Genomic DNA, 60,948 nt, shown 5'->3' on the forward strand with positions numbered 1-60,948 from the left:
GATTTCAACTTCCCAGGAAACAACTTCAACCGGGAGTTGAACAATAAGACCAATTGTCCGGGCACGAATTCTTTGGTTCGGATCTTCTTGTCATGATACTTCTTGGCTTTTTCCTTGTACAACCAACTTGAGTGGTATGCGGCATTGCGCATCTCCTCCAACTCAAGTAGTTGTACTTTCCTTTTTTCACCGGCCAACTCATGTTCAAAATTTAGAAATTTTAGGGCCCACAAGGCCTTGTGCTCCAATTCAACCGGCAAATGGCAAGTTTTACCAAATACCAATTGAAACGGAGTTAGGCCAATTGGAGCTTTAAAGGCCGTACGGTAGGCCCATAATGCTTCGTCCAATTTTTGGGACCACTCTTTTTTAGAATTCGACACGGTTTTTTCTAGGATTCTCTTAATCTCTCGATTAGAGACCTCCGCTTGCCCGTTAGCCTGAGGGTGGTACGGAGTTGTCACCCTATGCGACACACCATAATGTTTTAGAATTGTTTCCAAAGGTGCATTGCAAAAGTGTGACCCTCCGTCACTTATCAACACTCGGGGTGTTCCAAAACGGGAAAAGATGTTTTTCTTTAAAAAATTTATCACCGTTTTGGCATCCGCCCGAGGTGAGGCAATCGCCTCAACCCACTTAGAGACATAATCAACAGCAACAAGCATGTACTCATTCCCGTAAGAGGGTGGGAAAGGTCCAACAAAATCTATGCCCCAACAATCGAACACTTCCACTTCTTGGATATTTTGGAGAGGCATCTCATCTCTCTTTCCTATCCCACCACTTCTTTGGCAACTGTCACAACTTTGCGCATGGGTATGCGCGTCTTTAAAAATAGTTGGCCAATAAAATCCCGATTGAAGAATTTTAGTGGCCGTTCTAACCCCATTATAATGACCGCCATAAGGCGAGTTGTGACAATGCCAAAGGATGCTCTGGGCTTCATCACCAGTTACGCATCTCCTTAACAGGTTATCGCTACCCAACTTAAACAAGTATGGGTCATCCCAAACATAATACTTCGCATCCGAAAGGAACTTCCTCTTTTGGTTCGAAGTTAGATCGGCCGGCACACAACCACTAGCCTTGTGGTTTGCAAAGTCTGCAAACCACGGCCTAACTTGAACCTTAAACAATTTTTCATCAGGAAATTCTTCCCGGATTTCCTTTTCAGATGCGGTAACCTCGACATTCACCAAGCGGGATAAATGATCCGCTACCAAGTTTTCCGACCCCTTCTTGTCTTTAATTTCGACATCGAATTCTTGTAACAAGAGGATCCAACGGATGAGCCTTTGCTTCGAATCCGGCTTGGTCAGCAGATATTTAATCGCCGCGTGGTCGGTGTACACCACGACTTTAGACCCTATAAGATAGGACCTAAACTTTTCTAGCGCATACACTATTGCGAGTAGTTCTTTTTCCGTTGTGGCATAATTTATTTGAGCCTCGTTAAGAACCTTACTCGCATAATGTATAGCATGAAAAGTTTTGTCCTTTCTTTGGCCAAGTACCGCTCCAACGGCATAGTCACTCGCGTCACACATTAATTCAAAATTTTCATTCCAATCGGGAGCGACTATTATTGGAGCGGTAACCAATTTTTCTTTTAAAACCTCGAAAGCTTGCAAACAATCGTCGGTGAAGAGAAATACCTGATCTTTGGCGAGTAAATTGCTCAAAGGTTTAGCCACCTTTGAGAAGTCCTTGATGAAGCGCCGGTAGAACCCCGCGTGCCCCAAAAAACTACGGATGCCCTTCACATTGACCGGAGGGGGTAATTTTTCAATTACATCAACTTTAGCTCTATCCACTTCAAGCCCCCTTTTAGAGACTTTGTGGCCTAGCACAATCCCCTCGGTCACCATAAAGTGACACTTTTCCCAATTTAGCACCAAATTAGTCTTCACACACCTTTCCAACACCGTCTTCAAATTTGCCAAGCATAGACTAAACGTCCCACCAAACACCGAGAAGTCATCCATGAAGACTTCCATTGTTTTCTCTATTAGATCGGCAAAAATAGCTTGGACACATCGTTGGAATGTCGCCGGCGCATTGCAAAGCCCAAAAGGCATTTTTCTGTATGCGAACACTCCAAACGGACACGTGAAAGCCGTCTTCTCATGATCAACCGGGTCAACCGCAATTTGGTTGTACCCGGAGTAGCCGTCTAAAAAACAGTAGTATTGTTGGCCCGATAGTCTTTCAAGCATTTGATCCATAAATGGGAGTGGAAAATGGTCCTTACGAGTCGCGGTATTCAACCGTCTATAATCTATACACATTCTCCATCCCGTGGCAACTTTAGTCGGGATCAATTCGTCTTTGTCATTACGGATTACGGTCATTCCACCCTTCTTCGGAACCACGTGCACGGGACTAACCCACGGACTATCCGAGATCGGGTAAATCATTCCCGCATCCAAAAGCTTCACCACTTCCTTTCTTACAACCTCTTTCATCGTAGGATTTAAGCGGCGTTGTGGTTGAGCCACCGGCTTGAAATCCTCCTCCATCAAAATCTTGTGCATACAATAGGATGGACTAATTCCTTTAAGATCGGAAAGAGTCCAACCCATAGCTTCTTGATTTGTCTTTAGCACAAATATGAGACGGGCTTCTTCTTCAATTGTCAAAAGGTTGCTTATGATAACCGGCTTGTCCTCGGTATCATCAAGGAATACATATTTCAACGTCGAAGGTAACTCTTTTAATTCAATTGACGCTTTCTCGTCAATTACCTCCTTCTTCAAATTTTCTTCCTCTACTTCCCACGGTTGTAGGTCTTCCAAGATATCAAGTTCCTTCAAGCATTCCTCAAGAGCTAGCTCCTCTTCAACAGTGAAAACCTCCAATGAGTCGTCGAGAGCTAACTCCATAGGAGATATCTCGTGAATATGCTTTGAAACTTCCATAATAGCGTCTTCGATCACATCGATTCGAAAGCTATCATGTCTATCCTTGGAATGCTTCATCGCCTCGAATAGATCAAAGGTGACCTCCTCATTTTGAACACGCACCTTCATTAAACCGTCATCAGCATCAATCATCATTCTTGCGGTCTTCATGAATGGTCGGCCCAATATGAGCGGAGCATCATCATCTTCCTCCATATCAATTACAATGAAATCCACCGGGAAGAAGAATTTGTCGACCTTCACCAACACATCTTGGGCTACGCCATGAGGATGGGTCGTCGACTTATCCGCCAATTGTAATGTCATTCGGATGGACTTAATCTCGATGTTGCCAAGCCTCTTGATAATTGACAAAGGTATAAGATTTATGCTCGACCCCAAGTCAATAAGTCCCTTTCCGACATACACATCACCAATTTTAACCGGCAATGTAACTCTTCCCGGATCAACCTCTTTCTTAGGAAGCGTCCTTTGAATGATGGCACTACAGCTCGCATCAAGGACGATGGTCTCCGGTTCCGTATACCTCCGCTTTTTGGTTAGTATGTCCTTCATGAACTTGGCATACTTTGGCATTTGTTCCAAAGCTTCAGCAAACGGAATGTTTATTTGTAATTGCTTAAAAATATCCATGAACCGGGCGTAATGCCGTTCATTCTCCCTTTTTGACGGGGCATGAGGGTAAGGAAGGTTTTGGACAGGAGTAGCGCTCACTACCTCCTTCCCTTTCGCTATTCTAGCGCTTTTCCATCTCGGCTTCTTCACTACCTCCCTTATTACCTCATCATTTTTATTCTCCTCAATCTCCACATTTTTTTCATTTTCAACTTCACCATTATTTTTATTCTTTTCAACTACTTCCTCATCACTCCACACTCCTACTTCACCATCAACATTTTCTTCCACTATCTCCTCCTCAATCTCCTTCTCTTTCTCTCTTTTTTCACTCGCCATTCTTTTTTCGTTTTCACTACCCAACTCCCTTCCACTTCTCGTCACAATCGCCTTACAATGCTCCTTAGGATTTGTTTGCGTATTGGCCGAGAAAGAAGGACCGGTTTGTTGTTCAGCTAGTTGCTTGGCAAGTTGCCCCACTTGAGTTTCAAGATTTTTTATGGCCGCGTCATTACTCTTTTGATTGGCCATTGACATTTGCATGAATTGCGTCAATGTCTCTTCCAATTTAGAATTGACTACCGGCGGTTGTTGAGATTGATACGGATTTTGGGGAGGATTTTGACGGCTAGAAGAACCACCTCCATAACCTTGGTTATGATAATAGTTGCTTCTAGGTTGGAACCCTTGGTTCCCTTGGAATTGTTGTTGTTGTTGTTGTTGTTGAGGGTGCGGTTGATAAGGTTGTTGTTGTCTTGGTTGATAGTCCCGTTGATTGGCCATATAGTTCACTTCGTCAAAGCCGGGAGGTGGACAAAATCCGGTGTCATGTTCACCTTTACAAAGTTCACAACAAGCTATTTGTTTAACTTTTGACGGTTCTCTTAACTCTTTGATTTGTTGCGTTAAAAGTTCCACTTGTTGTGAGATGAGCTTGTTTTGGGCAAGTATGGCATCATTCGTCCCTAACTCAAGCACTCCCGCCTTCTTCAAAGAATTTCCACGACTTTGACTTTGAAGATCATTCAAAGCCATACGGTTGATAATGTTGGTGGCTTCTTCGGCACTCTTTGACATCAACGAGCCACCCGAGGTGGCATCCAACAACGTCTTACAGTTTGGTTGAAGTCCATTTCGGAAGATATGGATTTGAGTTAATTCATCAAATCCATGCCCTTTGCATTTCCTAAGCATGGACTTGAATCTCTCCCACGCTTCATTCAACGATTCACTGGTTCCTTGAGAAAACACCGAGATGGCCGTCTTTGATTCCATGAATCGGTTATGGGAGAAAAATCTTTCAATGAATTTCTCCTCTAACACATTCCAATCTGTCATTACGGCAGGTGTTTGATCGAGATACCAATCCTTTGCTTTACCGAGCAAAGCGTGAGGAAATAAACGTCTGAACAACGGAAGCTCCTGAGCCTGATCCACTCCGGCAGCCAATGCTATCTCATAGAATTTTGTGAGAAAAGCAAATGGGTCTTCATGGTCCATTCCGGTGAATGGACTCCCATACAATAAATTCAGAGTTCCCGTCTTCATCTCAGCTTGCCTTCCAGTTTGGTTAGCAAACTGAGCGGTGTTCCTTGGACTGTTAATACATGGAGTAGAAATCGGTGGTGGTGGTTGTGGCTCCATGTTTGGTACGAATGGGTGTGGATTTGTGGTTGAAGAACTTTCTCCTTGCTCTTGGCGCTGCCTAGCCTGTTGCCTCCTACGTCTTGTTTTGCTATTGAGCCTCCTTGCGGTTCTCTCGATCTCAGGATCAAAAAGAAGTTCGTCCACAGGGATTTTCCCTCGCATAAAACGTAAGCTGCACACTAAACCAAACGAATTACAAGCACAAGTCAAAAATTCACAAGCTAAAACTTAAACAACCAATGCGATGCTCGCAATATCAATTTACAATCCCCGGCAACGGCGCCATTTTGTTGAAAGACAGTTTTTAAGTGTCGGGTTTTGTTATCGTATCCACAGAGATTGTAAGATATCACTGCCGTTCAATGGTTGAATTAATCTTAACTTAAAGTAACACTAGGGTTTTGGGTTTTAATCAAGTTATCTTGCATACAAAGTAATTAATTGCGGTAAAAGTTACGTTTTGATTAATATGAGAAATATTGTCAGAGTTAGGTTTCAATGATTACACTTGCTTTGCATGTTTTTGCACGGTCAACAATATTATAAACCCCTTTAGATGATAAATAATTTCACAAAGTCCTCTCAATGCGTTTCTCTCGAACACCCATTGTGAGTTTTGTCATTTTGATCCATTGTTTCTCTCGAACACAATCTATCAAAAAGACAACGTTTTGGTTCAACCTTAAGGTGAACAAAATCATTCGTTACTATCTCTAGCTAACAAACAAGTTTGGATGAAAACCTAGGTTAAGAATCGGTAAACATCTCTCGATCAAATACCAACACAAAGAGTTTTAAATAGAAACAAAGTTTTCATCATATATTTACCGTTAAAGAGTTTACATATGAGGATCCTTACATTTACACACAAAGCTTGGAAATCACCTACATCTAACCTTGACAAATGGAGACTTAGCTACTCATTTTCATGGTAGCTTGGTCGGCAAGTAAGAAAAGAGGGTTGATCAACATCCAAGTCGAATGATCGAAGTGGGATGGGAATCCACCTTCTTTTTGTGGAAGATGGTTGCTAGATGAAGAGAAATGAAATTAGGGCATAAAAAAATCCCTCCAAACAATGCTGTAAAATATCTAAGAGAAAGTACAAAAAATGGAAAAGTTGGTAAAAAGTGGTCTAAAAGTGGTATGGGCACAAAAGGTGGCACCTGCTACTTATAGACAAGTGCAGAACTGTCACGTTCGCTAGGCGAGCAGAATGGCTCGCCTAGCGAAGGCCAAAAATGGGCACAAAATGCCCCTGCGCCCAGAGAAAACTGGGCCTGTGGAACTGTCATGTTCGCCTAGCGAACAGACCTTCGCCTAGCGAAGAACTCGCTTCAACCTTCGCCCCAGCGAGGTTGAGAGGTTTTGCTACTGGAATGCTCGCTGGGGACTCGCTAGAGCCTCGCCTAGCGAGCTAGTGCTGGCTGCTCATTTCACCAAAACAGACTGAATTCGCTGCCACTTCGCCTTCAGTTCGCCTAGCGAATTAATTAACCATTTTACTGGAGCCTTTCGCCAGGAGCTCGCCTAGCGAAGGTTTTGCTTCGCCACATCCTCGCCTAGCGAGCTGGCAGATAGAATGCTTGTTTGCTTTGGTTCCTTTGCCAATTTTGTTGTGTCTTCCTTATCAATTAATTCATGCCTTTCCTGCACAATAACACACACATCAAAGGCACCAAGCTTGTTTATCAATGTAATGCATTCCATGTAAAATAAATGTGATTTTGGCAATTTTAGCAAGAAAAAAGAGTGAAAGATGCCCACATATGATAGCTCAAATAAGCACTTTTGGGCATCTAACAGTAATCCTGAAACCATATTTTTTCTCTTCAAATATCTTATGTCTTTGAAATTGAGATGACCAAGTCTATAATTCCACATCCATTCATCTTTGCTGGTTGTTATTGCAAGGCACTTGTGCTCCACCACATTAAGCTCAATCTTGAAGGTTCTATTATGAGACATTGGAGCCTTTAAGATCAACCTTTTATTTGAGTTGATAACTCTCATCATCTTGTCTTCGATCGACACCTTGTAGTTCTTTTTGACTAATTGCCCTATGCTGAGCAGATTACTCTTCATGCCTGGTATGTACAACATATTTGAAATTACTGACCTCTTGCCATCTTTCCTCATAATCAGAACATCACCAACACCTTCAGCTGCTAGAGTGTTGTCATTTGCAAATTTTACCATGTTCTTCATTGAGGGCTTTATGTTGACAAATCAATCTTTTCTTCCAGACATGTGTGATGAGCATCCTGAGTCCAAGTACCATTGGTCCTTGAATCTCTCTTTTTCTCTTGTTGTAACCATCAACAACGTCTCTTCTTCTTCGTGTTTCTCCAACTTTGCATAAGTTTCTTGATTCTTCTGCATTTCTGGATAATCACTAGAATAGTGACCATACCTTTGACAATTGTAACACTGAATGTGACTCTTGTCTGGATTTTGACCACCACCTCTTCCTCTACCTACATCACCACCTCCTTGGTTGCCTTGGTTCCAGGGTTTTCTCTGATTCGACCAGTTTCCTTCTTGCTGATTTTGACCAGTCGAATTGTTGTAACCTCCTCTGCCTTTGTTTCCATTCCAACTTTCTTTTCCTTTTGTTAATTTCTTTTGTTAATTGATCCTGTAAAGCTATATCACTCTTCGAATTTCCTACAGCTCTTTCATCCATTCTTTGTTCATGAGATTCAAGCGTCCCTTGAAGCTCTTCCTTTGTCAGTTTTGACAAATCTTTCGACTCTTATATGGATACTACCACGTGGTCGAACTTTGAGGCCAACGACCTCAAGATCTTTCCAACAATAGATTTTGATGTCAACACTTCTCCACATACCTTGATTTGATTCACCAGTTTCGTAACTTTGGTGAAGAAATCAATTACGGTTTCATTGTCTTCCATCTGAAGCAATTCATACGTCCTTTTGTGAGTTTGTAACCTCACCTCTTTCACCTTCTTCGCGCCTCCAAAAGATTTCTCCAGAATTTCCCATGCTTCTTTCGTTGACTCTGCATCACTAACCTTTTCAAAGTTATTTGCATCAACACATTGATGGATTATAAAGAGAGCTTTATAATTTTTCTTCTTCAATTCTTTATGTGCATCCTTTTCTTGATTTGTCACGTTTTTTGCAAGCGTTGCTACTCATTCCTTTATAAGATCCCAAAGATCTTGATAACAAAACACAACATTTATCTGTTTGCACCAATTCTCATAATTGTTGTTCTTGAGAATCAGAAGATTTGCTAGAAAATGCCCGTTTGGATGATTCGTTGCCATGGTGATTTTCTTCCCACTAATCGATTAACCGGAGTTGTGATACCAGATGTTGGAAATCACCAAAAACCTATGGAGAACTTCAATCAATCTTGATGAACAAGATTGTTATTACCCACACAATAGTAATGAAGAAAGAACAATTGAGAAACAAAGAGTGTAAAGAACGATGAAGGAGAAGAGAAATATAATTCTGCAGAGTTTCTCTCTGCCCACAAACTGTGGAAAACTTCTTATTCACTTTGCAACTGCAAAATACCGTGAATACAATGTTATGAATGCTCTATTCACCTCATTACAAAAATAAGGGTTACTGTGTCTATTTATAGATTTAGCTTAACTTAAACCTCAAGTCAAAACTCAAAACTATAAAAGCCCAAAATCATCTAAATGAAATAAAAAATAATTAGGACAAACATATGTTTTAAACATGTATAGTACTTACTTTCACTCCGGTGCATATAGTTTTTTTAATTATTTTATGAAAAAACTAATTTTAATTTATCTGTTGTTTTAAAATTTTCAAAATTATATTAATTATTTTTGTCGTTTTAAAATTTTCAAAATTATATTAATTATTTTTGTCAATTATATATTTACAATAAAAATTATTTTACATTTAAATTATTAGAGAGAGTAAATGTGTGGTTAATGGACGGATATTTTAAATTTGAAACAAACTTAGTAATCAATGCTATTTGAAAAAGAAAAAATAGTTTATCTAGTTACAAAAATGTTAACTATTAATAGATAACATTTATGTTTTATATATTGTAGGAAGAGCTTTTCATATATTGTAGGAAGAGCAGGAAGAAATTTTGAGGGCAAGACCTATCTCCCCAAAGCGATTGAGTCTTAAAAGAAAATGAATAATATTTATACTTAAATGAAATTCTGATCTTTCAAATTTTTTAATTGTTTGAGTTTGGTCTTTTAAATTTTAATTGTTTGATTTTGATCCATAAAATTAATTCCTTTTGTATTTGATAGTCCCAAAGTGATATATAAATTAAATTTTACTCATGTGACATAAAAATTAAAACACCATTGACGTACATAAAAAAAATAAAGTATATGATGTTGCAAATAGTAACATGTATGAACCTTTTAACAAAACCATTTTAGAATATCTTGACAAGCCTATAATATATTTTATAGAAAGTTTGAAATTTTATATGACCAATAAGATTTTTAGGCTTGGGAAATTTATGTTTACATATGCGGGAACTATATCTCCTATAAGACATAAGAGATTAGAGAAGTAAAAAATTAGAAGCTGATAGTTGGAGTTTAATGTGGTTTAGAGACTTAAATCAATCTATCTTTTCTATGTCAAATAAATTGATCAATCTATTGTACATTAGTAGATGTGATTTATTTAGGATATCTTGTGTATACTTTGTTGCATGCAATCCAGAAGACTTTGTTTTACATTGACACGTGTATGAATTGTAATTGTGTTCCTTAATGTATATAAATAGTAGAATTGCTCTTAATTGTGTGTTTTAATTTATAGGAAAATTACCTTTGTTGACTATTATAACAACTTTTTATCGAATAATAGACGTAAATTGTGGCCATCCAACATATCATTTTTGTTGTCTATCTTTTTTTATTGTCAAAATAATTTACCATGAGACATATTTTGAGTAAAATATTTACGATTTCCAACCTATTATGTTCAAAGTTTAACTAATTATAAAGAGAAGAAAAATAAGATTATGAGAAGTAAATTAGGGGAAAATGATTTAAAAAATAGAAAAAAATAAAAGTTAATGTATTTTTGCAATATCATTTATAAATGTTACATCAACTATAATTTAATTTTTAAATGCCACATAAACTAAATTTAGTCTATATATTCCTGGAAGACTATCAATTTTTCTCTCCCTAAAAATAAGATGTCACTCGAAATGATAGATGAGTACAAGGGGTACTCACAACCATTACAAAAACAAGTAATTAAAGAAAAGATTTCCAACCAATACCATCTAGACTAATCTAAAATTGGGATTAGGCCGAAATCATAGAAATTAATGTTGGAGTAGGAAATATCTCCGATACTCGCTCACTTCCATGCTAAAACTGTAAGTTTTCAAATTCAGATTGAAGATGTCGTCGTTGAATACTATATCATTACGAACTATCCATAAGCACCACACCACCGACATCTAGATAATACCCATTTTCTCTCTCTTAGAATGAGGCAAACTTGAGAAGCTAAAATCAAGCCAATGAAATTTGAGGTACCAAAATCAAATAATTGAGAAATTTAGGGTCACAACGACATTTGAACCTAATATTTAACATCAAATCACATTATTGTTAGAATTAATGCATATTTTCATAAACTTGTAGACAAAGTTTGTTAGAGGGTATTTTAGTATTTCTCCTAAAGTCTCACTTGTATTTAAGCAAGTAAGTGGTCTGAACAAACTCTACCTTTTTCCTTTTGGAGTGTGTGTGTGCAACCACTGTGTAACCGTTTTGAGTAGTAGAAGTTTGTTCTTATTCTCTCTTCTCTCTCTGATTTCTATTATTCATCTTTATCACCTTGTGCACCAACAATTAGTATCTAGAGCTCGGTTCAGATCCATAGGAAATCACCACGGGAAACACAAGTGAAACGATGAGGCGTTATGTGATTGATTTTTGTTCGGAGAATTCGTGTTGAATATTTGTTCAGAATGATAACAGAATCACATATCTTGATTCTGCAGGATTGGAAAACATTGTGTTTAGGTGAGATCTGAGTGTATTGCACAAGGTTGAAGATGAATGAAAACAGTAATATGAGTACCAATCTTCCCGTGTTCGATGGCAAGAACTGAAATCGTTGTATGATTTAGATGTGTGTGTTGTTTGGATTTCAAGGTGTTCTTGATGTCATGAACGACTATTACATTCAGGTTGGACTTCTAGAAAATACAACAGATGCGTAGAAAAATGCTTAGCGTGATCTGAGGAAAAAGGATCAGAAGGCTCTGTTCTACATCCATCGGCGTGTGGATGTGAACGTGTTTGAGAAAATCGCCGATTCAACGATGGTGAAAGTTGTGTGGGACACACTAGTGTGGTGCTACGCCGGTGATGTATCAGTGAAGAAGGTGAAGCTTCAGTCTCTATGTAAGTAGTATGAGAAACTCAGCATGAGGAACAATGAGAAGGTATCTGACTACATCTCTAGAGTGATTCTGATCACAAATGAGATGAGGTCGTGTGGAGAAAATCAAATAGCTTTATTGTGTGCCACTTCGTTCATCTCCCTCATGATGTGCTCAAACCTAACAATTTCGAACCACCTTTTCATCTTCCACATTCCTATGCATATCATCCCCATCCCATTTCTGGATATTTCCTTTTCACTACCATTCATGACCGATATTAGATTCTTACAATCCTATTGAAACACCATTCTGGATATTTCATCCTTCAGCATGTGTTCCATGGCCACTTTCATTGCCATGGCTTCATCCGCTGCCGTATATTTGTCCCCTTTGACTTTATTTTCATGATCCTCCATGATCTAGTTCTTATCAATGTATCGAATTTCACCAAGACCCCATAATCCTTTCTCTACCAGACAAGCATTTGTAGTTATCGTCATCCATTATCGCTTCGACTTATCCCAGGTTTGATTATAATTATCCTTCTTTGTGTCTTGCTCAATTTCAAATTTGAGGCTATTGCTTATTTTCTTTTGTGTTTTCTTTTCCATGGTTTTTATTTTGTGCTTCGTGTTGCTCTCATCTTTATTCTGCATCTCTTGCATTGTGTTCCTCTCCTTATTTCTCTTGTGATTATCCTGGTTTTGACACTTGTTATTCTTATCCTCCTGATTGATATTTACATTCCTTTTCAAGTTAGTTTCCTCCTTATTTATGAGCTTTTCATGTTGGATGCTAAGTTAATTATCATCTCTCTCCATTTGGCTTCCCAGACTATGCACACTACTATTGTTGTTACCCTCATTTTTCTTGACGAACTGATCCTTACGTTCCCCTAGCTGAGTATTCTCTTCCTTCCTTTTATCTTTTGTTATGTCTATTTTTTCACCATCTTTGTTAATGTTGTCCCCCTTCGTCTTCCTTTTCTCATTGTTACGGGTCCAATTCTGCTTCAACTCTTTTCCTATGTGAGTATCGTTACCCTAAAAGTTGTTAATGTCAGTGTTTACTCTGTCCAATGTATGTTGATTGTGACTGACGTTTCTAGAGCAGGTTCTTGGGTCATTGGATAGGACTTGTTGAGGATTGGTGCAAATATTGAGGTACTTTGTGTCGCTTATACAAGCATTATTGGAAGCTTCCAACTCATGTACGTCCTTGTTGTCATATATTATCTTGTTACGCGCATTCCATATACTCTGTTATGTGTATGTACATATCTATCTGGTCTTTTGACATGTTATTTAAGTAGCTTTTACTCCACTTCACAAAATGCAGTTTTTCCTTGTTGTTGTAATTTATCGTGAGAGGTGAGCTGAACCAAACATATTTCACCCACCAACACTCCTTGGAACAATGATACAAAGTTTCAATCGATTCTTTGCATCTAGTACATAGGTAGTTAGTCTGGATATTCCTTCTACTGAGATTTATTTTCACAGGGAGAATGTTAGATAAGAGTCTCGATATTAAGTATTGTTTCCTCGGAGGGACCTTACTAGTCCATATCTTCTTCCAGATCTCTTTATCTCCATCATTAGTGGATCATTCCTCATATTTAACTTTCTTCTAATTCCTAATGTTGTGATACCCTGATTTAACCGAATACGTTCCATCCTTGCTTGACTGCCAACCTAGCCAGTCTTCTTCAATTAGGTTGTTTAAGATGATCTTGTTTATGCATGCTCTGCCTATAACTAGGAAGACATTGTTTAACTCAATTTGGTTCCAACAACTATTTTCCCTATGAATGAGGTCCCTAACTCCATTGGTCCCTGTCTCTAAGGGCATTTGCGTTAGGACTTTAAACCTACACTGGAAGGGTATCCAATTTTCTTCCTATATGTTGACTTTTTGGCCATTCCCAATGGTACAACATGTTCCTTTCCTAATTATATCAATTTTGTGAGCTAGGCTTCTCCAAAGATAATTGGGGTTTCTTCTAACTTTATCCTTCAAGATATCTTGAATAGGATAATATTTGGCCTTTAGGATCTCAGCCACAAGATACCGAGGTTTTGTATAAAGCCTCCATATTTGCTTAGCCAACATGGCTTCATTAAAGTCCCACAAATTCCTAAAACCCAAACCACCACCACCACCACCACACCCCCCCCCCCCCCCCCCCCCCCCCCCTCACCAATATCTAGCAGAAAGGCTTTCCATTTTGTCAGTGAGACTTTTGGGAAGAATAAACGAACTCATAACGTAAGAGGGAATGGCCAGAGCTACAAATTTAATCAGAGTAGCTCCGCCAACATAGGAAAGATGGTGGTTGTTCCATATATTGAGTTTGTTTCTCAACTTATCTAGAAGAAAATTGAAGGTTATGACTTTTGATTAGCTGTGGGAAGACCAAGATAGTTGTTGATTTTAGTAATTGCCAATATGTTAAGGGCATTGGTGAAATAATGTCTTATGCCATTAGGGGTACAGTTGTTGAACATCATTTGGGATTTTTGAAGGTTTATTCTTTTCCTTGAACTGTTCCGATACTTCTTTATCAAATCCTTTAGAGTGTTGGCTTCCTGTTTGTCAAGTTGACAAAAGATACGACTGTCATCTACAAAAAAAGGTAAGTAATTTTAGGAGCCCTTCTAGCAATAGATATGCCTCTGAACTTGTTAGCTTTCATGGCATTATTAATAAGATTAGAAAATACATCAGCACAAAGAATGAAAAGATAGGGGAAAGGGGATTTCCTTGTCGGATTCCACGAGTAGGTTTAATGTACTGTGTAGGGTAGCCATTGATCAGTATAACGAGACTGAAAGTGGACACACAATCCATAATTAACTTGGTAATTATGTTAGGGAACCCAATATCAAGTTCCAATCCAGTATGTCATAAGCTTTTTCCATGTTCAATTTAATGCCAACCATGTATTTCTTCCTCTTAGAGACTTTGTTTATATGATGAAAGGTTTCAAAGGCCAACATAGTATTATCAGTTATAAGTCTTTTGTGAACAAAAGCACTTTGGTTCTCACTGATGAGGTTAGGAAGAATGGGTTTCATTATATTGGCTATGGTTTTTGTTATAATTTTCATGATAACATTACAGAGGGATATGGGTCTATAATCAACGGGTTTGGAAGGGGTTATGCTTTTTAAGGATGAGGGTAATAAAGGTCTTGTTAAATCTTTGGGGGCTCTCTTGGTTGTTGAGAATTTTGAGAATGTTTTAGGTGACTTCCTCTCCCACTATCTCCTAATATGTATGGTAGAATCTATCTGGCATACCATCAGGACCAGGGGCATCATTCCCTTTAAGTTGGTTAACATCAAAGATAACCTCCTCTCTAGTGAAATGTGAGTTGAGGTTATCCATCATATCCTCAGTACACTTGTGGTAGTTCGGGGGAAAGCAATCATCATGAAAACTGAGGGTATTAGTAGTAAACTGATTCTTATATAATTGGATTAAGATGTTTTAGATCTCCTCCTCTATAAAACTAATCTCATGGTTGCCTTTATCCATAGCAGTAATATTGTTGTGTTTTTTCCTCCGAGTGGCTTTTTGATGGAAGAATTTTGTGTTTCTGTCCCCCTCATTGAGCCAATGGATTTTGGCTCTTTGGGCCCACCATATTTCTTCTTGATGGAGCAAAGTATCAATTCTTTGTTGTATCTCTTGAAGTTGCATATTATGTCTGTTCTGACTGTTGTTGTCCTGGAGAAATTTATTATGCTTACTTAGGGCTATAATCTCTTTGGAAGGGTGAGCATAGTTGTTTCTTCCCAAAGTTCATAGGGTGTTCAGCGTATGGGATAAATTAATGACGATGTCCTGGTTATTGTTGTAGTTCTAAGTGTTTGTAATTATTTTATTTGTTTAAAGGAACTCCAACCAGATGTCTTCAAACCTTTTAGGTTTATCAGCAACCATTCTTCTCTTGTTTTGGAATTGAGTCTCTTGAAAGGTGGGGAGAATAGGGTTGTGATTAGAGTTGAACCTAGGAAGGTGAGTGCTATCGTAGTGAGGGAATATGTTAATCCAACCAGGAGAAGCCAAATATATGTCCAGTCTGGCTGCTATGCAATTAACCCATTGTTGATTGTTGCTCCAAGTAACCATGTGTCATTCAAAATCCAAGTCCACCAGATTACAGGCATTAAAAGTATCAAAGATAATTTGGTTAAGTAGGGGTTTATAAAGAGATACCCCTTATTGTTCATGATTAACAAAAGTTAAATTCAGGTCCCCAAAGATAAGTCAATTAAGGTGACTATTTTTTTGAGTCATTTTAGTAATCATGTTGCAAGTTAAACTTGTTTATTAGACTTGGGATTGCCATAGATGGCAGTCCCTCTCCACAAAATATTGTCATTGTCAAACTTGTTAACCAAATTATTATGAGTCATAATATAAAAGTCATCGTAGTTTTTATTAAAATCATTGATAGAAAGATTAACATTGTCACTCCGCAAAAGAGAAAGCCCCCCAACCCTCCCTCTCCCATTAATACTACAACTAATGCTAAAAAAATTAGTTAAGGATCCAATTCTAACAAGGTTGTTGAAACAAATATCATCATTGCTCTTCTTAGTTTCAGGAAAAAACAAAATATTATGAGTGTAATCTTATCATGTGTTTGAGAGAGTCCTCATAGTACCCTTTCCTTCCATGTTGGTAGTGTTTTCCTCATGCAGAGAAATAACTTCAAGCTGCTAATCTTGATTGCTAATCGCGATGGAAGCTTGTGTTCGATGGTGCCTCAAACACAATAGGGCATGAAATCAGAGTTGTATAACTTCCCCGACAAGGGTTCATATTCCCTTCACACGTAGATAGACTATGTTTCACCTACACTAATAACATGACCGAATTTTAGACGTTGTTATATTATTTATGAAATAACCAATAATACATTCAATGAATGAGTGTAATAAATAATAATTAATAATTAATTTAATATTATGTTCACTATATTAAATTTAAGAAAAAAATTAAGGCTCTAAAGGCCATTGCCTAGTTCCCTTTACCAATGACCGGCCCGATTAAATAGTTCAACAACAATATTTAAAATAAAGATCAGTTAAAATAAATTGCCTCTTCTAATTTAAATATTTAATTTATTTACAAATTAATTTCATAATCCTATTATTGATCAAATACTCGAAACCCGATACACGGTTTTTAATTAATAATCTATGAGTTATAAATTCAAAATTCCCACGTATGTCGCGCGTAAACATCAAATTGAATCAATAACCGCGCGTAAACATCAAATCGAATCAATAACCATTTTGGTTTCGATGTTTCCTTTTCAATCCCTCACTCTTAAAAGTAGTTTTCTATCTTCAATCAACTAACCTTCAAGCAAAAGTATGAAATCTCAGTTGCTTAAATATGGCAGAGTACATAATAAAAGAATCTAACTATAATAACAACAATCCAACATTTGACATATAAATAAATAATTATATATATACTGCTCCAAATATAGGTAGTATGTAGTACTCAAGTCACTTTCTTCGTTATTTCAACAAGCCAAATGCATTTTCAGTACATTTTGCACCTTTAAAAGCCCTCTCCCTTATCACTTGTCTTCGGCACTTTGGTTACAATACCTTTCAGAAGATCAATGTAAAGTGGAAGTTGTGCTACTGCATACAAAGTCACAGGGAAGCAAGTGACTGTATAAATCAGAAACACAACGTGCTTGTACTTATGGTCAATCAAAAAGAAATGACCAGAACAGAAAGCAATGAACATTGCAACAATGGACAAGAAAAGAGAACTCAATCCCAAAAGAAGTTTCCTTGGCAAATCAATTCTGAAATCTTTAGCTTCTTTCCGAGAGGTGAGTATAGAAAGGAACATTATGAGTGCAGTGACAGAGAAACAAAGACCAATTACTGAAGACATAGCAAATGCATCAAATGCAGGCCTTCCTTCCAATGTTGGTTCGCCTGTGTCACTTTGGTTCCCGCCCGGCACAGTGCTTGACGTAGCGAAGGAAACGCCGGCAAGGAGTGCTGCTACTACAGAACAAGACTCCGAAGTGTCTTTGAGCCATGCACTACCATCTTGTACCAGTGTTGCATGTGAGTTTTTGAATAATTCCCCTGCTGTTTTATCCTTTTTGTTTGTTCTAACTGTGAAATGCTCTGGCACTAGTCCTTTAGTGTACTGCTTCATGATGTAAAAGTTGTTAGAAGGTTCAAATTATATCAAATCAACAAGAAGTTTTATCAATAACAAACATTTTGATTTTCAAAGTGGGACTTTAAATAAGCTGCTAAATTAGTTCTAAGCTCAAATAAGTTGTTTCAAACCGGTTGGAGTAGTCGAGCTTATGCTGTATTAAAAATATATATACCTGAAACCATTTGATATGCCACATCATTTGCAAGGCAGCTCCAGAAATGTGCCAATCTCGGTCGCTTCTCGTTGCTGCTAAATGTAACACAGTGTTGTCTTCCATGTCCACACATTGCATTAAGTTATCAAATATTGCATTTTTATTACACTCTTCAAACCGTTTCCTTAATGCCTCAACAACATTGGTTCTTCTATTCTCAACTGCTACAAGTAATACATTTTTATTTTCCAAGTTAACTTCGTATATTGAACTTGGTATTTTTATTATAAGCTCGTCCACCATTTCAACTATGCCATTTCTTGCTGCTGTCAAAATCGCTCTCTCGCTTTCCAGCATCTCAGAAGTCTTTGGTATTTTTGTTAAAAGCTCATCCACTATCTCAACTATGCCATTTTTTGCTTCTGTCAAAATCGCTGCCTCACTTTCAAGTGTCGTAGAAATCTTTGGTATTTTTGTTATAAGCTCATCCATTATTTCAACTATGTCATTTCTTGCTGCTGTCAAAATTGTTGTCTCATTTTCCAGCGTTGTAGAAATCTTTGGCTCCTCACTGTTATTATCTCCTGCAAGTTTCATTTTGTTATTTTCAACAATATCTTAAAAACCACTTGGTTTAATAAAGATTTAACTTACCTTGGTTTGGCTTGTAAACAGAAATAAAATCAGTTCCGCTGTCATATCGTGTCGGTTTGGCGCCGGTTCCCAAATACGATTCATAAGGGTTCTCCATAAATCTTTTCAATAGTTGACCACTCCATTTGTGTTTTTGTTTTATCTTTGTAATCTCTTCAACCCCTTTTTACAAAATTTGAACACATAATCCATAGAACAATAAAACAAACATTGAATATTCATATGATCAACTAAGATGAGACATTTAATTACCTACTCCTGAAAGGCCAAGGATGTAGATGTATGCAAACTTCACAAACCAAAGACACGTAGCGTAGTTTTCTGGAAGAAGTTTATGTTCAGATTGCATTGGTATATTGCGTTGTTGACAATTTTGCAACACTTTGTGTTTGTCTCCCATATTTTCAGATCCTGCAATTCAATACCGTTTCATTTTTTAGTTATATGTTTTATATACTACTGTAAGATGTAATTCACACATACCATATGCTGGAGTAGAAGTAGTTTCGTTCAGCAGCAGTCGCTTTGCAAGGGGTATAAGTGGATAAGCATATTTTTTACAGTTATGAAGAAAGAAATAACATGTGTCATAGTTCTTTGGACATTTTTTGTTTGAGCCTGACTCAGATTGTTTCATGGCATAATATTTGACAGCTTCTTCGACTTTTAGGATTCCCACTGGTATACCTTGTAAATCATAAATGTATTAAAACTATGCATAATGGCCAGTGATGTACATTATATTGAAATGTTGCACACTTACAATGGTACAGAATCCTCTTCCACCATATCATCTTGCATCCACTTTTGAATGCTGAGGGCCTAGTAGCAAGAAGTTTGAGAGGACTAAATCCGCGTCTGTTCGGAATGACAATAAGATCGGGATATTTATCTATTATTATAAGCGCCAAATCTGTTGCAGTATACACAAATATTAGTATTTTAGATACAGTTTTTCTAACGCTCTAGATTCTCATGCAGATTTAGATTTTCAAATATCTACTGATATGATGTATACGTGAATGCATGTGAAATACGATAAATCTTAATTACCGAAAAATTCTCTTCTGATGGCACAGTGAAGAATACTATCTCCATTGCTTCTGATAAGATCTTTAGAATAAGAATAATTACCATCAACATCACAATCACTCTTACCCGGTTTAAAGTTGAAGAGATAAACAAACGTTTGTTTTTGCCAAGACAATGCAGCAAGAAACAAAGGACTCTCTCCATCGTTGTTATCGATATCAATCAAATACTTCCTCTCACCATTTTTTCCAATTATACATTCACATATTTCTTTGAATCCTCTTGATGCTGCAAGGTGCAATGGAGTGTCACCCTTTTCGTTCTTACATTCAAGGGCCTTCTCATTTTTCTGACTTATAATCGAATCAACAAGATTTCTAACAACTTCTTCATTGTCATCATTTACTGCCACATGTAGTGCTGTTCCTCTACTTTTGTTGATTTTTATTGTGCTGAATTTTGGATCCGATTTGTATAGTTTCTCGACTTCTTCCCATTTTCCTTCTATTGTACACCCTCGTAGCTTGTCCTCTAGAGTCACATTTCATATAGAGTTAATTATTTGTTGCAATTAAATTTACTGCTAGAAATGAAATAGCAACGAAATTAGAGACCGACTTTAAGATTTACCTTCTGAGGTGTATGCGGTGTCGTAAATATACTCTCCGACGTCAATAATGCTCATGGTGATCTTCAAGGTTGAAATGAAGAGTGAAAGAACAATGTGAGAAGTTTAACCCTTAGGTTATGATCCAATACATGCAACATGAACTTCTTGTTTTAAATGAAGAATCCTATGTGTATATTTCTAGTGAATATGAAAAGATATTATTCCAGTACAGAAACACAGAACTACAGTAAAATAAAAGAAGAAAAAAATAGATTCTAAAGGAAAGTTTATTTCTCAAATCTACAAGTTAAGTATATATTGTATTATGATTGTTACAGTTCAATAAAGATCATGATAAATATACATGCAATTTTTACCTTACTTCCAATTTAAGTCAGTAAAAGTAGGTTCTTCTATGCTTTTTAACTTTAGCCTAAGATACTTGTTAAAACATTCCTATATCATCGTGTTTCTCGTGGTTTTCAATAGAAATATAAAATTTCTCATCTAAAGAGTATAATTATTAGGCAAATAAAAATCCTCTAAAAATAAAATTTTAATTCAAGAATTAATCTATATTTGAATTAATTCATTGATATAACTAATTGTTGAAAATTCATCAAAACCTATGGAGAACTTCACTCCACAATCAATGATTGAAAGAAGAATAAGAAAGATGAAAATTAGGGAAAAAAGAGAATTAGGGTTTTGATGAGAGAAGGAAGAAGAAGAAATTGTTTCTACAAAGTTTCTCTATGCTCTCAAACAAATTTTATTCAACTGTACCACTGCACTTCTTCAATGTGTTACCATAAATAATAAGGGTTACTCCCTATTTATACGTTGAATTTGCTTACTCCTTAAACAAAACTCCAACTAACCTAATTCAACTAATCTCTGTCGAGAAACATGCTTCGACATTTCGACCTAAACCCTTACGGTCTTTCCTTGCCTATGTCGAGCAAATTGCTTCGACACAAGGATTTATAATTCAACACACCACCTAATTCATTGTGTATAACCTATCTATATTCATCATAGACCTTAACTTCTTGAACACTTCAACTTGTACTCCTTTCATCATGATGTCTGCAATCTGATTCTTAGTTCTGCAGTGCTCCAGGTCCAACTTCCCTTTTGCAACTTGCTCTTGAAGATAATGAAACCTCATTTCGATGTACTTGATTATTTCATGTGCTATCGGATTCTTCGCCGGATTGATAACAACCATGTTGTCGATCTTCATGGTAATTGCTCCACGATTCTTCGTTGTAATCTCTTCGATCAAATTCAACAACCACGTTGCTTGACATGCACAAAGAGAAACAACTATGTACTCTGTTTCACACGATGACAATGCTACTACTAGTTCTTTTCTTGAACTCCAAGCAACTGGTGCACCACCTAGCATAAACACATAGCCACTTATGGATTTTCTATCCTCAACATCACTACACGAACTTGAGTCGGTGTATCATACTAACTTGCATTATTTTCCTTCACCAGTTGCAGGAAACAAAATTCCATAGTCAAGAGTTTCTTTAAGATACCTTAGTGTCCTCTTCGTCGCTGCTAGGTATGATACCTTTGACTTGTGCATGAATTAACTCATCATACCTATATTGTATGCTAAATCAGACCTTGTGTGACATAGGTGTCAATTTGATCCAATGAGTCTTTTGTACTGCATTGGATCGCCATCATCTTCATCTACGTCTTTCGATAGTTACAATCTAGGCTCAGTTGGAGTCGAAGTTGAGTTGCAATCTTGCATCTCAATTCTCTTGAGTATTTTGCATGCATATCTTCTTTGGTGCATTATTAAGCCTCCACTACTCTTGTAGAATTCGATATCAAGGAAGTATGAGAGATTTCCCAAGTATGACATTTCAAACTCCTCACTTAGGTCATGTTTGAAGTCTTCGATCTCCTTCTTGCAACTTTCTGTTATCAACATGTCATCGACATAGAGACATAATATAAACAATTCACTATTACTTCTTCTTACATATACTCCAAGCTCTTGAAAGTATCTTAAAAAATTATTCTCCCTTAGAAAGCTATCTATTTTCTTACTCCAAGCTCTCGGAGCTTGCTTAAGTCCACACAGTGTTTTATGCAGTCTGTATACCTTGCTTTCTTCGCCACGTTTCACAAACCAAACTGGTTGTGCAACATAAACTTCTTCATCTAAGCGGCCAGTCAGGAATGCACATTTCACATCCATCTGACACATATGTCAGTTGTTCATGTTTACCAGACCAACAACCAACCTGATTGTTTTTATCCTTGCAACAGGTGCAAAAACTTCTTCGAAGTCGCACTATAACAAATAATATTTTTTATGACGAAGCTAACACCTTGAACAATAAAAAAAAAGGGTATAGGAACTGGAAGCGCAAAGTTTCATTTTTTTTTTAAAATAAACAACCATTTACCTCTTTTTTTTAAGAAAATTGAGGGAATGGAGCTATAAGGGAGCTTGCTTCGACACCCCGATATTGTATTTTATGTTTTTTTCCAGTTGCTTAGTTAGTATTTATCACTTGGCGTCTTTCCAAGTTACATTTTTATCATTGTTATTTTTTATTATTATTTATATCGGCTACATGGTCCAACTGAGAGGTAATATATTTTGTATTAATCAATTTCAAAATATTATTTTAATTTTTATTTGATATGTTCAAACCCCTCGGTTATACAAAAAAAAATGATGTTATATATCTTTTAATTGAATTTCCAGAATATGATATTGTGTTTTTTATATTTTATATTTTTAATTAATATTGTCACGTTGGATTTTATATAAAATCGACGTGACACATATATTGAATGAAATACTCCAAACAACAATCTATCTAGTTTCTAACTTTTCATTTATCTATCAACACTCAAATGTCAATTCGTCACTCTCATTTCCCAAAAAACCTAGACGATTTTCAAGCTGATATTCATCAAAACTCTTTCAACAAATATTCATCAAATGTCATTTTCGTAATAGGTTTTATCTTCACTTAAACGAGTTATATATCACTTTGTTTTTCACTGATCATTTTGTCTAGGTTTTTATATTAGTTTGTCTTTTGATCATTTTGTTTCTACGATTTTCCATTTATTTTTATTGAAACATTAGTTAGTATAGTTTATATTTATCATTTTGAGGTTTATTTAGATAGTCATTTAGTCAACAAATATCATTTTTAGACAGGGTTGTTCTTCACTGAAACGAGTTATATATCACTAAAATGAGTTATATATCACCAAATGAGTTTATATCATTTTTTCACTGTTTGTCTCTTGATCATTTGGTTTCTACGTATTTGTCTCTTAATAGTCATGGACAATTCGATAAGCACCCCCAATACAACATCTTTTGCAACATCTGTTAATACAAACCGTAGTAGAAAAACTAGAGGTGTCACGATGTATACCAAGGTGAAAAAGCCCAAGAAGTCGGTGTTCACGATCGAGTTACGGTTGATGTTGCAATCGGTAGGTCTTATGGTGACAATGATGACGATTTTATGGGTTACATTGTGTTACAAGGTAGAAGTAAAGTGAGCATTTTGATAGACAGTTGGCACGATGTTTAAGATGACTTGAAAGACACCATATGGGAGGATTTTCAAGTAATTTCTGTTTTGTTTGCACGATGTTGATAGATACCTGGCACGATGTTGAATGACTGCCATATTGTCTTGTATATATGATCATTTACTTTTTGTTTAATACTAATAACATATCTATTGTATAAACATAGGAAGTGTTCATTGTTGGTCCAGATGATAATAATGTGAAAAAAGAAGATGCTTACATATTATGGTGAGCGTTGAAGGGGCTTTAAGACACAACTCACCTATGATTATATTATACATGGATAAGATAGAGAAATGCCTGTAGCGGGGTATTCGCTACCATTGGAGATATTGACTAAATACAAGGTAAACCATACAAGTCGAGTCGCCACCGCACTTCTATTTATCCAAAGGAATGGTTAGAAAGCGAACAAAAACCTAAAAGTTTTATCGAATCAAAAACTAGTAAAAATGTCAGAGATCTGGGTACGGGGGTTGGTTATGCATTGGGAAAGTTTTAAGCACCCAAAACATCCTAGGTACTCCTAGGGAGCCCTTTTCACATTTGTTGTAAGGTTGGTATTTTGTGAAAATTTGTTTGTGCAAACATGATTGAAGAGATGAGAAGAGAATGTACAAGTTATTTACAATTTTGTGTTTGGATGGATAAACCCATTGCCTACGTACCATCTTAAAAGATTAGGATCAAAACCTCGTAGTTCGGGGTAAAAATCTCAAAACAAGTTGGTGAATTGATTAGTCCAAAAGCCTTAAGGTCTTTTGTTATCCAAGGGAGAAAACTCAACCTAAAACCACAAATCCACCATGTGAGGATAGCTTCAACATGCTAGTGAGGGGTTAACCTTATAATAAGCATGGAAGTTTTATAGTCACTCACTAAGGATATAGGTGAGTATTACATCTACCTCAAGGATAACTCAAACCTAATAGCTAAAGGTTATGAATTTTTTTTGATTAAGAGAGTGGCCATTGAAACCACAAAAAGGTATTTGAGTGAGTGGTATTTACCAATGAAAAGTATTTACAAAGTATGGTCAAAGTTGACTTAAAGATTCAATTCAAAATAAGTGTTATGAAAAGAAAGTTTAAAATTCAAAAGCATAAGGCTTAGGTTTCTAATGTTTTGAAAACAAATGTTAAATGTTTGCACAAAAGTTTTGGTTTGGGTTAGAGTGGAGGGAAGAAGAAGAATGGCTAAAGTCCTAATCATACAAGAGATAAGGGATAAGAAACAAGACCACAAATGGAGTTCCTCTCTTGAGATCATAGTGATGATCCAAGTAGCTCCCATCCTTTGGAATAAGCAAGCAAATAAGCAAATACTCAAGCAATCAACATAATCAAACAAGCTCTTAGGAGATCCCCAATGTATCTTGTATCTCTCTCTTTAGAAGCTCATGACAATGGTTCTTCACTTAGGCTCAAGTTGGAATCCCTAGCACAAGAACACACACATCAAAAAGTTCTATCAAGCAAACAAAGAATGAACAAGAAGGAGTTTAGAAATTGATCCTTTCAAAGTTCTTTTCAATATTAAGCATTCTAAAGGCATGAGGCCTAGTTGCTCTTTGACATTTTAGCACTCTAAAGGTATGAGGCCTAGTTGCTCTTCAAACTCCAATAGCTTAGGGAATGGCCTAAAGTCTAAGTCCTTTTTGTTCATTTGGTTCACAACAGTCAAGACAAAAGCACAACCACAATAATATATACACAATTATGTGCTCAAGTGAGCAAAAGGCAAATTGCATTAACATAAACATGTGCTCAAATGAGCAAAGGAAAAAGCAAATGGATAATATGTACAAGAATGATAAATTGCATAAATGTAAAGTGCAAGAATTAAATGACTTGAAGTAAAAGTTAGTGGTCAATTGTTAGTGTTAGAGTTAGTGTGCCATAAGGCAAATTTAGCGCTGTGTTAAGCAATCGTAATTGGACTTATGTAGAAGTCACAACTATCTGAGGTCGGTCAATAATAATGTAGGCAACAACACAAGTTAGAGGTTTTGATTAGTGAATCAAACTCCAACAACTTGCCATGCCAAAAAAGAAAATGAGATATGATCTTGTATTGGTTTAGGTCCTTTGCATGATTTAGGAAGCAATCTATCCTTAATGCAAAGCCATTCACTTGATCCATGATCAAGATGAATTAGATTTGAATCAAGGAAGATTAAACCTCCCTAATCAATGCTAACCATCAACCTTTAACTCATTGATCAAAAAGAAGAAAGAAAGAAGAAGAAGAAGGAGATGAAGAATTAAAGTGCATTAATGGAAATGGAATGTACCAATCAACAATATTGACCAAAGATAGGGAAGATCAAGGTCAAACAATAGAAAATAGAAGCAAGATGAAGATTGGAAGTCAAGAAATAAACAAAATATTTTTGGCATTTTTAATATTTCAAATAAAACTTGAATTAAAAATAAAAAGAAAGGTCAAACTTCAAATTCACTTCAAATCAACTTTGAAAAGTCCAAGTGAATTATCCCAAGTTCAACAAGGTCAAACAAAGTTTGACAAAAAATTTCAGCATTTTTAAAAGTCAGAAACTATTTTTAAACAATAAAAAATGAATAAAAATAACCTAATTGAACTAAAATCTCAAATAAATCTCAAATCAATTAATAAATTGATGAGAATATTTTTCATAGATTCATCATCATTCAAAGAGGTTAAGAAAATATTTTTGTATTTTTTGGACATCAAAAACTATTTAAAATGAATTAAAAATAACCAGAAAAGGGAAAATTATTAAAAAATATCAAATGATAAAATAAAAAATATTAAAAATCATTTTTAGAAACTAGAAATTAAAAGAGAAATAATGCAATTGGTCCCATAATTTTTGGACCAATAATGAAAGAGATATGGATTTTAGAAAATGAAATGGAATTAAAAAAATGAAATAGAAATTAAAATCAGAATTAAAATAAATGGAAAAGTGAGACCCCTTGGATCTGAGCTCATTAATTTAGCTGGCAGATCCAAGCATCCACAAGCGCGTGCCTAGCGTATTCCAAAGTCAATGCAACCACATGGATATTAAAGCAAAGTCATAACAATGTGTGTAGGAGATTAGATCTAGAAACTGAGATGGACGGCTCAGATCCAATCTGGAGACCAGACGGTGGCCAGCACCACCGTCTTCTCCGGCTAGCTCCGACGAAGGCCAAACATTGCAGGTCAAAAAATGTTAACTAAAATACACGATCCAGGCACCATTCAAAAGGTGGAGTGATGTACATCACTCCTATGCCACTCAATTCCACTCTAGATCCCTATTAAGAGAGAAATCAGAGATGAAACTTTGGTGGTGTTCAACTGAACTTGCTCGATTTCAACAATTAAGAACACAATAATGATGCCTCTATACAGAGGACTTCAGACAACACAAGATCAAGGCAAATGGAGCAATGTATGATGAGATTCGGAGCAAAATGCAGCTGAGCAAAACCTTTGGATTGTGAAGAATTGAGTCACTCTCTTTGGTTCCTTTTGCAAACAGAAGCTTCAATAGATCAAGGTGAAGAGGTCTAGGAACTTTAGATCTTAAAAATTAATCAATGCAATTGAATTTCAGATCTGAAATTTTTAGAGAAAAATGAAGTTTGTTCCTTTGGTATGGGTGGGGATTCAATTCAGAAGGGATTTAGGCGCCATTAGGTTGAAGAATTGTGAAGCTATGGCATGGTATTTATAGATGGAGAGAGCTGTAAGCAATGCTGAATGTGTGACTTCAAAATTGCATTAATGGAAAGGGGCTTCCATGCATGGGCCTGTACAGGCACATGGAGGGCCCAATTCCACATGGCTTGGCAAGCTGAGATCATATTTGAATGAAATGGATGTGCAACATAGGTGTAATCAGCTGATGCATGGCAATTTAATCATGTTTTCAAAAATGCACCTAATTCTTCATGTCTTCGAAAATGATGCTTCCAAACTCCAAATGCAACCTTATGAGTAATGGTTGGAAAGCTTGTTGCATAAGGAACAAATGTTATGTTGATCAAAACTTCATTTTGGCCTTGAAAATTAATGAAAATTGAGCTTGAATTGTAGGGTGCAAAACATGCATATGGGAAGTTTCCAAATTTGGCCAATGTTTAAACCCTTCTGTCTCAGTGATGCAAGCTCGAAATGATAAAATCTTCAACATGAAAGTTGTAGATATTTTCAATACAATCAATTTGGACTTAAATTTTGCATCATTTGGATTTTTTATGGAGAAGTTATGGGCACTTGAAGTTGGACTTTTTCACATTTCAATGCATTTGGTCCAAAGTGACCTATAATGTTTTGCATTATCACATGTATTTCTTTTGAGATTTTGTAATTTTTCTCAACATAACATTTGAATTAGACACAATAATCTTTCCAATGCATTAAGTCTCACCTCAAAATCATGAACAATGAATGAGTTATGTTCTTGGGAAGTTGACCTAAAATTAGGGTTTCAGTCAAAATGACCTATAATGTCTTAGAATGGATAATGACCTTCCAAGCTTCAAATAAATTTTGGATGAACATGAAAGTTATTCATATTGTCCTTAAGAACATTTTTTCTCTTGGGATCATCTCCATTTGACCAACACATAAAAAGTTAGGTCTCAGTGTAATTCAAAATAGTCAGATGAATTGATTGATCAACTTCTCAAGCCCAAACCTCATATCTTGATGAATTGATGATTGAGGACACTCAATTAAGTTCAGATATGCATGAAATGATGAATTAAAGGACTTCCCTTGATTGTATTTGACCATGGGCTTAGGTTGCTTCATGAGCAAGGCACAGTTGATGAACAAATGAATTAGGTTTTCCTAGGGAAACAAGCCTCAAACCCTTTGACTTGCTTTGATCAAAATGATGAATTGAGATACTTGGGAGGCATATTTGATGAATGATAACTTTGGGAACCATTGTCATGCTTGCCTTCATCTTCAATTGGCCCTATCCATGCACATAGGATCTCCTAGAAGCTTTAGACCTTTTGACTGCTCAAGCTACAAACAAAAAATGTTAGTGACATATTTTTGTGCTTTTGGTTAGTAAACAAAATGAGAAAAGCAATAATATACAATTCAAGCATGCTTGGTGATCTCAAACCACTCACAAGGGGTCCCACCCAAAGGCAAAGGGAACCAAGATGCTTATGATCCTTGAGGCTATGTAAATGCAATATTGTGATGCCATGAGGGATCTTAGGGTCAAAATTAGGGTCTTACAGATGCCCCTATTTAAGGTCATTCTAGCCGGAGAAGTGAAGGTTAAAATCTTCGTCTCGACGAGGTAGAATGGGCTTAAATAATATAAAAGAGACGAATTTTGGTCCCTAAGAGACCTCATGATGCAAATGTATGTATGCAAAAGGTAATACTCTGTGGGGATATGTGTCCACAAAGAAAAAAAAGAAATCAGGAGAAACTGACAATCCATATGAGTAATACACTCAATGTGATAGAGACTATATGGACTCTAATTGGGATAAGAAAGGGGATAAATTGTGTGAGCAGGTCACGACTTAGAACTTGCTGAGACACGAGAGAGAGATTCCATGAAAATCAATCAATGGAAGGACTCGAGCTGACTCAAAGATGCATGTATTGGGGAATATGCCAATACAGCAAAAACTATCCACAAAGGATACTTCGGATAAAAATCCGGACTCAGATGGGGAAAAAAATCCACTAAGGGACCTTGCTGGGGAACATCCAAATAGGACTCCTCTGAAGAAACACCAGGATGAGGTATTACCAGTTACTGGGTAATAAGCTCAAAGAGACATGTGATCCAAACACCGGTATAAGGGTGAGAGAACAACATGCTCGGGGAGAATGAATATCTAAGACCGGTATAAGGGTGAGAGATATCAAACATCCAAAAAAACATCTGAGGAAGACCTAAGAAGGTATATTTCAACTCAAGAAAATCTGACTCCACATGGGACAACAAAGTCATAATAGGGAGCAGAAAGGAAGGAACACCAGGGACACCGGTTACTGGGCATAAAATAGGTGACCGACCAAGCGTGAATTGGGAAATATTCCCAAGACACTCATCATCCAAAAGGAGGGCTAAAAAGCAGACTCGATTATAGGATGGACATTCGATTCCATAAAAAAGGGGGTACGAATCTTACTCGAATGGGGAAGAGCAAAAGACTTCGACCAAAGAGTGCATGAGATATATTATCTATTACCGTCAGAACGTAGATAACACACTCGCATGGAAGATTATCCATAACCGGTTACTGGGTTAATGAAGGATAAATCGTCCGAAAAGAAAGGACATCGGGATACCAAAAACTAGGTATAAAATGATGACCAATCAAAGGGAGAAACGATCATTACCGACCAAGGGTAAATGAAAGATGACTCGCTGGGGATACATTGACGAAGGCAATGATCCAGGAGATATATCACCGGCTACTGGGAGATATACTCAAAAAGTGAAGGAATATCAGTACCGAGGATCGAGCAAAGTCGCTGCCAGGGACAAAGACCACTGCTAGGGGAATATGATCAACGCACAGATGAAATCCGTTGTAGAAGCAACTCTACTGGGGAAATTATCAGAGGAGAACATGGATCCCTGTAGGGAACAACCACCAGTCAGAAGCTTCCAAGGTCACTACCATATACTGTGCTACCAAAGAGATAACAATTGCTGAGGAGGAAAGATCACTACTCTGCTGAAGGAAAGATAAACTTCTTCATCAACCATTCTGCTCGGGAGGAAACCACAAAAGGCTCCGGAGGAAGGGGATACAACCATGCCAGGAATATGAACAAATGTCTTACCCTGTTGGGAATCATACCATCTTTGGGAGAGCACTGAAGACATACCCAGTATCTTTTTATCATCGTGAATGTTCATTTTGTTTTAAAAACAAGTTATGAGAAAATTTATTTATCTTAAAACAATGATATTTGTCAATTAAAACATGCAAAACATTTGTTGAATAAAACAAATAAGAGTGCAAATAATTGGATAAAGGCTCAAATTTATTTTGATGGAATGGTAGTCTGCAAATGGCAAGACTCCATGGATCTTTACAAATTTGAAATTGGTGATATATATTGGAAAAAGGGCTACATTGAACATAATGACCATTTCTCCACCAACTCTGAATCCGATGTATTTGAAACTTCAGTTGACGATGACTGAGCGAATTTTTTTTACAGATAATAGCTTGTAAAACAAAGTCTTGTCAGGATTCAGTTACTTGCCAAATACCTAATTTTTGCCTAGATTGCCCCAGGGTGAGGTACTCAATCTAGCGGGGATATATATATATATATATATATATATATATATATATATATATATATATATATATATATATATATATATATATATATATATATTCATTTTTTCATGTCTCTAACTTTTTCCTGGATCGCCCTTTCGGGTTCTCAATCCACCGAGACGCTCATTTTTGCCTAAGCCGCCCTTTTGGGTTTTCAACATAGCGAGCTATTCTGTTTTTATTTTTAGGCGAAGTATTTCTTGACTGCATCTCAACTCAAAAGACGAGTGAAATCCTCCCCATCCATAGTTGTAAGTATCAAAGCACCGCCTGAAAAGGCTCTCTTAACAACATATGGACCTTCATAGTTTGGAGTCCACTTGCCCCTGGAATCAGGCGCGAAAGACAAGACTTTCTTGAGCACAAGGTCACCCTCTCGGAACACACGAGGCTTGACCTTCTTATCAAAGGCTTTCTTCATCCTTTGCTGATATAACTGACCATGGCACATGGCAGTCAATCTCTTCTCTTCGATCAAATTCAGCTGGTCATAGCGACTCTGAACCCATTCAGCATCAGTCAACTTGGCTTCCATCAAGACTCTCATTGATGGGATCTCCACCTCTATTGGGAGTACAACCTCCATGCCGTAAACAAGAGAGAAAGGGGTTTCCCCTGTTGAAGTGCAGACAGATGTACGATACCCATGTAAGGCAAATGGCAGCATCTCATGCCAATCTTTATACGTAACAACCATCTTCTGGACAATCTTCTTGATATTCTTATTAGCAGCTTCAACAGCCCCATTCATCTTGGGTCTATACGGGGAAGAAATATGATGTGCAATCTTGAACTCGCTACACAGTTCTTTCATCATCTTGTTGTTCAAGTTAGATCCATTGTCAGTAATGATCTTATCTGGCACACCATATCGGCATATGAGTTGGTTCTTGATAAACTTCACAACAACCTGCCTGGTCACGTTTGCGTATGACGCTGCTTCGACCCACTTGGTGATGTAATCAATTGCTACGAGAATAAATCTGTGACCATTGGACGCTTTCGGCTCTATCATACCAATCATGTCAATTCCCCACATGGAGAAGGGCCATGGTGATGAAATTACATTCAGAAGTGTTGGGGGAATATGAATCTTATCCGCATAAATTTGACACTTATGGCATTTCTTCACATATTTGCAGCAGTCAGACTCTATTGTCAGCCAATAGTAGCCTGCTCTCAACATCTTTCTAGCCATGGCATGTCCATTGGAATGAGTACCAAACGAATCCTCATGGATCTCAGTCATTAATAGGTCTGCTTCGTGTCTATCCACGCATCTGAGCAGAACCATGTCAAAATTCCTCTTATAAAGCACATCGCCATTGAGGTAGAAACTGCTTGATAATCTCCTCAAAGTCTTCCAATCTTTTACGGATGCCCCAGGCAGGTAAATCTTGCTCTGAAGAAAGCACTTGATATCATAATACCATGGCTTATCATCTTGCACATCCTCTACTGCAAACACATGAGCTGGTCTATCCAAGCGCATCATAGTAATATTGGGAACTTCATTCCACAGTCTTACCATAATCATTGAAGCAAGTGTAGCAAGAGCATCTGCCATCCGATTCTCATCTCGAGGAATATGATGGAAGTCACTTCAGTAAAGAACGTTGAAATCCTCCTCGCATAATCTCTATATGGGATGAGGTCAGGCTGATTCGTTTCCCACTCACCCTTAATCTGATTAACAACAAGGGCCGAATCACCATAAACATCAAGATGTTTGATCCTAAGATCAATACATTCTTCTAATCCCATAATACAAGCCTCATACTCAGCCATACTATTCGTGCATTTGAAAGTTAGCCTTGCTGTAAAAGGAATATGTGTGCCCTGAGGAGTAATAATCACTGCCCCAATACCATTTCCGTACTGATTTACAGCGCCATCAAGCACCATGCTCCATCAGGAACCAGACTCTATCCCTTCATCGAACGTAGGCTCATCGCAATCTTTCATTTTCAAATACAGAATCTCCTCATCTGGGAAGTCATACTGAACTGACTGATAATCCTCAATTGGTTGATGTGCCAAGTGGTCAGCCAAGATACTACCTTTAATAGCCTTCTGAGCTCGATACTCAATATCATACTCAGATAATAACATCTGCCAACGGGCAATCCTCCCAATTAAAGCAGGTTTCTCAAAGATATACTTGATTGGATCCATTTTGGATATCAACCAAGTTGTATGATTCAACATATACTGGCGTAGGCACTTACCAGCCCAAGCCAAAGCACAACATGTTTTCTCAAGCATCGAGTATCGAGACTCACAATCAGTGAACTTCTTACTCAGGTAGTAGATAGCGTATTCTTTCTTCCCCGGCTCATCTTGCTGACTAAGAACACAACCCATTGAGTCTTCAAGAACCGTCAGATACATAATCAATGGTCTTCCTTCCACGGGCGGAGACAAAATCGGAGGCTCTGACAAATACTCTTTAATATTGTCAAAGGCCTTTTGGCAATCCTCGGTCCAATCATGAGACTGATCTTTCCGGAGGACCTTGAATATCGGCGCACATGTGGCAGTCATGTGGGATATGAATCTGGAAATATAATTCAAGCGGCCAAGAAAACCTCAGACTTGCTTCTCAGTTTTGGGCGCAGGCATCTCTTGTATTGCTTTGACCTTGGCAGGATCAACTTCAATACCTCTCCCATTGACAATAAAGCCCAATAACTTGCCGGAACGGACTCCAAATGTACACTTGTTAGGATTCAGACGAAGCTTAAACTTCCTCAATTGCTGAAAAAGCTTCAACAAGTTCTCTACATGTTTAATTTCCGTTCTTGACTTCGCAATCATATCATCAACATATACCTCGATCTCCTTGTGCATCATATCATGAAACAAAGTAGTCATAGCTCGTTGATACGTGGCTCCGACGTTCTTCAAACCGAAGGGCATCACTCGATAACAGAATGTTCCCCAAGGTGTGATGAATGTTGTCTTCTCCATATCCTCGGGTGCCATTTTAATCTAATTATATCTGGAAAATCCGTCCATAAACGAGAAGACTTTGAATTTAGCTGTATTATCTACCAACATATCAATATGTGGTAAAGGGAAATCATCTTTCGGACTAGCCTTATTCAAGTCTCTATAGTCCACACACATTCGGACTTTTCCATCTTTCTTGGGCACGGGCACAATATTGGCCACCCATTGAGGATATGTAGAAGTCACCAGAAACCCTGCATCAATTTGCTTCTGAAATTCCTCTTTGATCTTCGCTGCCATATCAGGATGAGTTCTTCTGAGCTTCTGCTTCACAGGCACGCACTCAGGCTTCAAAGGTAGGAAATGTTGCACGATATCAGTATCCAAACCAGGCATGTCTTCATATGACCAGGCAAAGACGTCGACATATTCTCGTAGCAACTCAATCAACCCTTTCTTAACAGATTCCTCCAGGAGTGCCCCAATCTTCACTTCTCGCACACAATCTTCAGACCCCAAGTTAATTGTTTCTAGATTCTCAAGATGAGGCTGAATGATCTGTTCTTCATGCTCAAGTAGACGGGTAATCTTGTTAGGAATCTCTTCAACATCATCTTCTTCGGCCTCAAATATAGAGAACTCAAAGTTGGGAGATGGTGTTGGATCATTATGTTCAATGGGTTTGATCAACCTGCATAATGATTTTGGGATATAAAAGAGATTTTAGAATTCAAACAAGGCAAATCATTATGCAGATGAAAAGATTAATTTTATTCTTATTTTAGGGTTTTATGGTGATCACCAATTTCATGCAAAAGCAAAAAGGGAAAACAATTGGAAAAATAAACATTTAACATGAATTTATTAAATGAAAATATCATTGCATTTATGCGCCAACAATGTCATCACTCCTCCTTTTGGCATGGGAGGAGGGTTTTCAAACACAATGAACATTACTTTGACTTATGGATAACTGTTGGAATATCCACAGCGACCCAATTATTGCAGATCCCTCCAGGAATGATGAAGTTGTCAGAATCCTCAGCATCCTCTTCCAAAATGGCAGCAGCCTCTTCATCTCGACCGGTGTGGATGAACCCTCCACTCTTGAACAACCCTTGCTTGTTGAAGACACCAGAAGAATAGCCTATGCCAGCCCGGGATTTGTTGTCTTCCAGCTTAACCATTTGCCCCAAACCAGCAGTTGTACCATGCTCGATGGCCAACTTCGCATCTTTATAGGAAGCAAACGAAAAAGCTTCCTTCTTAATAGGTTCAGCAATAGATAAAGCTTGGAACGGTGTTCCAACTTCATCCTCAGCATCTATATAAGAGAAGGAAGACAAATGGCTAACCAGGAGAGACTTTTCTCCCCCTACCACCACCAGCTTCTTGTTTTTCACAAACTTCAGTTTCTGGTGTAGGGTGGATGTCACGGCGCCTGCCTCGTGAATCCATGGTCTGTCCAACAAACAGCTATACGATGGGTGAATGTCCATAACCTGGAAGGTAATCTAGAAATCACTTGGTCCAATTTGGACTGGAAGATCAACCTCTCCAATCACAGTTTTACGAGACCCATCGAAAGCTTTCACTACCACTCCACTCTGCCTCATGGGAGGCACCTGATATGATAACTTGGCAAGAGCGGTCTTCGGCAACACATTCAATGATGACCCAGTGTCCACCAGCACATTGGACATGGCGTCATCTTTGCAGCTCATAGATATGTGTAATGTCAAGTTATGGTCTCTTCCCTCCTCGGGGAGATCAGCATCACAAAAACTTTAATTGTTACAAGCGGTGATGTTTGCAACAATACTGTCGAATTGTTCTATTGTGACATCATGGTCTACATATGCCACATCCAACACCTTCTGCAGAGCTTCTCGGTGTGGTTCTGAATTCATCAGTAAGGATAATACAGAGATTTTGGATGGCGTCTGTAGAAGCTGATCTACAATGTTATACTCACTTCTCTTGATGAGCCTCAGCATCTCATCACAGTCTTCTTTCGCATTGCCACTCGGGCCAACAGAGACAGAAGTCTTCAACGTAGAGGCAGGTATGGCAACAAGTGTCGGATTCGGAGCATTCACAATATTCCCAACCGGGCGTTCAGCATAATCAGCAGTATCATTCCTTCGAACATCAGCTTGAGGTTTCGGCGGAGCCGAGAAAACACGACCACTACGGGTCAATCCGCTGACGTCGACAATATTAACAACAGATGAAGAAGGCAGGGGCACTTCTTTCCCATCCTCTAATGCTACAACACTGTAGCGATAGGGGACCGCTTCCTCAGAAGAATACGGTACAGGGCCAACTGGCTTAATGATCAAAGCAGGAAAAGCCTTCTGCTTGCTACCATCATACCTGATGATAACAGGCTCGGGGATCCGGAATACTGGAGAAATTACGTTGACTTCATCAGCATCTTAGTCAATATTTCTGTTTTGAAGTATCTCAATGACTCCTTCATCCAGCATTTCTTGAACATCTTTGCGCACCTGGCGACATCCTCTTTGGTTGACAGAACAAACTCGGCATCTATCGTGGTCATGTTCATAATGACTATAATCACACAGTAGTCTATGCATCTCGACCAGAGATTGTCGAATATGACTGACATATTTGACCTTGTACTTGCCAGGGCAACCCTGGACCATGTTGACAGATTTCCCATGCTCGGGCAATGGGTTCTTCTTCACATTAGGACCTACGTCCTGTAAACAATACCACATCTCACAAGGTCTTGAACCTTGGTCTTCAAAGGGTAGCAGTTTTCCACGTCATGTCCGGGAGCACCGGAATGATAAACACAGTGTAATTCTGGCTTATACCACCATTGGGGGTTGGTAGGTATAGTCGGTGGGTCTCGTGGAGTAATCAACTTCCTCTCTATCAAAGAGGGATACAACTCTGCATATGTCATCGGAATAGGATCGAAGGTGAAATTGATTGTAAGAGTTTTCAAAAAGATCCTTTCCTCTAAGAGTTTTCAATTTCTTGCGGAGCTCAAGAAATTGATTGTTCATAGCGTCCATCTTCTCATAAACATCTGGGCCCTCAGACGGCTCAGAATAATAGATGGTGTCGTCTACTTTGGGCATAGTATGCACGACAGGAGGAGGAACAACAAGGACCAGGCTAGATGCCGACAGAGAAGCGAAGGTGGGTGCAGGACCCTCGGGCATGAAGTTGGGAGGCATCCCCAACGGAAACCCGACTGGCATGGCTGTTGGAGCAAAGTGTGCGCTGGCCGCAAGCACAGTTGATGAGGCAATCTCAGAGATGACTGTCCTCTGGGGAGGAGTTGCAGGTGTTGGAGACGACTGGCTCTGGGCAGCCATGAATGACTCCATCAGGGCAGTCAATCTGGATACTTCTTCCTTAAGCTCTCGGTTCTCTTGTTCCAAAAGATCCATCAGTCTTGAAATGTTGGCTCTGGTGTAGTACCGGTGAGTCAGCTTGTCTTTGAAATAAATGAAGAACACAGAGTTAGACCATAGAACAAGAAGCCTGGAGCAAAACCTGCTGATGCACATGATGCATGTAATGCTTATGCATATGATTTGTTTTTATTTATCAGAGGAACTTTAGAGTCCTATTTGCAAACATTGGATTTATTAAACATTTATCACATATGGAAATATCGCATCAAATAATACTTGGAAAATATTTTTACACCAAAGAAGTGCAGTCTTGGTAACCAAATACAAGAGAGAAGGAAAATAAACATCCTATGGATCCCTAGAAGCAATCATCTAAAGCTCTGGACACAGGAAGATAAGATGCACAAAGCCTCTTCACTTCCTTCTCATAGGCTGCGTCCATATCCGCCTTCTCTTTGGCGAGTCGATCATACTTCCTTTTCCAAAACTTGGAAGACTAAGGATGTAGAGAAGTCAAGGCATCATTAGGATCTTCTATAACCTGGTGCTCAAGGAACTCTATCAAAGCATCCTTCTCCCTGATCTGCTGAAGCAACTCCTCTCGTTCACGGATCCAGGCACGTGAACGGTCTTTGTCTCTCAACTCCTCTACTCCTTGGTCAGGGAGGGTTGAAGGCCCAGCCACAACCAACGGTGTAGTTCTTGGATAATGATAAGGCATCAGGTACTCAGAAGCTCTCCTCCTAACCCAAGAAGTATAAGGCTCCAAAGCGATACAGTTCTTCGGACCTAGCTCCTTCCTTCCTTTCCTATGGATCTTGCACCAAGCGTGGACCATCCTGCCCTTCAAGCCTTAAGGATCTTTACCCTCCTGAAAGAACACACCCTCTAACATAATGTTATTGGGTTTATCCTTTAGGGGGAACCCAAGCTGACGACGTGCCAAAATAGGGTTGTAGTTAATCCCACCACATGAACCAAGAAGAGGCACATTGGAGAATTCACCACAAGAGTCGATAATCTGCACACCATCATACACACGATTGTACCAAAAGATATCATCATTAGTGAGAGACATAAGTCTCGTGGACCACCGTAGACATCCTTTGTTCTCCTTGAAGGCGACCGTCTGTGACAAGTGCGAAATAAACCACTTGTACAACAGAGGCAAACAACACACAATGGTACCACCACCCTTTGCATTCCTCATATGCAAAGAAAAGTAAGTGTCGCCCAACAGAGTCGGAACGGGATTAAGAGTAGAGAAAATCCTAATAGCGTTCACATCCACAAACTTGTCGATGTTGGGGAATAACACTAGCCCATAGATGAGAAGTACAAATATGGCTTCAAAGGCGTCCTCACTCATGGCCTTCCCATACATAGTAACTTGAGCAATGAGGAGCTCATAAGGGAGACCTTGAATTCCACCTTTGGTAGTCATATGAGCACCAACCAGAGATTCATCTATATGCAACATATCAACTATCTCTTGAGAAGTAGGAACACTCTCTAAGCCGCTAAACGACAACTGGTCTAGAATAGGTATACCCACAAGGTAGGCATACTCCTCAAGCGTGGGCAGAAGCTGGAAATCCGGAAAAGTGAAGCAACGGTACAAGGGATCATAAAACTGCACCAATACACTCATCAAACCTTCGTCCACTTGAGTAGTCAGAACAGATAAAAGCTTCCCAAAATGAGCCTTGAATCCCAAGGGATCTAATACATAGGATGTCAAATTCCTTAGCTCTTTCAAGTCAGGTTGTCTGAAACTGTACTTCTTTGTCTTTCCATGTCTGAAAATTTGCAAATAGACCTCTTAAGTTCCTTGAAACTTTTCTTATTTTTGATGATATGGATGCAAATGGGGGCATGAATGCATGAATGCAACAATCACACTCAAGGATCAAACAAAGCACACCAAACAAAGGTCATGGGATGGATCAAGTCATCCTTAATATCAATCATCCATTTTGGTGGATCATGGTTTACACCTTATCAACACCCAAGTTCCATTGATATTAAGGATACACAAGAACGGATCAACCATGAATCAAGGGTTTGTTGCAAGTCACGAGCATGGAGTCTCGGTTAAGAAGCACCCAAAAGGAGTGTACTAGGGTTTAAACCTGCCAGTCATGTTCTACAAGAGGTTCCCATAGTCATCATCCCATCTTTCAGATATTATCGGAGAAACGACTACTCGTATTCCAAGAATATTCTCAAGAGAGACTCTTATGAGTGTAGTATCGCGTAACAATCGTATCAAATCTTACATTTGAACGACTTTCGCACTACGTCCTAAGAATAGGCCAAGATGGGCTTGGTAAACTAAGGTCCTTGGCTTCTAAGGTCTATATTGGAAAGAGTAATGTCTAACCACAACTACTTGTATGACATTATTGATCCCAACATGACCTCCACCAAGTGAATGGGCTTGCAAGTCAACTTGCTAAGGAATAACTCCACACAAGTCAACAAGACTATGCCATTCTCCTATCCTAAGTGCACTCGAGTTCGGGTATAGAACTCATCTCACAAAGATCACCAAGCATACAAGGAATTAATATTCAAGCAATTCAATCATTACACACAATTTAGTAATCCAAAATTGCACAAAAATATGTCACAAAACAATATACACAACAATACAACAAAATGTGAAAAGTAGGCGAAACCCACGAGGCAAATATATCCCCAGCAGAGTCGCCACTTTTCTGTAGCGGGGTATTCGCTACCATTGGAGATATTGACTAAATCCAAGGTAAACCATACAAGTCGAGTCGCCACCGCACTTCTATTTATCCAAGGGAATGGTTAGAAAGCGAACAACAACCTAAAAGTTTTATCGAATCAAAAACTAGTAAAAATGTCAGAGATCTGGGTAAGGGGGTTGGTTATGCAATGGGAAGGTTTTAAGCACCCAAAACATCCTAGGTACTCCTAGGGAGCCCTTTTCACATTTGTTGTAAGGTTGGTATTTTGTGAAAATTTGTTTGTGCAAACATGAATGAAGAGATGCGAAGAGAATGTACAAGTTATTTACAATTTTGTGTTTGGATGGATAAACCCATTGCCTACGTACCATCTTAAAAGATTAGGATCAAAACCTCGTAGTTCGGGGTAAAAATCTCAAAACAAGTTGGTGAATTGATTGGTCCAAAAGCCTTAAGGTCTTTTTTTATCCAAGGGAGAAAACTCAACCTAAAACCACAAATCCACCATGTGAGGATAGCTTCAACATGCTAGTGAGGGGTTAACCCTATAATAAGCATGGAAGTCTTATAGTCACTCACTAAGGATATAAGTGAGTATTACATCTACCTCAAGGATAACTCAAACCTAAGAGCTAAAGGTTATGAAAAAAATTTGATTAAGAGAGTGGCCATTGAATTAACATAAACATGTGCTCAAATGAGCAAAGGAAAAAGCAAATGGATAATATGTACAAGAATGATAAATTGCATAAATGTAAAGTGCAAGAATTAAATGACTTGAAGTAAAAGTTAGTGGTCAATTGTTAGTGTTGGAGTTAGTGTGCCATAAGGCAAATTTAGCGCTATGTTAAGCAATCGTAATTGGACTTATGTAGAAGTCACAACTATCTGAGGCCGGTTAATAATAATGTAGGCAACAACATAAGTTAGAGGTCTTGATTAGTGAATCAAACTCCAACAACTTGCCATGCCAAAAAAGAAAATGAGAAATGATCTTGTATTGGTTTAGGTCCTTTGCATGATTTAGGAAGCAATCTATCCTTAATGCAAAGCCATTCACTTGATCCATGATCAATATGAATTATATTTGAATCAAGGAAGATTAAACCTCCCTAATCAATGCTAACCATCAACCTTTAACTCATTGATCAAAAAGAAGAAAGAAAGAAAGAAGAAGAAGGAGATGAAGAATTAAAGTGCATTAATGGAAATGGAATGTACCAATCAACAATGTTGACCAAAGATAGGGAAGATCAAGGTCAAACAATAGAAAACAGAAGCAAGATGAAGATTGGAAGTCAAGAAATAAACAAAATATTTTTGGCATTTTTAATATTTGAAATAAAACTTGAATTAAAAATAAAAAGAAAGGTCAAACTTCAAATTCACTTCAAATCAACTTTGAAAAGTCCAAGTGAATTATCCCAAGTTTAACAAGGTCAAACAAAGTTTGACAAAAAAATTCAGCATTTTGAAAAGTCAGAAACTATTTTTAAACAATAAAAAATGAATAAAAATAACCTAATTGAACTAAAATCTCAAATAAATCTCAAATCAATTAATAAATTGATGAGAATATTTTTCATAGATTCATCATCATTCAAAGAGGTTAAGAAAATATTTTTGTATTTTTTGGATATCAAAAACTATTTAAAATGAATTAAAAATAACCAGAAAATGGAAAATTATTAAAAAATAGCAAATGATAAAATAAAAAATATTAAAAATCATTTTTAGAAACCAGAAATTAAAAGAGAAATAATACAATTGGTCCCATAATTTTTGGACCAATAATGAAAGAGATATGGATTTTAGAAAATGAAATGGAATTAAAAAAATGAAATAGAAATTAAAATCAGAATTAAAATAAATGGAAAAGCGAGAGTCCTTGGATCTGAGCTCATTAATTGAGCTGGCAGATCCAAGCATCCAAAAGCGCGTGCCCAACGTATTCCAAAGTCAATGCAACCACATGGATATTAAAGCAACGTCATAACAATGTGTGGAGGAGATTAGATCTGGAAACTGAGATGGACGGCTCAGATCCAATCTGGAGACCAGACGGTGGCCAGTGCCACCGTCTTCTCCGGCTAGCTCCGGCGAAGGCCAAAAATTGCAGGTCAAAAAATGTTAACTAAAATACACGATCCATGCACTATTCAAAAGGTGGAGTGATGTACATCACTCCTATGCCACTCAATTCCACTCTAGATCCCTATTAAGAGAGAAATCAGAGATGGAACTTTGGTGGTGGTCAACTGAACTTGCTCGATTTCAACAATTAAGAACACAATAATGATGCCTCTATACAGAGGACTTCAGACAACACAAGATCAAGGGAAATGGAGCAATGTATGATGAGATTCGAAGTAAAATGCAGCTGAACAAAACCTTTGGATTGTGAAGAATTGAGTCACTCTCTTTGGTTCCTTTTGCAAACAGAAGCTTCAATGGATCAAGGTGAAGAGGTCTAGGAACTTTAGATCTTAAAAATCAATCAATGCAATTGAATTTCAGATCTGAAATTTTTAGAGAAAAATGAAGTTTGTTCCTTTGGTATAGGTGGGGATTCAATTCAGCAGGGATTTAGGCGCCATTAAGTTGAAGAATTGTGAAGCTATGGCATGGTATTTATAGATGGAGAGAGCTGTAAGCAATGCTGAATGTGTGACTTCAAAATTGCATTAATGGAAAGGGGCCTCCATGCATGGGCCTGTACAGGCGCATGGAGGGCCCAATTCCACATGGCTTGGCAAGCTGAGATCATATTTGAATGAAATGGACGTGCAACATAGGTGTAATCAGCTCATGCATGGCAATTGAATCATGTTTTCAAAAATGCACCTAATTCTTCATGTCTTCGAAAATGATGCTTCCAAACTCCAAATGCAACCTTATGAGTAATGGTTGGAAAGCTTGTTGCATAAGGAACAAATGTTATGTTGATCAAATCTTCATTTGGGCATTGGAAATTAATGAAAATTGAGCTTGAAGTGTAGGGTGCAAAACATGCATATGGGAAGTTTCCAAATTTGGCCAATGTTCAAACCCTTCTGTGTCAATGATGCAAGCTCCAAATGATAAAATCTTCAACACGAAAGTTGTAGATCTTTTCAATACAATCAATTTGGACTTAAAGTTTGCATCATTTGGGTTTTAGATGAAGAAGTTATGGGCACTTGAAGTTGGACTTTTTCACATTTCAATGCATTTGGTCCAAAGTGACCTATAATGTTTTGCATTATCACTTGTATTTCTTTTGAGATTTTGTAATTTTTCTCAACATAACATTTGAATTAAACACAATAAGCTTTCAAATTCAGTAAGTCTCACCTCAAAATCATGAACAATGAATGAGTTATGTTCTTGGGAAATTGACCCAAAATTAGGGTTTTAGTCAAAATGACCTATAATGTCTTGGAATGGATGATGACCTTCCAAGCTTCAAATCAATTTTTGATGAACATTAAAGTTGTTCATATTGTCCTTAAGAACATTCTTTCTCTTGGGATCATCTCCATTTGACCAACACATAAAAAGTTAGGTCTCAGTGTAATTCAAAATAGTCAGATGAATTCACTGATCAACTTCTCAAGCCCAAACCTCATATCTTGATGAATTGATGATTGAGGACACTCAAGTAAGTTCAAATATGCATGAAATGATGAATTAAAGAACTTCCCTTGATTGTATTTGACCATGGGCTGAGGTTGCTTCATGAGCAAGGCACAGTTGATGAACAGATGAATTAGGGTTTCCTTGGGAAACAAGTCTCAAACCCTTTGACTTGCTTTGATCAAAATGATGAATTGAGATACTTGGGAGGCATATTTGATGAATGAGAGCTTTGGGAACCATTTTCATGCTTGCCTTCATCTTCAATTGGCCCTATCCATGCACATAGGATCTCCTAGAAGCTTTAGACTTTGTGACTGCTCAAGCTACAAATAAAAAATGTTAGTGACATATTTTTGTGCTTTTGGTTAGTAAACAAAATGAGAAAAGCAATAATATACAATTCAAGCATGCTTGGTGATCTCAAACCACTCACAAGGGGTCCCACCCTAAGGCAAAGGGAACCAAGATGCTTATGATCCTTGAGGCTATGCAAATGCAATGTTGTGATACCATGAGGGATCTTAGGGTCAAAATTAGGGTCTTACAATGCCTCCATACGATGTGTATTCGTATATTGATTAAGATGTTTGGGAGAAATTTGAGAGTCTCACAACACTCCTGCTTTCTTGGCAAAGAGCCAAAAAGGAAAGAAAAATCGAGCTAGAAATATCTATCCACATATATTGTCTCGTGGAGGATATCTAAAACTTGAAAAGAAGATGATGGAAGAAAAAAGAAAACAAAGGGAGGAAGAGATGAGAGGTTCTATAAGTCTTGATCTCACTCCATCACCATCATCACTCCACGAGATTTAGAAGAGGGCGCATCAAAGAAAAGACGATGAGTTCACATCATATGCTACACGCAAAGTGGCTCAAAGGATTATAAGTACATACTTTTTTTTAACAATATTTATTTCAGTTAAATCAATGTGTTAAATATGAAATTTCATATTTGTTATAGGATGATTTGGTTGAACAAACCAAAGTCTGCCTCTTCACTTCACAAGACCGTCATGACATCTAGGTAGAAGTGATTGGAATCGAAGAGCAGCATGGGCGTGTCAGTGGTCTTGGAAGAGGCGTTGGCTTCAAGATATTATTTAGACCATCTAAATCATCTAGAGAGAAAATCCTCAAGAGAGAGATAAAGATATTTTTGTTGTTGAGTTGGATAAGGAAATGGAGAAGCAGGATAGGAAGTTGGAGGAGGAGAGGAAGAGGTTGAGGGAGAAGCAAGAAAGAAAGTTGGAGGAGGATAGGAAGAAGTTTGAGGAGGAGAAGAAGAGGTGGAGGGAGGAGTAGGATAGGAAGTTGGAGGAGGATAAGGAGAGGTTGTTGTAAACGTGCGAGAGAGTGTCCAGAAGGAGCGGGAAGAGTGAGAGAGGATGACTGAGGAGAATGTGTCTAAGAAGTGTACCCGTGATGTGTTTGAGGTATAATTTGTATGTTGTTGTTATTATTGTTTGTGTATTTTAATTTTGGATTGTATTTATGTTGTTTTTATGATGTAGAAATTGAATTCGTTAGGTATATTAATCTACACAAATTCAAATCAGTTAGAAATTTGAGAGAATGAAGTTCAGAAAGTTACGGGTGGTACAAGCACGAAAGAAAGTTTTTATGCCAACCATAGCAGTATTGAACCCACACCGTCAAAAGTAGATAACATTGAGAGACTAGGAATGATCGTTAACAGTATTCCAGAACCATGCATGGGTATTACATTAAGTCATGATCCAACTCAGTTATTCGTATTTTCTAGGATTTCTGTCCATGAATTTTTGTTGGGAAATATGTACCTAGACAATTTCGTATTACAAATTTAGTCCTCATAAGTATAGTTTTTATGTTGATCTCTATTTATATTCATATATTATTCTACTTTAACATAAAGATTTGCTCTTACAGGTACATCCATGAGTTATGTGTTGAAATGAAACTTCAAAACAAGTATTGCATCTTAGATTTGACGCACATTGGTCTTACTCGCGGCTCGACAGAAACAATATCCTTCATTACTTAAAAGATAAGTTGAAAGGGAGCATCAAAGATTGTTATTTGGTCCCGTTTTACCGCAAGTAAGTATATATTAATTTGTGTTTTCATTTATAAATCAATTTTATACATCTTAATTATTCTGAATGTTTATTCAGTTCGCATTGGCAACAAGTTGTTATATGTCCCAAGAAAAATACTATAGTTGTGTTTTGCTCGTTGCACTATGAACTTCTTGAAGAAGTAGTTAACACTTTGAATGTGTAAGTGGTATTATTTTTTAACTTTAGAGTTGAATAATTTTTATTCATGTTTAATTTTAATCGACATGTGTAGAGCGATGGAGGAGTATAATACACTCAAACATAATATACTTGGTAAAAAACCAATATATGCTTCCCCAAAAGTAATTATATTACTTGTGTATTTTGACATTATACTATTTATGTTTATTAGTGTGATATAAATATATGAAAATTATTTGTAGTGACGAAAACAACCCAACAATCATTCATATGGATACTATGTTATGAGATATATGATCTATATTATCTCCACATGCATTACAAATGGATGGATGAAGTATAAGGTATTGACTTAATTCATATCTTCTTAAGTTCATTCTGTTGTTGTTGTTAACTTATCATAATTTAATTTTTGTTCTGATTATAAGAGTTTAACAATAAAACACCATACTAAAAAAAAGATATGGATGACACCCGATCACGTTGGGGCAAAGTCTTTTTACCTTGTTATGATTCTCTAAAAACATAGTTTTTTAATGGTCGTAAATGTGGAAGTTTCCTTAATTTGTTTTATGCAAATATATAAATGTGTGTATCCTGTCTTGATGGTCAGAACAATGCAAATTTCTAACCTTGGTTTAAATGATATGATATATTCCAATTTTGTCGCATATTTTGTGTAAAAAATGATACAGGAGGGTGAAACTAATATTTGAAACAATGCAAATATGATATTCATTGGTTAATAAATTTATAATGATATGATACAGACCAGTGAAAATGATACAGGTAAAATTATACAGCCCAGTGAAAAGGATACAGGCGGTTAAAATGATACAGGCAAAAAATGAGATTTTATCCCTCGATTATTACTTAAAATCGAGGTAAATGAATAACTTATTACCTCGATCTTTAAATACATCATAGAGATATATGGCGTGCGCAACAACATTTAGAAAATAAAATAATATGCAATTGAAGGGGATCGAACCCATGACCTTTTAATTTCTAACCTCAGTTTTAGAAACACCGAGGTGACAAGTGATTGCTTTTTATGTCGCTCTTCGTTACCTCGCCTGTGTAGTCGAGGTTAAATCTATTTCACGACCGATGTTAGATGTGTTATTTGTATTAGTGTTTATTCCTTTTTTCTTAAGAAATCCTTTCGCAACAAGTCTTGCCTTGTGTCGAGTTACTTCACCTTTAGGATTCAACTTCACCTTGTATACCCACTTCACATCAATTTCCTTCTTTCCTTGAGGAAATTTGACAAGTGACCAAATGTTGTTGACTTCGATGGACTTCAATTCCTCATTCATCACTTTCACCCATGTTGAATCCTTTAATGCTTCAACTGCATTGACTGGTTCAACATCTTCATAGAAAGCATAGTGTACCAGCTCACCTTCATCATCGACCACATTATCTGATGTAATCACAAATTCTTGCAACCTTCCAGACATGTGTCGTGTCCTTTGAGTTCTACTTGTGCTTGCTTATCCTCTGACTTCTTCTTGTCGAACTTCTATGTCGATTTCACCTGTTGGTTCTTCACGTAAGATTCTCACTAAATCTTTCTTGACATTTTCAGTCCAATCCCATTCCTTAAGCTCATATATGATTATGTCCCTACAGATCACTACTTGCTTGTTCATTGGGTCAAACAACTTGTAACCTTCAGTCGAATGTTATCCTATCAGGATCCTCCTATTGGTGTAAGCCCTAGAGGCCAATACTTTTGGTACTTGTATCGAATTATTTATTAATAATAAAAGACATTTTCTTTATTATGGTTGATTAATAAAGTCCCTAGAATAGATAGTCCGTTTAATGTATTAAGTGTGACTTAATCATGAGAACACATTAAACATAAGGACACTATTCTTAAAGTATCCGTAGTCGAGCTTTAATGTGAAGTGGGATAACATTAAAGCATTAAGACTATTATGTTTGTAGACTGATGATCACATCTCATGGATCATGGATAAAGAGTTATCAAGTCTTAAACATAGGTATGAATATTAGGAGTAATATTTATACCGGATTGACCCGCTATAAGAATACTATAAAGAAAGTTATGCAAAGTGTCATAAGTTATTCTCATGGTGATAATAGTGTATACCACTCTTCGACCTGAAACCACTATGGATCCTAGATGTAGAGTTGAGTGCCTTATTACTGATCCAACGTTATCCGTAACTGGATGACCATAAAGACAGTTGATGAGTACTTCACGAAGCATGCTGAGGGACATGAGTGTCCTAGATGGAATTTGCCAATCCTGCGTAACAGGATAAATGTCTATGGGCCCAATATTGAACTGGACAAGGGTGACACGGTCTATACCTTGTGTTCAATATAGACATAAGGGCAAAGGGGTAATTATACACATAATTATTATCACAGGAGGTTTTGTCAGATCACATGACATTTTCGTGACTTGGGTAGCAGTGATGTGTTGCTAGATACCGCTCACTGTTTATTATGTTAAATGCGTGATTTAATATAATTTCCAACGCCGCGAAAACCTACAGGGTCACACACAAAGGACGGATTGATGAGAGATAGAATAATTAAGGAACATCGTAAGGTACGGTGTACTTAAGTAGAATACGAAATATGGTAAGGTACCAAGTACTTAAGTGATTTTGGCATATTATGAGATATAGGCCAAAATGCACTTAAGTGGGCTTTTTGGCTTGAAGCCCACACAAGTGGTTCTATAAATAGAGCTCTTGTGCAGAAGCTTTGTATGGGAATACAACACAACTGAAGAGTTGGAATTTCGTATCTCTCTCTCACTCAAAGCCTTCATTCATAACAGCTAGCACTGCGATTGAAGGAATCCGTTCGTGTGGACTGAGTAGAGACGTTGTCATCGTTCAACATTCGTGATCGCCCCGTGGATCTGTATCAAAGGTTTTGATCATTATTAGAGATCTGCACCAAAGGTTTGAATCGCCACAAGAGGTAACGATTCTATCACTGATCATGCCCATTCGTAAGGATCACTAAATGGAGAAATTTTTAAATTCCGCTGCGCCTTGGATGGCAATTCTCCAACAGTTGTATCAGAGCCACTTACGAAACCATGAATCTGATATCTGTTTTTGTTATGTAATAATATGATTAAAATAGAATAAATCAAAGGTTAAATTGAGATCGATCAAGTTACATATATGTGATATATGTAATCCTGATGCAAAATACATTATATATGATATAGTGTTCTCGTTTCGTTCATTCAAACCCTCGATGATTATTTTCCTTTGAGCGATTAATGGTCATTTGCTTCTTGATCCGACATTAGTATGGTGAAGCAATGACGTGTTGATCAATCATACTGAATTAACAATCGAGACGTGTTTGACGGTCTGAAATTGGTGCATCAGGGTTAGTGACGGCACACGGGTTGTGTTGTCAGAGAGTTATGCGATTGGGGTTTGAACGCACAAGAGTTGTGCTTCCTAAACACTTTTTGGAACAGTGTTAACTAGTTAACGCGTATGGTTAACCGGTTAACGCAATGCGAAATTAAAATTTTTAAGTTTTCAAACAGTGTTAACCGGTTAACGCAAGGCGGAAAACAGTTTTCCAAGACATTTTCAAACAGTGTTAACCGGTTAACGCATTTGGTTAACCGGTTAACGCAAGGCAGAAAACTTTTTTTTTCTTCAGATTTCAAACAGTGTTAACCGGTTAACGCATATGGTTAACCGGTTAACGCAAGAAAATTTTCACCCATTCGGCTAACTCAGTGCTTTAAAAGTGTCAAGTGTTGATACGAAAAGCGACATCGATTTTAAATGAATTGTTCATTAAAATGTGATGATCGATCGTCGAAATTTAATTTGATTTTAATTAATTAAAGGAATTAATAATAATAAAGTGTTTATTATTGTCTTGTGGTGATCGGTTATGGCCTTAGTTTTCCTTTGTTTTGTTTTGGGTTTTTAAAATACGACCTGCGTGTCGTGCCTCTCTCTTAATCTCCCAAATGTAACTTCTTTTCTCATCTCACTCCCTCGTATGTAAAACGAGTTTCTTTCATGTAATGTAATGATATGAAGAAAGCAAAGAAGTCAGTGCCAAAGGAGGACAACCTTGAAGATCTTGCTTGGAGAAGCTTAGATCGTTGTAGGTTAGCTTAGGTTCTCTCATTGGCTTGGGAGAACAATTGCGCTAGGGGCCATAACTGTTTCATTATGTATGTATGTATGTTGATGCATGTGAATGTATGTTGATGCATGTGAGAGACGGTTTATATGATAAACAAGTCGGTGAGATCAGAAAAATTGCAATTCCCTCAAAACTAAATATTAAGTTTTAAGCTTTCCAAGTTTTAACACTCATCAAGACTAGTATCGAATAATGTAGCTTTCGCCTACGCGAGGTGCATGTTCTATATTAGTAAGGTGCGATGGGATAATTGTAATATCCAACTGTTAAAACAATGGGTCAAACTTAACTAAACAAATTATAATAAGATTATATATATGTTTAGAAGCAAGAGTTGGGAATGATCCATATGATGGATTGGAATAAGGAGTTATTCACCCAACTGAAATTTTCGAGAGTTGTATGAGATACAATTGGAAGGAGTTCCTACCTAAATAACCTAGTTTTGTGTAATCCGCCTACGCGGACTTAGAACGAAGTGAAATATGGATCTCGACCCACTAGAAAATCTTCCAACGGGATTTTCCGAATCAGATGATGAGGGTCATTTGTTTTGAATAAAATAGTGGGAGCATATTTAATTAAAGGCCTAATTGAATATGTCAATGATACTTATATTTTCATTAATCCTTATGTAGATTACCATGACAACAAACACCTCTAACAACATATTGCGATCAAACCCTGAGAAAGAAAAATTGTCTGGGACAAATTTTCTGGATTGGTACCGAGACATGAGGACTGTCCTCAAACATGATAAAGGGAAAGGCAAGGAAGTTGCCAAACCCAAACCCACTAGTGTTACTTTGAAACCTAGTGGAAGCATAGAAAAGGAGGGCACCTGCTTCCATTGCGGTAAGACCGCACACTGGAAGAGGAACTGCCCAAAGTACCTGGAAGATAGGAAGAATGGAGTAGAGACTCCAACTTCAGGTATTTTTGTTATTGAAACTAATTTATCTACTTCTGTATCATGGGTATTAGATACTGGATGCGGTTCTCACATTTGTACAAATGTGCATGGACTGAAAAGGAGTAGAGATTTGGCAAAAGGTGAAGTCGACCTACGAGTTGGCAATGGAGCAAAGGTTGCTGCCTTGGCCGTAGGAACTTATGAATTGACTTTACCTAGTGGTTTAATAATTCAGTTAGAGAACTGTTATTATGTACCAGTAATTAGCAGGAATATTATTTCCGTTTCTTGTTTGGACAAGTTCGGTTTTTCATTCATAATAAAGAACAATTGTTGTTCAATTTATTTGAATGATATATTCTATGCTACTGCTCAAATGAACAATGGATTATATGTCCTTGATCTTGAAGTGCCAATTTATAACATTAATACTAAAAGGATGAAACCTAACGAGTTAAATCCAACTTACCTTTGGCATTGTCGATTAGGCCACATAAATGAGAAACACATTTCCAAACTCCATAAAGATGGATTGTTGGACTCTTTTGATTATGAATCATATGAGACATGCAGATCTTGTTTAATTGGAAAGATGACAAAGTCTCCATTCACAGGAAAAGGTGAAAGAGCTAATGATCTTTTGGCCCTCATACATACTGATGTATGTGGACCACTGAACATACCAGCCAGAGGAGGTTTTCAGTACTTCATCACATTCACTGGTGATTTTAGTAGATATGGTTATGTGTATCTAATGAGACACAAATCAGAGTCCTTTGAAAAGTTCAAGGAATTCAAGAATGAAGTACAAAACCAACTCGGTAAGAATATTAAAACTCTTCGATCAGATCGAGGTGGTGAGTATTTAAGCCTAGAGTTTGATGACCATCTGAAAGAGTGTGGGATCCTATCCCAACTCACTCCTCCTGGAACACCCCAATGGAATGGTGTGTCTGAGAGAAGAAATCGAACCCTGTTGGACATGGTCCGATCCATGATGAGTCAAGCCGATCTTCCAAACTCCTTTTGGGGACATGCGCTGTTGACCGCAGCTTACACACTTAACCGTGTTCCATCCAAAAAGGTTGATAAGACACCATATGAGATATGGAGTGGTAAGAGACCACATATGTCTTACATGAAGATTTGGGGTTGCGAAGTTTATGTGAAACGACAAATTTCAACTAAGCTTGAGCCCAAATCTGACCAATGCTTATTTGTGGGGTATCCTAAAGAAACAAGAGGATATTACTTCTACAATCCTTCTGAGGGCAAAGTGTTTGTCGCTCGAACTGGAGTTTTCCTAGAAAAGGATTTTATTTCCAAAGGAACCAGTGGGAGGAAAGTAGAGCTTGAAGAAATTCAAGAATCACAAAGCATCGATACACTTATGGAGGAATTAGAGCAGGAAACACAAATGGTTGTGGAAGAGCAGCCTGCTCAAGTAGAACAAGACCAGCGTAGGTCAGGCAGGATACGTCACCTACCTGAGAGATATGGATATCTCATAACAGATCAAGGTGATGTATTACTCATGGATCAAGATGAGCCTGTGACCTACCAAGAGGCCATAACTGGTCCCGAGTCTGAGAAGTGGCTAGAGGCCATGAAATCCGAAATAGATTCCATGTACACTAACCAAGTTTGGAACTTGGTAGAGCCTCCTGTAGGAGTTAATCCTATAGGATGCAAGTGGGTCTTCAAAAACAAGACTGACATGGATGGTAAGGTACATACCAATAAAGCAAGACTGGTTGCAAAAGGATATAAACAAATTCATGGGGTTGACTATTTTGAAACCTTTTCACCAGTTGCAATGCTTAAATCTGTTCGGATTTTACTTGCTATTGCTACATATCATGATTATGAAATATGGCAGATGGATGTCAAAACTGCTTTCCTTAACGGGAATCTTCTTGAGGATGTGTACATGACACAGCCTGAAGGATTTGACATACCAGAAGAAGCCCATAAGATATGTAAGCTACAAAGATCAATCTATGGATTGAAGCAAGCTTCCAGAAGCTGGAATCTTCGTTTTGATGAAACGGTAAAACAATATGGATTCATCAAGAACGAAGATGAGCCTTGTGTCTACAAGAAGGTTAGTGGGAGCATGATCGTGTTCCTGGTGTTATATGTAGATGACATATTACTCATTGGAAACGATATCCCTACCCTACAACAAGTAAAGACTTGGTTGGGGAAATGCTTTTCTATGAAGGACCTAGGTGAAGCAGCCTATATATTAGGAATCAGAATCTATAGAGATAGATCACAAAAACTGCTTGGCCTAAGTCAGAGTACATACATAGACAAAGTGCTGAGACGCTTTCATATGCATGATTCCAAGAAAGGATTCATACCTATGCAACATGGCCTGTGTCTGTCAAAAACACAATCCCCTTCAACTAAGGAAGAAAGGGAACGCATGAATAAGACTCCATATGCATCTGCAATAGGATCTATTATGTATGCCATGTTATGTACTCGACCAGATGTCTCGTATGCTTTAAGTGCAACAAGTAGGTACCAATCTGATCCTGGTGATGCCCATTGGGTAGCTGTTAAGAATATCCTTAAGTACTTGAGAAGGACTAAGGAATCATTCTTGATATATGGAGGTCAGGAAGAGTTGGCTGTAATTGGTTACACTGATGCTAGCTTCCAGACAGATAAGGATGACTTTAGATCGCAATCTGGTTATGTGTTTTGCTTGAACGGTGGCGCTGTGAGCTGGAAAAGTTCAAAGCAAGATACAGTTGCTGATTCTACGACCGAGGCCGAGTATATTGCTGCCTCAAGTGCAGCAAAGGAAGCTGTTTGGATCAGGAAGTTCATTAGTGAACTTGGCATAGTCCCTAGCATTGTGGATCCCATTGGTCTCTATTGTGATAACAATGGTGCTATCGCACAAGCTAAGGAGCCTAGATCTCACCAACGATCCAAACACATACTTAGGCGTTATCATCTCATTCGAGAGATAATAGATAGAGGAGATGTGAAAATATGTAAAGTACCTACACTAGACAATATAGTTGACCCACTGACAAAGCCTCTTGCGCAGCAGAAGCATGATGGCCATACTAGATCAATGGGCATACGTGGTATGTCTGATTGGATCTAGTGCTAGTGGGAGATTGTTGGTGTAAGCCCTAGAGGCCAATACTTTTGGTACTTGTATCGAATTATTTATTAATAATAAAAGGTATTTTCTTTATTATGGTTGATTAATAAAGTCCCTAGAATAGATAGTCCGTTTAATGTATTAAGTGTGACTTAATCATGAGAACACATTAAACATAAGGACACTATTCTTAAAGTATCCGTAGTCGAGCTTTAGTGTGAAGTGGGATAACATTAAAGCATTAAGACTATTATGTTTGTAGACTGATGATCACATCTCATGGATCATGGATAAAGAGTTATCAAGTCTTAAACATAGGTATGAATATTAGGAGTAATATTTATACCGGATTGACCCGCTATGAGAATACTATATAGAAAGTTATGCAAAGTGTCATAAGTTATTCTCATGGTGATAATAGTGTATACCACTCTTCGACCTGAAACCACTATGGATCCTAGATGTAGAGTTGAGTGCCTTATTACTGATCCAACGTTATCCGTAACTGGATGACCATAAAGACAGTTGATGAGTACTCCACGAAGCATGCTGAGGGACATGAGTGTCCTAGATGGAATTTGCCAATCCTGCGTAACAGGATAAATGTCTATGGGCCCAATATTGAACTGGACAAGGGTGACACGGTCTATACCTTGTGTTCAATATAGACATAAGGGCAAAGGGTTAATTATACACATAATTATTATCACAGGAGGTTTTGTCAGATCACATGACATTTTCGTGACTTGGGTAGCAGTGATGTGTTGCTAGATACCGCTCACTGTTTATTATGTTAAATGCGTGATTTAATATAATTGCCAACGCCGCGAAAACCTATAGGGTCACACACAAAGGACGGATTGATGAGAGATAGAATAATTAAGGAACATCGTAAGGTACGGTGTACTTAAGTAGAATACGAAATATGGTAAGGTACCAAGTACTTAAGTGATTTTGGCATATTATGAGATATAGGCCAAAATGCACTTAAGTGGGCTTTTTGGCTTGAAGCCCACACAAGTGGTTCTATAAATAGAGCTCTTGTGCAGAAGCTTTGTATGGGAATACAACACAACTGAAGAGTTGGAATTTCGTATCTCTCTCTCACTCAAAGCCTTCATTCATAACAGCTAGCACTGCGATTGAAGGAATCCGTTCGTGTGGACTGAGTAGAGACGTTGTCATCGTTCAACGTCCGTGATCGCCCCGTGGATCTGTATCAAAGGTTTTGATCATTATTAGAGATCTGCACCAAAGGTTTGAATCGCCACAAGAGGTAACGATTCTATCACTGATCATGCCCATTCGTAAGGATCACTAAATGGAGAAATTTTTAAATTCCGCTGCGCCTTGGATGGCAATTCTCCAACACCTCCGACTCGACTTGTCATCAAGTTTTCTTCTTAACTGATCTGACACATGTCTATGTTTTATAGATCCAAATACTTTCAGATGATTCAAGCTAGGCTTAACACCATATCAACATTCTTCTGGCGTAATTCCTTCTAGCATTTTTGTTAGGCATCTGTTTAAAATATATGTTGCAGTCGATACAACTTCTCCCCATAATTCTTTGGGTAAATGCTTATCTTTCAACATACTTCTCACCATATTCGTGATGGTTCTATTATTCCTTTATGCAGTTCCATTCTGTTGTGGAGTGTAGGGTGGCACCACCTCATGCACAATCCCTTCTTTCTCACATAACATGTCAAAGTATTTTGGAACATATTCTACGCCACCATCAGTCCTCAGAATCTTGAGCTTTAGACCACTTTGTCTTCCAACCATAGATTTAAACTTGGAAAATACCTCTATCACGTCACTTTTCGTCTTGATCAGGTAAGTCCACAGTTTTCGGCCGAAATCATATATGAATGTGATAAAGTATGTGTTACCTCCAACCGAATCCACTTAGATAAGACCATATACATCATAGTATATGATTTCAAGAATTTCCTTCTACTTTCTTCATGCATCCTTGCTGAAGTTGTTCTTGTACTTCTTCGCTCGCACACATTCCTTACATACTTCATTTGGAATGTCGATTTCCGGTAACTCTGAAAGCATATTTCTTCTTTTCAAATCTATGATGTCTTTAAAATTAAGATGGCCAAGTCTATAGTGCCATATCCATTCATCATTGCTAGCTGTAGTTTCAAGGCACTTGTGCTCCATCACATTTAGTTCAATCTTGAAGGTTTTATTATGAGACATTGAAGCCTTTAAGATTAACCTTCCACTTGAGTCTAGAACTCTCTTCATCTTGTCTTTGATCGACACTTTGTAGTTCTTTTTGACCAAATACCCTATGCTGAGCAAATTGCTTTTTATGTCTGGTATGTACATTACATTGGAAATTACTGACCTGTTTCCATCTTTCCTCATAACAAAAACATCACCAATACCTTAAGTTGCTAGATTATTTTAATTTGAAAAATTGACCATGTTCTTCATTGAGGGTTTTATGTTGACAAACCAATCTTGCTTACCAGTCATGTGTGATGAGCATCCCGAGTCCAAGCACCACTGCTCTTGGAATCTTTCTTCATCTCTTATTGTGACCATCAACAACATCTCTTCTTCTTCATGGTTTGTAAACTTTGCATCATTACCTTGATTCTTTTGTTTTTTAGGACAATCACTAGATTAGTGACCATACTTTTAACAATTGAAATATTGAATGTGACTTTTGTCAGGTTTTTGATCACCACCTCTTCCTCTACCTGTAGTACCACTTCTTTGGTTGCTTTGGTATGAGGACTTTCTCAGATTCGACCAACCTCATTCTTGCTGGTTTCGACCAGTCAAATTATTTTAGCCTCATCTACCTTTGTTTTCAAGCCACTTACATCTACCTTTCTTTTCTCTTGTTGATTGTGCTTGCAAAGCCACACCACTCTTCGACATGCTTGAAGCTCTTTCAGCCATTCTTTGTTCATCATATTGAAGCGCCCCTTAAAGTCTTCATTTGTCAATGTTGACAAATCTTTTAACTATTATATGGCTACTACCATATGGCCGAACTTTGGAGCCAATGACCTCAAGATCTCTGCAACAACTGATCTTGATGTCAAAACTTCTCCACATACCTTGATTTGATTCACCAGTTTTGCAACCGAAATGAAAAAAAAATATGCTTTCATTGTCTTCCATCTGAAGCAATTCATACGTTCTTTTGTGAGTTTGTAACCTCACTTATTTCACCTTTTATGTGTCTCCAAATGATTTTTCCAAAATTTCCCATGCTTCTTTCACTATTTCAACATCATCAACCTTTTTGAAATTGTCTGCATCAATGCATTGATAGATCATAAAGAGAGCTTTATAATCTTTCTTCTTCAATTCTTTGTTTGCATCCTTTTCTTCACCCACCGTGCTTGTTGCGAGCGACGAAACTCCTTCCTTCACAGGATCTCAAAGATCTTGATATCAAATGACAACTTTTATTTTCTTGAACCAATTCTCGTATTTATGATTCTTCAGAATTGGAAGACTCGCCGAAAAATGTCCATTCGAATGATTCAACGCCATCATGTTTTTCTTCCCACGAGTTGCTTAACTAGGCTCTAATACCAAATGTTGGAAATTCACCAAAACCTATGGAGAACTTCACTTCACAATCGATGATTGAAAGAAGAATAGAAAAGGGAAAATTGGGGAAGAAAGGGAATTAGGGTTTTGACGAGATAGAGAAGAAGAAGAAGTTGTTTATGCAAAGTTTCTCTCTACTCTCAAACAAATTGTATTCAACTGTGCAACTGCACTTCTTCAATGTGTTACATCAATAATATGGATCACTTTTATAGGTTGAGTTTGCTTTCTCACTAAGCAAACCTACTACTAACGTGATTCATCTAAAATTACAAAATAAGTCTATGTCAAAATCTTTATCGAGAAACATGCTTCGACATTTTGACCTAAACCCTTTCGACCTTTCCTTGTCTCTGTCGAGAAAACTTCTTCGACACAAGGAATTACAATTCAACACTAATGTCTATAAATTAAACTCTGAACAATTATAATTGTATAACATTAATACAAGAAGAGCTCAACTTAGTTTGATTAATTCCTAAACAAAATAGAAATATGCAGTTAGGCGATGTTATAAAATAAATAATTTAATGAAATATCACTAAATTTTGGGGGGAAATTAATACTAACTAGTGTTCTTGAAAGATAAAAAAATTTAATGAAAAAAAGTTTAATCATTACATTTGCAATTACTTCAAGTTGTGTTTTCATGGCTGATTTTTTTATTATCTTCTTAACCAATATTTTTATCACATGTTTAGATCAACTAACTAAGTTGTTTTAAGTGAATTAATGAGCTTTTCTATTTGTAGAGAATTATTTCATCTCACGCAAAGGTGCCACCCTAACCTATTTACTCACTATGTTTTATCAATCACATTAACAATCTCAACAAAACGTTTTGCACTACCATGAAAGGGGTGACTCTTTTATTTTGGGAAATGTTCTTTCCACCCTTATGGGTGTTTTCGCACCAAGGTGAAAAGTCCATAATGTCTATAGAGTTAAGAGATTCATCTCTAGACACACATTTTTTTATCCATTTTTCAGGCCAAATTGAAGAGACACCCATTTTAGTTAAAATTTAATCTGGAGATGCATCTCCGTATGTGTAAAAAATGCATGCGAAGATGTATCTCCATAAATATCATTTATTCAAAAATGTGTAGGTGGTCTGGAGATGCATCTCCATATGCTATTCTTTCATATCTCACGTCAGACCCGTCCCTCTTCCTCCTTCATCATTTTCTAAAATCTTCAAAAAGAAAACTTATTTGAGCTCTACAACAATTTTACTCTTCATCCATTCATTCAAGCTTATATCATTGGAACTCTTTCTCCCCCTTTCTAGCATCTTAAACATTCAATCTTCTATTTCTCATCAAATTGATTTGGTAGGTTTTAAAATAATCCATTTACTTTTATGTTTTGATTTTTAGTTAGTTGTTTAGAATATATTAGTTGTTTTTAGGTACATTAGGCAGTATTGTAAGAGAAATTGGTAGGCTAGAACAACATGCATTGAGGTTTTTTGGAACTGTTAGGGAAGACAATGGATTGCTTCCATGGGAGACCATCACAAGTTTGTCCGAAGATGGATCTCAAGATTTTCTCTGAACTATTTTTAGAGATGCATATCTGGATTAGACTCGGGCAGAAAATTGAGTGATTTTGTAAATTTCACTGTGTCGCCCGCAAAAAATACCTAAGCGCATCGCACACTCGAAGATACAACAGAGTCACCACCGAAATTTATTTATTCCCGAAGGAAAGGGATAATATCGATAAAACTCAAGGGGAAGAGAAATGGGTACGAAATTTAGTTATGGACGGGGAAGGTATTAGCACCCCTCACATCTGTTATACTCAACGGGAACGATTTTGATTATTCTTTGCGTAAATGGGTGTTATTATCTAAGGATTACTTGCGAAAGGGAAAAAATGTTTAATAATTAGTGTGCTCACTAAGGATTCGAACCCTCGTGCCTACGTATTCTCATAGTGAAATGAAAAAATCAAAGCTTTGTAGTTCGTGATAGAAAATAAGGATGTGTTGGTTGATTTTAGGCAACAATTATAATTGTATCCTAGAAGTGTGTAGATGTTAGCTGATTCTGATCCTTGTTCGGATGCTCTAAGCTTTTAGTTTGATTGCTAAGGAACAGATTATGACAGTTCTTTTGTGAAAAGAAGAGTTGTTTTTTTTGACAAAGTTTGCGTGATAAAAGAAAAATTGTATCCTAGAAGATTTGTTTGTTTTCAAAAAGAAACAAAGTTGTTTGTATTGAGAAAAGAAAGTTGCTTGAAGTGTAGAAGAGTTATGAAATTAGGAGAGTGTTGTTGAGGTGTGGTGAAAGTATTGCTTGGACCAAAATTGTGTTGTTTGAACCCATAGAAGGTATGTTTGAACTAAAGAGTGTGGTGTTAACCAATGGATGATGTGGCCAAAGGAGAAGAGTAATGTCGTAACCAATAAATGGTGTGGACAATTATAAAAAAAGAGAGTGGTGGTAACCAATAAGTGGTATGACCCTAGAAAAAAGGTATGGCGGTAACCAGTAGATGGTGTGGCCGACAGAAAAAAGGTATGGCGGTTATCAATAGATGGTGTGGTCAACATAAAAAAAGGTATGGCGATAACCAATAGATGGTGTGGCCAACAAATTATGGTTCAGAGCTGAGTGTCTTTACCATGAGGTAGTTAACCCTAAGAAGGTATAGATTCCAAAGAAGATGTGTTATATTTGATCCAAAGAGACCAATGTACTGTTGATGAAGAAATGTTACAATGTAGAGTGTAGTGTTGATGTGTTATCCGTGGGGAAGAGAACTTGGCAGTTATTTGATTTGAATTGCACTAAAGTCTATGAATGGAGGTGAACACTTTGAACAACTGGGTCATTCGAGCACAAAGCATTGTGGGCCTCAAAATTCTTGGATTATGATCTTTCAAAGGTCGATGAATCTATTATTCTTCAACTCCATGAGTTAGAAGAATTTAGGAACCAAGCTTATGAGAATGACAAAATTTATAAGGAACAGACGAAAAAAATGGCATGATAGAAAGATTCAAAAAAAATTGGGAGGGATAGTTGGTTCTTTTGTTCAAT

General features: G+C 37.4%; 1 protein-coding gene and 2 long non-coding RNA genes across 5 annotated transcripts; 2 read left to right on the plus strand and 1 right to left on the minus strand.

The window, feature by feature from the left end:
• The first annotated feature begins 11,095 nt into the window (after positions 1–11,095).
• Positions 11,096–17,415, plus strand: LOC127084748 (uncharacterized). 2 transcript variants are annotated; one of them, XR_007788778.1, is made up of 4 exons: positions 11,096–12,107; positions 12,416–12,610; positions 12,696–12,792; positions 17,223–17,415. It is a non-coding gene; the product is annotated as an uncharacterized LOC127084748 (long non-coding RNA). The 2 variants fall into 2 exon arrangements; XR_007788779.1 differs by lacking the exon at positions 12,416–12,610 and having other exon boundaries at positions 11,105–12,107.
• On the minus strand, positions 17,046–20,547 carry LOC127084747 (uncharacterized). Of its 2 annotated transcripts, none has more exons than XM_051025253.1 (8): positions 20,266–20,547; positions 19,657–20,166; positions 19,367–19,516; positions 19,087–19,281; positions 18,856–19,014; positions 18,604–18,765; positions 17,968–18,533; positions 17,046–17,777 (listed from the first exon to the last, which is right to left on the minus strand). In XM_051025253.1, the coding sequence occupies exons 1-8, from the start codon at positions 20,318–20,320 to the stop codon at positions 17,166–17,168; spliced, it is 2,409 nt and encodes an 802-aa protein (XP_050881210.1). In that variant the 5' UTR covers positions 20,321–20,547; the 3' UTR covers positions 17,046–17,165. The 2 variants fall into 2 exon arrangements, with proteins under 2 accessions (XP_050881210.1, XP_050881209.1); XM_051025252.1 differs by having other exon boundaries at positions 19,087–19,290; positions 20,266–20,545.
• A 23,679-nt stretch (positions 20,548–44,226) lies between these two features.
• On the plus strand, positions 44,227–46,274 carry LOC127084749 (uncharacterized). The gene is made up of 3 exons (XR_007788780.1): positions 44,227–45,278; positions 45,754–45,923; positions 45,999–46,274. It is a non-coding gene; the product is annotated as an uncharacterized LOC127084749 (long non-coding RNA).
• The last annotated feature ends 14,674 nt before the right edge of the window (positions 46,275–60,948 follow it).

Source organism: Lathyrus oleraceus, chromosome 5, assembly GCF_024323335.1.
Source record: "Lathyrus oleraceus cultivar Zhongwan6 chromosome 5, CAAS_Psat_ZW6_1.0, whole genome shotgun sequence".
NCBI classification, from domain to species: Eukaryota; Viridiplantae; Streptophyta; class Magnoliopsida; order Fabales; family Fabaceae; genus Lathyrus; species Lathyrus oleraceus.

What these genes read in the sequence shown, in the direction of transcription:
- LOC127084747 (XM_051025252.1), bottom strand. Translation starts at nt 20,320, where the DNA reads ATGAGCATTATTGACGTCGGAGAGTATATTTACGACACCGCATACACC. An exon ending in TACTTCTACTCCAGCATATG is followed by an intron (nt 19,015 to 19,086) that starts GTATGTGTGAAT and finishes ATTGAATTGCAG; the next exon opens with GATCTGAAAATATGGGAGAC. An exon ending in TGTTTACAAGCCAAACCAAG is followed by an intron (nt 18,534 to 18,603) that starts GTAAGTTAAATC and finishes TGAAACTTGCAG; the next exon opens with GAGATAATAACAGTGAGGAG.